Genomic DNA, 72,089 nt, shown 5'->3' with positions numbered 1-72,089 from the left:
CAGGTACGGTTCTAGTTTGTGATAGAGATGCTTCAGTGTTATTTAATCCAGGGCCCACCTACTCGTATGTGTCATCTTATTTTGCACCATATCTGGTTATGCCTAGTGATTCATTGAGTGTTCCCATTTATATATCTACACCGGTGGGTGATTCTATTGTAGTTGATCGAGTCCATCGCTCTTGTATTGTGGTGATTGGGGGTCTTGAGACTCATGTAGATTTGTTGCGTTTAGACATGGTCGATTTCGATCTTATATTGGGGATGGACTGGTTATCACCTTACCACGCTATCTTGGACTGTCATGCCAAGACTGTGACCTTAGTTTACCGGGTATGCCTCATTTAGAGTGGAGAGGGACTCCTAGTCATGCTACTCGTAGTGTTATCTCTTATGTGAAGGCTCGACATATGGTCGAGAAGGGGTGTTTGGCCTATTTGGCATATGTTCGTGATTCTAGTACCAAGGTTCCCTCTATTGATTTTGTGCCCATTGTTCGAGAGTTTCCTGATGTTTTCTCTTCAGAACTGCCGGGTATGCCACCCGACAGGGATATTGACTTTTGCATTGATTTGGCTCCGGGCACTCAGCCCATTTCTATCCCGCCGTATCGTATGGCCCCGCTTGAGTTAAAAGAGTTGAAGGAGAAGTTGCAAGACTTGCTTGAGAAGGGTTTCATTGGGCCGAGTGTTTCGCCTTGGGGTGCGCCAGTGTTGTTTGTTAAGAAGAAAGACGGATCGATGAGAATGTGTATTGATTACCGGTAGTTGAACAAGGTTACAATCAAGAATAAGTATCAATTGCTGAGGATTGATGATTTGTTTGATCAGCTTTAGGGTACCAAGGTATTTTTGAAGATTTACTTGAGATCTGCCTACCATCAATTAAGGGTTAGGGCATTCGATGTCCCTAAGACAACTTTCTGCACTCGGTACGGGCATTATGAGTTCTTGGTTATGTCATTCGAGTTGACAAATGCCCCAGCAACTTTTATGGATTTGATGAACCGGGTGTTCAGACCTTATTGGATTCGTTCGTGATAGTCTTCATTGATGATATTTTGATATACTCCCGCATCCGGGAGGAGCACGAGCAGCATCTCAGAGTGGTTCTTCAGACTTTGAGGGATAGTCAGTTGTATGCTAAATTTTCGAAGTGTGAGTTCTGGTTGAGTTTAGTTGCATTCCTGGGTCATGTTGTGTCAGCAGAGGGTATTCAGGTTGATCCGAAGAAGATTGAGGAAGTCAAGAACTCGCCTAGACCAGCATCAGCTACAGAGATTCGAAGTTTCTTGGGATTGGCAGGCTACTATCGTCAGTTCGTGGAGGGGTTTTCATCTATCGCAGCCCCGATGACCAAGTTGACCAAGAAGGGTGCCCAGTTCAGATGGTCGAATGAGTGTGAGGCGAGCTTTCAGAAGCTCAAGACAACTTTGACTATGGTACCGATGTTGGTTTTGCCCATATGTTCAGGGTCTTATATAGTTTATTGTGATGCTTCTCGTATTGGGCTCGGTGTAGTGTTGATGCAGGATGGCAAGGTCATTGCCTATGCTTCACGGCAGTTGAAGATTCATGAGAAGAACTATCCAGTTTATGATTTAGAGTTAGCAGCCATAGTTCACGCATTGAAGATTTGGAGGCATTATCTGTATGGTGTGGCATGTGAGGTGTTCACGGATCACAAGAGTCTTCAATATTTGTTCAAGCAAAAGGAGTTGAATTTGAGGCAGAGGAGGTGGTTGGAGTTGTTGAAGGATTATGATATCACTATCTTATATCACCCGGGAAAGGCCAATGTGGTGGCCGATGCCTTGAGTAGGAAGTCAGCCAGTATGGGCAGCCTTGCTTATATTCCGGTCGGTGAGAGGCCACTTGCTTTGGATGTTCAGGCCTTGGCGAATCAGTTTATAAGGTTGGATATTTCTGAGCCTAGTCGGGTGTTAGCTTGCACGATCACTCGTTCTTCTTTATTGGAGCGTATCCATGATCGACAGTATGATGATCCCCATTTGTGCGTCCTTAAAGACACGGTGCAGCGCGGAGGTGCCAAGCAGTTTACCCTAGATGATGATGGAGTTTTGAGATTGTAGGATCGAGTGTGTGTGCCAAATGTGGATGAACTTCAAGAGTTGATTTTAGAGGAGGCTCATATCTCCTGCTACTCTATTCATCTGGGCGCCGCATAGATGTATCAGGATTTGCGACAACATTATTGGTGGCGGAGAATGAAGAAGGATATCGTTGTATATGTAGCTCAGTGTTTGAATTGTCAGCGGGTTAAGTATGAGCATTAGAGGCCTAGTGGTCTATTTCAGAGAATTGAGCTTCCCGAGTGGAAGTGGGAGCGGGTTACTATGGATTTCGTTGTTGGACTCCCGCAGACTCGGAGGAAGTTCGACGCAGTATGGGTCATTGTTGATAGGCTGACCAAGTCAGTGCATTTCATTCCTGTGGCAGTCTCCTATTCATCCGAGAGGTTAGCTGAGAGCTATATCCGTGAGATTGTTCGACTTCATGGTGTGCCTATATCTATCATTTCAGACCGAGGTACGCAGTTTACCTCACGTTTATGGAGAGCAGTTCAACGAGGGTTGGGTATGCATGTTGAGTTTAGCACAACATTTCATCCTCAGATGGACGGACAGTCCGAGCGGACTATTCATATTTTGGAGGATATGCTCCGAGCTTGTGTCATTGACTTTGGAGGCTTGTAGGATCAGTTTTTGCCTTTAGCAAAGTTTGCCTACAACAACAGTTACCAATCGAGTATCCAGATGGATCCTTATGAGGCTTTATATGATAGGCGGTGTCGATCTCCGGTTGGATGGTCTGAGCTAGGAGAGGCCCGATTATTGGGTACAGATCTGGTTCAGGAGGCTTTGGACAAGGTTAGGATTATTCAGGGTAGGCTTCGTACAACTCAGTCCAGGCAAAAGAGTTATGTAGACCGCAAGGTTCGAGATTTAACATTAATGGTAGGTGAGCGGGGATTGCTTCGAGTGTCGCCTATGAAGGGCGTGATGAGATTTGGGAAGAAGGGCAAGCTTAGCCCTAAGTTCATTGGCCCGTTTGAGATTCTTGATCGAGTGGGAGAGATGGCTTATAAACTTGCATTGCCACCGAGCTTATCAGCCATGCATCCAGTGTTTCATGTGTCCATGCTTCGGAAATATCACGACAATCCATCCCACGTGTTAGATTTCAGCACTGTCCAGTTGGACAAGGACTTGTTTTATGAGGAGGAGCCGGTAGCTATTATAGACCGACAGGTTCGTCAGTTGAGGTCGAAGAGTTTTCCTTCTGTTCGTGTTCAGTGGAGAGGTCAGCCTCTTGAGGCATCGACCTGAGAGTCCGAGTCTGATATGTGGATCTGTTATCCCCATCTTTTCCCCGATTCAGATACTTCATTCTTTTGTCCGTTCGAGGACGAACGATTATTTTAGAGATGGAGAATATGATGACCCAAAAGGTCATCACTTGTTTTAAAATGAAACTCCATGTTCCGAGGCCTTGAAAACCTTATTTAGAGTCACCTCGATTTGCGTGTATAGTCTGGGCGCGTAGCCAGAAATCTTAAATATGATAATCTGTGAAAAACGATAAGTTTAGATTATAGAATGAGCTAATTTGACTTCGGTCAACATTTTGGATAAACGCACTTGGACCCGTGATTTAACCGTCCCGGAGGGTCCGTAGAAAAATATGGGATTCGGGCGTATGCCCGAAATCAAATTCCGAGTTCCCGAGCCTGAGAAATAAATTTTCAAAGAAAATTGTTTTTTGAAATTGTTTAAAGAAATTTGAAAAGAAATTTGATTAAAACATGATGGTATCGGGCCCGTATTTTGGTTCTGGTGCCCAGTACAGGTCTTATATGTGATTTAAGATATTTCTGTGGAATTTGGTGAAAAACGGATGTCATATGACATGATTTGGACTTAAATTGCAAAGTTGATGTTTAAAGAAGTTTTGAGAAGATTTCATTGGTCTTGACATTTAATTTGATGTTCATGATATTATTTTGATGATTTGATTATACGAATAAGTCCGTAGGATGTTCTTGAGGTTTTGTGTGCACTTGGTTTGGAGTTTCGAGGGCTCGGGTGAGTTTCAGGATGTTTTAGGCTTAAAAACCAGAAATTGCAGGTTTTTGAACACCACCAGTGCGGTCCGCGGTCGATCTTGAACGGAGCACGGTGAAGGCTGTGCGGCCGCGGTCGGCTTTGTGCGGTCCACACAGGGCGCTGCTATGCGTCCGCAGTCAACTTTGGGCGGTCCGCACAGGGCCTGCTGTGCGGCTGCAGTCGACTTTGTGTGGTCCGTACATGGGGTCTGGGGGATATAAATAGACGAGATTTTCAGTCATTTTTCATTTTTCAAAACCCCAAAAACATAAGAGGCGATTTTCCAAACAACCTTTCTTCTCCAAATCAATTGTAAGTCATTTTTAACTAGTTTTTTTCAATCATTAACATCTTTTAAGATGATTCAACTTCAAATCAATGATTTTCACGGGGGAAATTGGGTGTTTTGGGTAGAACCTAGGTTTTTCAAAAATTGCGGATTTGGACCTCGATTTGAGGTCCAATTTCAAAACAAATTATTTATTTGAGTTCGTAGGGGAATGGGTAATTGAGTTTAGGTTCGAACCTCGGGTTTTGACCACGTGGGCCCGAAGGCAATTTTGACTTTTTGGGTAAAACTTTAGAGAACTCATTTTATTCAAATTGATTCATTTAGCGTTTATTGATGCAATTAAGTAACTTGTGGCTAGATACGCGCGAATTGGTGGAGGAATCAAGGGGTAAAGCTATAATTGAAGCTTGAGTTGTATTCGAGGCATCGAGGTAAGTGTTTGCTCTAACCTTAGCTTGAAGGATTAGGAGTTGTGTCCTATTTGTTTCTTGTTGAGTACGACGTATAGGCATGGTGACGAGTATTTATGCGTTGGTGTCAAGCATGACCGTGAGTCTTATATTGTGATTTTCATGATCTCGTTGTATTATTCATGCCTTGGCGAAGATTTCTATTTGTTGTATAAAGTTGTGGAAAGAATTGTGAACTATGAATATTGAGGAGCATTGTCTCCAGTTGTATAATGAATTGTGAAGTAAAAGTGAGAAAGAGAAGAGATCATTATGTTTCCCCCTTGCCGGGCTATTGTTGAGTTGAGGTTCCCTTGCATTGTGTTCTTAATTGATATTACGGACGCTTAGGTTGATGATTCTTCGTGTTAGGTGTTGTAAGAAGTTTAGATATAGCTGAGGTAGTTAGATGTTGAAACTAGTTGAGTTATAGTTGAGATAGTTAGATGTTGGACAAGTTTGGTTATAGTTGTTTCTCCATTGCCGGGACGTATATACTTATACTGTTGAGTTCCCTTACCGGGATAGTGTAGTCTATTGTTGATCCCTTACCGGGACGGTTAATTATGGTTATTGTTGGTTGTATATTTGGATCGAGTTGTTGTGATAACCCGACCCGTCGTCTTATGAGTAACCGCTCTGTTTTCCCCGTTTGCAGCTTCTTTATGCTTCATTATCTGTAATTGGTGCGATCGAGTCGATTTTGATTGGTTTTGGTAGGACATGAGACACTTAGTCTTTTTAAGGAAGGCTTAGTTTGGAAAAGTCAACCAAATGTTGACTTATCAGTAAGAGGGCTGGGATGTAATTTTCGGTGATTCAGTTAGCTTCGGGGGATGATTTGTGACTTAGGAGCGTAATCGGAAGTGGTTTTGGAGGTCCGGTGTTGAAATTAGCTTGTTTTGGCGAAGTTAGTATTTTGGCGATTTCCGGTTGGCAGGTGACATTTTGACCCAGGGGTTGGAACGGAATTTTCAGAGTTGCAGTAGCTTCGTTAGGTGATTTGGGATGTGTGTGTAAAATTTCAGGTCGTTCGGAGGTGATTTGGTCGGGTTATTGATCAAATGCATGTTCCGGAAGTTTTTGAAAAACTTAGGCTTGAGTTCGATGTGAATTGACGGTTTTGGTGTTGTTCGAGGTGATTTGATGATTGGAACAAGTTTTAATGATGATTTAAGATGCGTTGGTGTGTTTGGTTGAGGTCCCGGGGGCCTCGGGGTGGTTTCGGATGGCTAACGGGAAGAGTTTGGACTTGTGTTGTTGTAGATTTTTTGGTGCTTCAGGTATTTTCGCACCTGCGGTTTGGGTACCGCAGGTGCGGTGTCACAGATGTGGGTTGGGGGTCACAGAAGCGAAAAAGGCAAGGATTGGCTGGGACCGCAGGTGCGGATAGGGAGCCGCACCTGCGGAGCCGCAGATGCAGCTATTGGACTGCAGATGCAGCCAGGTGGGACTTAATGAGGTTTCGCAGATGCGGAGTATCAACCGCAGAAGCGGCTATTTGACCACAGATGTGGTTATGGCTGGGCAAAATGTATTTAAGTTCTTCTTCGCGAATTTTGAAGGGTTTCTCATTTCTAACTTCGGACTTGGAGAATTTTGGACGATTTTGAAGAGGAATTTCAAGGAGCTTCGATAAGGTAAGGATTTTTGGACCTAAAACACAATCCTATGGTGTTATTACATGAATTAAGACTGGATATTTAAGAAAATCATGGACTAAAAATGGAGGTTAGGGCTTGAATTTAAGAGAGCTAAGATTAGGGATTTGAAGGGTCAATTGAACTCCGATTCTTGTGATTTTTATATGTATGAACTCTTGGCGAGATAAGAAATCTAATGATGTAAAAGTTTCTGAGTTTCGAGAAGTGGGCCCGGGGCTCGGGTTTTGCCAATTTTCGGATTTTTGATATTTTTCAATTGTTTTCGATTGGGTATTTTTCCCTTAGCCTATTATGACGTATTCGTTGTGGTTTTGGTCAGATTCGACGCGTGAGGAGGATGATTTGAGAGGCAAGGGCATAGTGGGCTAGAGTTTTGGCCGGCTTGATGTGAGTAATGATTGTAAATGATGTCCTGAGGGTTTCAAACCTCGAATTGCACATCGTAATACGCGCTGGATGATGAGCGTGGAGTCTTTTACTACTGGGATTGTGACTTGGTCCGTCCCGATTGATGATTTTACCATGTATTTGACTGAAATTCATTTGTTATCATCATGATTTGGGATGATTGCCATATTTGGGCTTCATGCCAACTATTTGAACCCTTCTTGGATTTTTATCGCTATTTTCTCACTGCTTGACTTATTATTTGAACTCAGTCCTGTTGATATCTACTGTTTTACAAACTTAGCCACCTTTACTCAGATTTGAAACTTAAATGATATTTTTACATCATGTTTTGGGCTGAGAACTACTATTTTACTAATGCCCAAGGGGCTTGTGATGATTTTTGGACCGAGTGAGGCCGAAGGCCATATATGAGGATATGCTGAGTGATATGAGGCCGAGGGCCTGAGATACTTTATATTCCACGAGGTGGCTTGAGTGATGTGAGGCCGAGTGTCGAGTGATGTGAGGCCGAGTGATGATGCCACGAGGTGGCTTGATATAGCGCTTGGGCCGTAAGGGGCCCCTCCGGAGTCTGCACACCCACAGTGAGCGCGGGTACCCATTATGATCTAAGAGTGAGCCCGAGGGGCTGATACTGTTCTGAGTGAATGATACTGAGCCCAAGGGGCTGATACTATTCTAAGCGATTGATACTATGCCCGAGGGGCGGATTTCTACTTGTTATTTACTTGTTATATTACCTGTTTTACTTGTTTTTAAGAAAGGAATATCATTTGATTTCTTCACTGATTTACTGCTTTAAGTGATTTTACTGCTTGATATAGAATTGCTTTGTGCCTTTACGTGTTTTCATACTTTTAGCCATTATTTATAATTATTACTCACTGAGTCAGAGTACTCACATTACTCCCTGCACCATGTGTGCCGATTCAGGCATCGCAGAGTCCGCTCCTGAGTGCTGATTCTCCCAGTTCAGGAAGTGATTCGGAGACTACAAGGTAGCTGTTGGCGTTTGTCGCCACGTGCCTCTCTTATCTTGTCATTTTCATGTTTGTAGAACTATTGTATCGGATTTAGTGTTCAGTAGAATTGTATCCGGATTTCTTAGTTGCTCATGACTTGTGACACCCCGGTTTAGGCTGTGTCGGGATGGTTTCCCTTTTGTTATTATTGTTGTTTCCGCAATTATGGCTATATTAATCATGTTTTAGACTTGTTTATGTCAATTATTTTTTAAAAGAGGTGTTTCGTTTGTTTTGGCTGGCCTTGTCTTCACGAGAGGCGCCATCACGACCGGATTTGGGAATTGGGTCGTGGCAAGTTGGTATCAAAGCCTAGATTACTTAGGTCTCACGAGTCATGAGCAGGTTTAGTAGAGTCTCGCGGATCGGTACGGAGGCGTCTGTATTTATCCTCGAGAGGCTGCAGAACCTTTAGGAAAGACTTCATATTCTTGAAACTCTTGTTGTGCGAACTCGTTGGTCCGAGAACTAAACTTCTGTATTCTATTCTCTCGCAGATGGCGAGGACTCGTGTTACCGGACGAGGCGGATGACTACCAGTACCACCCATTGAGGCCACTAGAGGCCGTGGACGCAATCGTGGTAGAGGCAAAGCAGCAAGGGCAGCACCCGTTGATCAACCAGCTGCCCCAGCTCAGGACCAGGCTCCGGCTATGGATGCTCTAGTAGCACCAGTTCAGGCACCAGTTGTGCCCATCGTGATTCCGGGTCTTCAGGAGGCCCTGGCTCAAATCTTATCGGTTTGCACTAGCCTGGCTCAAGCAGTTTCAGCTAGCACAGCAGCAACTACTTCATAGGCCGGGGAGGCAATCAGACCCCTGCTGCTCGCACACCTGAGCAGGTAGTGTAGGGATTGCAGACACCGGGAGCACCTCCAGCTCAGCCGGTTGCACCAGTTCAAGAGTTCGTAGTTCCAGCTATGCCAGAAGGTAAGCAGCATCGTCTCAAGAGGTTTGGAAGGCTCCAGCCTCCTTCATTTAGTGGTGATAAGGGCGAGGAAGCCTAGGGTTTTCTCGATGAGTGTCAGCGGATGCTTTCACTGGGGCTGCCTTCACTTGGTGGGAGGCATATGAGAGGCGTAGGCCAACAGGTGCAACGCCTTTGACTTGGCAGGAGTTCTCCACTCTCTTCTTGGAGAAGTATGTACCGCAGTCCCGTAGGGAGGAGCTGCGTAGGTAGTTTGAGTGGCTTCGGCAGGGGGATATAACTGTGTCTCAGTATGAGGCGAGGTTTTCTGAGTTGGCTCGTGATGCCGCCTGGATGGTCCCGACAGATCGTGAGAGGATCAAGAGGTTTGTGGATGGCCTTAACTATCATCTCCGTATTCTGATGACTAGAGAGAGAGTCTTGGGTATTTCATTTGAGGTGGTGGTTGATATCACTCATGAGATTGAGACGGATCGCCGGCAGGATAGAGAGGAGAGGGAGGCCAAGAGGCCTCGAGGTTCTGGCAGTTTCAGTGGTGCTCCATCTAGGGGCCAGTTCCAGCATGGTAGAGGCCATTCTTTTAGACACGCTCATTTGGCCCGTCCCGAGTATCGTGGGGAATCTTCAGGCCATGGTTATCATGGTTCTCAGCAGGGTTAGTATTCACTCAGTGCCCTTCCAGCTCAGAGTTCATCTCGTGCCCTGTTTGTTCAGGGTTCTTCCATGCCGAGTGGATCAGTTAGTCACTCCGGTACGAGGGGTTCCCTTCAGTCCCATGCTCCAGCACCTGGGAGTTGTTTTGAGTGTGGAGAGTTTGGACATGTGTGGAGGCAGTGTCCTCGTCGTATTGCTAGTTCGTCTCAGCAGAAGGGTCAGCCCTCGACTTCTGCTCCAGTAACCTCACCACCCGCCCAGCCAGCTAGGGTTGGAGGTCAGACAGCCAAGGGTCGCTCCAGAGGGGGAGGTCGATTAGGGGCGGTCAGGCCCATTTCTATGCACTTCCAGGCATACCATATGCTATTGCTTTAGATGTTGTCATTACAGGTATTGTTTCAGTCTGCCACAGAGATGCCTCTTTATTATTTGATCCCGGTTCCACCTTTTCTTATATGTCATCATACTTTGCTCGTTATTTGGGTATGCACCGTGAGTTTCTTTCCTTATCTGTTCATGTATCTACCCCGGTGGGCAATATTGTTGTTGTAGCCCGTGTGTACCGGTCATGTGTGGTGACTATTGGGGGTCTGGAGACCCGAGTAGATCTATTGCTATTGAGCATGATGGATTTTGATATCATTTTGGGCATGGATTGGTTGTCTCCGTGCCGTGCTATTCTAGACTATCATGCTAAGATAGTCACTTGGCTATGCCGAGTGTACCGAGGATCGAGTGGCGTGGTGTGACTATTACGTTCCTAGTAGAGTGATTTCTTTCTTGAAGGCCCAGCATATGGTTGGGAAGGGTTGTCTTTCATATTTGGCTTTTGTGAGGGATGTTGGAGCTGAGACTCCTAGCATTGATTCTGTTCTAGTTTTGAGGGAGTTTCCTGATGTATTTCTTGCAGACCTATCGGGCATGCCACCGGACAGGGATATTGATTTTGGTATTGACCTGGTGCCGGGCACTCAGCCCATTTCCATTCCGCCATATCGTATGGCACCAGCAGAGTTGAAAGAGTTGAAGAATCAACTTCAGGAACTCCTAGATAAGGGGTTCATTCGGCCTAGTGTGTCACCTTGGGGTGCACTGGTTTTGTTTGTGAAGAACAAGGATGGCACGATGAGAATCTGCATTGATTATAGGCAATTGAACAAAGTAACAATTAAGAACAAGTATCTTTTGCCTCACATTGATGATTTATTCGACCAGCTTCAAGGAGCGAGGGTGTTCTCTAAGATTGATCTCCGTTCGGGTTATCACAAGTTGAAGATCAGGGATTCAGATATTGTTAAGACTGCTTTCAGAACTAGATATGGTCACTATGAGTTTCTTGTCATGTCTTTCGGGCTGACCAATGCCCCGACAACATTCATGCATTTGATGAACAGTGTATTTCGACCTTATCTGGATTCGTTCGTTATTGTATTCATTGATGATATTCTTGTGTACTCGCATAGTTAGGAGGAGCACGCAGAGCATTTGAGAGTTGTATTGCAGAAATTGAGCGAGGAGAAGCTTTATGCAAAATTCTCTAAGTGTGAGTTTTGGCTTAGTTCAGTGGCTTTCTTAGGGCACGTGGTGTCCAACGAGGGTATTCAGGTTGATCTGAAGAAGATATAGGCGGTTCAGAGTCGGCCCAGACCGTCCTCAACCAGAGAGATTCGTAGCTTTCTTGGGTTGGCACGCTATTATCGCCGGTTTGTTCAGGGATTCTCATCTATCGCATCTCCCTTGACCAAGTTGACTCAGAAGGGTGTTCCATTTGTATGGTCGGACGAGTGTGAGGAGAGCTTTCAGAAACTCAAGACAATATTGACCACAACTCCAGTGTTGGTTTTTCCATCAGCTTCAGGTTCATATACCGTGTATTGTGATGCTTCGAAAGTTAGGATTGGTTGTGTATTGATGTAGGAGGGTAGAGTTATTGCTTATGCTTTTCGTTAGTTGAAGATTTGGAGGCATTATTTGTATGGTGTATATTGTGAGGTATTCACCGATCATCGTAGTCTTCAGCATTTGTTCAAGCAAAAGGATCTTAATTTGAGGCAGCGGAGATGGTTGGAATTGCTTAAGGATTATGATATCACTATCCTGTACCATCCAGAAAAGGCCAATGTAGTGGACGATGCTTTGAGCCGAAAGGCAGTGTGTATGGGGAGTTTGGCATATATTCCTTGAGGAGAGACCCCTTGTAGTTGATGTTCAGGCCTTGGCCAATCGGTTCGTGAGATTGGATATTTCAGAGCCCAGTCGGGTGTTGGCTTGTGTGGTTTCTTGGTCTTTCTTATATGATCGCATCAGAGAGCGCTAGTATGATGATCCGCATTTGCTTGTCCTTAAGGACAGAGTCCAGCATGATGATGCCAGAGATGTGACCATAGGTGATGATAGCGTGTTGAGGATGCAGGGCCGGATCTGTGTGCCCAATGTGGATGGGCTTAGGGAGTTGATTCTGAAGGAGGCCCATAGCTCGCGGTACTCTATTCATCCGGGTGCCGCGAAGATTTATCAGGACTTGAGGCAACACTATTGGTGGAGAAGAATGAAGAAGGATATTGTGGGGTATGTAGCTCGGTGTCTCAATTGTCAGCAGGTGAAATATGAGCATCAGAGACCGGGTGACTTGCTTTAGCAGATGGTTATTCCCGAGTGAAAGTGGGAGAGAATCACTATGGATTTTGTGAGTGGTCTTCCTCGGACTTTGAAGAAGTTCGATGTTATTTGGGTGGTTGTGGATCGGCTGACCAAGTCCGCACACTTCATTCCGGTGTGTACTAACCTATTCTTCGTAGCGGCTGGCATGGATCTTTATCCGGGAGATTGTTCAATTGCATGGTGTGCCAGTGTCTATTATTTCAGATAGAGATACTCAATTTACTTCTTAGTTTTTGAGGACTTTTCAGCGAGAGTTGGGTACTCAGGTGGAGTTGAGCACGTCATTTCATTCGCAGACAGACGGGCAGTCCGAGCGTACTATTCAGATATTAGAGGACATGTTGCGTGCCTGTGTTATTGATTTCGGAGGTTCTTGTGATGAGTTTTTGTCGCTTGCAGAGTTTGCCTACAATAACAGCTATCAGTCCAGTATTCAGATGGCCCCGTATGAGGTGTTGTATGAGAGACGATGTAGATCTCCAGTTGGTTGGTTTGAGCCCGGCGAGGCGAAGTTATTGGGGATAGATTTAGTCCAGGATGCCTTATAGAAGGTGAAGTTGATTCAGGAGAGACTTCGTACAGCGCAATCGCGTCAGAAGTGTTATGCAGACCGGAAGGTTTGAGATGTATCTTACATGGTTGGCGAGAAGGTCTTGCTGAAGGTTTCGCCCATGAAGGGTGTTATGAGATTTGGAAAGAAAGGGAAGTTGAGTCCGCGATTCATTGGGCCTTTTGAGGTACTTAGGAGGATTGGGAAGGTGGCTTATATGCTTGCTTTGCCACCAAGCTTGTCGAGTGTGCATCCGGTATTTCATGTTTCTATGCTCCGGAAGTATATTGGGGACCCGTCTCATGTTTTGGACTTCAACACGGTTCAATTGGATGATGATTTGATCTTTGATGTGGAGCCAGTAGCTATTCTGGGTCGTCAGGTTTGAAAGTTGAGATCAAAGGATATAACTTCAGTGAAGGTACAGTGGAGAGGTTAGCCCGTGGAGGAGGCTATCTGGGAGACCGAGCGGGAGATGCGGAGTAGATATCTTGACCTGTTTGAGGCTTTAGGTATGTTTCTTTACTCGCTCGAGGATGACCATTTGTTTAAGTTGGGGAGGATGTGACGACCCGACCCGTCATCTCATGAGTTACTGCTCCGTTTTCCCCGTTTGCGGCTTCTTTATGCTTCATTATCTGTAATTGGTGTGATCGAGTCGATTTGGATTGGTTTTGGTAGGAAATGAGACACTTAGTCTCTTTAAGGATGGCTTAGTTTGGAAAAGTCAATCGGATGTTGACTTATGAGTTAGAGGGCTCGGATGTGATTTTCGGTGATTCGGTTAGCTTCGGGGGATGATTTGTGACTTGGGAGCGTAATCGGAAGTGGTTTTGGAGGTCCTGTGTAGAAATTAGCTTGTTTTGGCGAAGTTAATATTTTGGCGATTTCCGTTGGTAGGTGATATTTTGACCGGAGGGTCAGAACGGAATTCCAAGAGTTCTAGTAGCTTCGTTAGGTGATTTGGGATATGTGTGTAAACTTTCAGGTCGTTTAGAGGTGATTTGGTCGAGTTTTTGATCAAATGCGTGTTTCGGAAGTTTTAGAAGAACTTAGGCTTGAATTCGACGTGAATTGATGGTTTTGGTGTTGTTCGAGGTGATTTGATGATTGGAACAAGTTTGAATGATGATTTAAGATGCGTTGGTGCGTTTGGTTGAGGTCCTGGGGACCTCGAAGTGGTTTCGGATGGCTAACGGGAAGAGTTTGAACTTGTGTTATTGTAGCTTTTTTGCTGCTTCAGGTATTTTCGCACCTGCGGTTTGGGTACCACAGGTGCGGTGTCGCAGATGTGGGTTGGGGGTCACAGAAGCGGAAAAGGAAAGGATTGGATGGTACTGCAGATGCGGATAAAGAGCCGCACCTGCGGAGCCGCAGATGCGGCTACTAGACCGCAGATGCGGCCAGGAGGGATTTAATGAGGTTCCACAGATGCGGAGTATCAACCGCAGAAGCGGCTATTTGACCGCAGATGCGGTTATGGCTGGGCAGAAGGTATTTAAGTTCTTCTTTGCGAATTTTGAAGGGTTTCTCATTTCTAACTTCGGACTTGGAGAATTTTGGACGATTTTGAAGAGGAATTTCAAGAAGCTTCGATAAGGTAAGGATTTTTGGACCTAAAACACAATCCTATAGTGTTATTACTTGAATTAAGACTGAAAATTTAAGAAAATCATGGTCTAAAAATGGAGGTTAGGGCTTGAACTTAAAAGAGCTAAGATTAGGGATTTGAGGGGTCAATTGAACTTCGATTCTTGTGATTTTTATATGTATGAACTCGTGGCGAGATAAGAAATCTAATGATGTAAAAATTTCTGAGTTTCAAGAAGTGGGCCCGGGGCTCGGGTTTTGCCAATTTCGGGATTTTTGATATTTTTCAATTGTTTTCGATTGGGTATTGTTCCCTTAGCCTATTGTGACGTATTTGTTGTGGTTTTGGTCAGATTCGACGCGCGAGGAGGATTATTTGTGAGGCAAGGGCCTAGAGAGCTAGAGTTTTGGCTGGCTTAAGGTGAGTAATGATTGTAAATGATGTCCTGAGGGTTTCATACCTCGAATTGCACATCTAGTGCTATATTGAGGCAAGATACGCGTTGGATGATGAGCGTGGGGTCTTTTACTACTAGGGATTGTGACTTGGTCCATCCCGATTGATGATTTTACCGCGTATTTGACTGAAATTCATTTGTTATCATCATGATTTGGGATGATTGCCATATTTGGGCTTCGTGCCAACTATTTGAACCCTTCGGGGATTTTTATCGTTGTTTCCTCACTACTTGACTTATTATTTGAACTCAGTCCTGTTGATATCTATTGTTTTACAAACTCAACCACCTTTACTCAGATTTGAAACTTAAATGATATTTCTACATCATGTTTTGGACTGAGAACTACTGTTTTACTAATGCCCAAGGGACTTGTGATGATTTTTGGACTGAGTGAGGCCAAGGGCCATATGTGAGGATATGCTGAGTGATATGAGGCCGAGGGACTGAGATACTTTATATTCCACGAGGTGGCTTGAGTGATGTGAGGCCGAGTGCCGAGTGATGTGAGGCCGAGTGATGATGCCACGAGGTGGCTTGATATAGCGCTTGGGCCGTAAGGGGCCCCTCCGGAGTCTGTACAGCCACAGTGAGCGCGGGTACCCATTATGATCTGAGAGTGACCCCAAGGGGCTGATACTGTTCTAAGTGAATGATACTTAGCCCGAGGGGCTGATACTGTACTGAGAGTGAGCCCGAGGGGCTGATACTATTCTGAGCGATTGATACTATGCCCGAGGGGCGGATTTCTACCTGTTAAATTACCTGTTTTACTTGTTTTTAAAAAAGGAATATCATTTGATTTCTTCACTGATTTACTGCTTTAAGTGATTTTACTGCTTGATATAGAATTGCTTTGTGCCTTTACGTGTTTTCATTCTTTCAGCCATTATTTATAATTATTACTCACTGAGTCAGAGTACTCACATTACTCCCTGCACTATGTGTGCAGATTCAGGCATCGCAGAGTCCGCTCTTGAGTGTTGATTCTCCCAGTTCAGGAAGTGATTCGGAGACTACGAGGTAGCTGTTGGTGTTCGCAGCCCCATGCCTCCTTTATCTTGTCATTTTCATGTTTGTAGAACTATTGTATCGGTTTAGTGTTCAGTAGGCTTGTATCCGGATTTCTTAGTTGCTCATGACTTGTGACTCCCCGGTTTGGATTGTGTCGGGATGGTTTCCCTTTTGTTATTATCGTTGTTTCCGCAATTATGGCTATATTAATCATGTTTTAGACTTGTATATGTCAATTATTTTTTAAAAGAGGTGTTTCGTTTGTTTTGGCTGGCCTTGTCTTCACGAGAGGCGCCATCACGACCGAGTTCGGGAATTGGGTCGTGATAGTTGCACGCCGTAATAGATATTATATGTGGATCGGGTTGCACACTGCAACAGATATTATATTGGATCGGGTTGCACGCCGCAATAGTTATATATGTGGATCGGGTTGCACGCTGCAACAATGTTAAATGATAAGGGATCGGGTTGCGCGCCGCAACAGTATTGTCATTGTATTGATTGTAGACACCGAGTGTCCTTTCATACTTTATTAAGTTTCTGATAGAATTGATATGTTTCCCCGAAGCATGATTCCCCCTCCCTTTTAAACTGTTATTACCTATTATATTTCCGCTGTATATTATATAACTACACAGGTTTATCTGGAGTCTGATCCTAGCCTCGTCACTACCTCGCCGGGGTTAGGCCAGACACTTACCAGCACATGGGGTCGGTTGTGCTGATACTACACTCTGCACTCTGTGCAGATACCGGAGCGGCACTTGATCAGCAGCACTCGGGGAGTCAGCCTTCAGTCCATCGAGACACCGAGATAGCCCTGCAGGCGTCTGCAGGCCCGGCGTCTCCTCTATCTTTTATTATATTCTGTTATCTCATGTATCTGAGACAAACATTGTTATTTTTCCTTCAAACTGTTGTATGTAATGCTCTTAGTAGTTTGTGGATATTGTGACACCGGTTTCTGGGTAGAGGCATGTGTTGACTTTCGAAACATTTTGGTTTTATATTTATTTAAGGCTTCCGCTTAAATCTCATATTCCGCTGTCATTTAGATGTTTATCACTTATCAATATAAGTTGTAGAAACGATTAAAACAGAAAAGTTAAAGATTTCTAAGTTCGTGGCTTGCCTAGCTTCTACGAGTAGGCGCCATCACGACTCCCGAGGGTGGGAATTCCGGGTCGTGACATTTAACTTCTACAGAAATATCTCAAATCAATAGGAAGCGGATCATAATTCAATGATTTCTTCATCACCCAAATGACTAAGAGATCCGTAATGAAATAACTTTTTAGAGCCAAAAATACAACATACTTTTAATCTTCCAATATAATTTTTTTTCCTCAAAAAAATCTCATTTTTGTAAGGCTTCAATGTTATAATTTTAATAAGCAATTTTTTCCCCTCTTCTTAGGATCAAGCTAGATAACTCGGGACACCATGATCCCCCACATTTTTGAAAATTTCAAGTTAAGGAGATAACATTTTCACAATTCATAAAGAGTTCTACCAATTTATAAATAGCAAGCTAATGATATAGCTTCACCCAATAAGTCACAAGAATACAGAGATCTTATCTTATCTATTATTTCTATTATACTAATACAGAGGAGATTTATAAAATTAACACATAATCATCATCTTCCCTTTTATATAAAAAAAAATCTATCAAATTCTGTTTGACATGAATGATTATCATGTATAGTAAATTATTCACTCTTTCATTCTCATAGAATTAACAAAGAACTTATACAACTTGGGTATAGAAATCAATCGTGCTTTTATTTTTAACACCAAATTCAAAACTCGAATTTATTGAAATTAAAGAATAAATTTAAACCCACTATCTTAGAGCTTTCAAGATTTTAAAAAATAGATAACAATAAAAGTCTATATTTTTGTAGGCTTAGGCGCATTTAAATACTATAAAAAACGTACTTTAATTTTATGGTGCAATTTACCCTCCATAATGCGATAATGCACAAAATTGAAATAGCAACTTGATTAACATTTCGTTGCTCACATAAATAATTTCAATAAAGAGTGGTATTCTTCACAAGACCATTGTGCAAACTTGAAGTGTAGGTTCCATTTTCAGAATTAGAACAATAACTTGGACAACGTCAAATTCGATTCTCCATAATAAAAATTTGGAAATATCCTTAAGATTGTTGTAAAAATTGGATGATTATGGAGAATAAAAGGTGTAGCTTAAGGCGTGTCAAAGACACTGTCCTTAAGGATATTTCGCCCACACCGTAATGAATAAAATTAGACGTATCCTCCAGGATTCAACAAACTTTTCTAGTATAAACTAGGAGCAGAAATAACAAAGATCGAATAAAATAAAACCCAGCACAAAGAAGAAAATTAGCAGATTGTTTTTTCACACTCTCCAAACGAACACAAATGTATACTTATATATAGTCAAAAGTAGACATATGATTTTGAAGAACATTGTATATTGAAATTAATGCCAAAACGTTATCAAAGTTAACAAAACAGACGTTACATATTTTAAATGTATTTAAGCCAAAAACGTTATCAAATAACAAATCTCTTATCATCAAAAGTCAAACTGTTTTTAATAGTCATAATGATAGCCATTTAAGGTTAGTAAAATTACTATATTCAAAGTTATTTAAAATTATAAATTTATAATAATAGCTATTAATCATGACTAATAAATGATAATGAATATGTTATATTTTATTTTTGAGATATAAGAATTATCTTCTAACAATAGCAAGCATAGAACCAGCCAAACATGATAAATAATATGTTACACTGATTAAATAAAACTATAGTGATAGTGCAAATTTTCTTTGCAAAAATGATTAATTTGTTAAACCTCACAAAATCTTGGACATAGAAAAATAATAAGAAAAGAAACTCGGAAGAAAAGGCAATATTTCAAGAATGTAGTAGAGTATCATTCAAACTTTAGCAATAATTTTGACAGAAATCAATTTTCCGCAATTTTTAAAAGACTAAAACATATTCATGAAAAAAAATTAAAGAACTGTCTTAATAGTTTGGTGAGATTATAAATTTATATCGAAACATATGATTTTATTAAAAATTAAAAATCTAATAAGAAGTTGAAATAGATTTTGTTCGATCGTTGTATCAGTTCTTAAGAACCACTGATACCCCACAAACGTAGTAATAAATGATAAAAGATAGCCTACAGTTACAAAAATATCTCCACCACTATCCGCATAATCCTTACGATCTCTAACAAGAGCACAAAAAGAGAAAATATCTTACAGAAAACTACAAGATGCTAGTAATTTATATTAGAACACACAACTAGTATGCCATACTATTTTATATTATCTAGCAATTATGCTATGTAAAACAAAATTTTCTGTAGAGATTATTTCAAGATAGATATTACTCTGTCTAAGACACCCAAAGTAATTATAACTACCTAGATTTATCACCAAAAACTCATACTAGAACTGCTACTATCTAAAACATGATGTTAAGGAAATTCAACTATTACTTGTCTTAATGGTGGTTCTTCATCGAGAATATTAGTGTTCATTATAGTTTTTCACCTATATATTTTCATGAGGGTGACTCATATTTCGATTCATTATCTTAAATTGTAAGTAACGTATGACTAATCAATCCATCTCAACCCAATAGTTAAAATTGGAAGCTTATGATGACAATTAAGGGAAGTAAACACAAGTGATTATGTAAAGATAGAGTTTTATGGTTCAGGAATTTTGGAAAAGATAATTTTTTTTACGTAAAATAAAGTTTTATGTAAAGATTATTTCAAGATAAAGCAATATCTGATTTAAGACACCTAAGGTTATTATAAGTACCTACCATTATCTGAAAAAGCTCATACTAGAACTACTAATGTGCTTCTTCTTGTCACACCCCAATCTTGGGAGGTGTGGCTGGCACCCGATGCCCGAGCGAATCAACCATGAGATATGATCTGAAATATAATAACCTGCAGGCACACACACACACACACACACACACACACACACACACACACACACACACACACACACACACACACACACACATATATATATATATATATATATATATATATATATATAACCTTAGGCCAACAAGGCTACAACAACAGTATGACAGCTATCCAGAAGGCCGATAGGGCCATACAAAAAAAATATACATGCAATGACCGCTAGTCTGCAAGCCTCTAAGAGTGTAAGACAATCTCAACAGGCCGGGACAAGGCCCCCGACATGCCCAAAACTACTCATATACATCTGTAATAGTACCTATGGACTCAAAGTTAGCAACTCCGAAGAAGTGGAGTGTGAAACCCAACGCTGATCCTGGGGGTCCTACTGAGGAGGCACACCGCTCTGTCTATCCGAACATGTGGGCATGAACACGGAGCATAAAAAGGCGTCAGTACGAAATATGTACTAAATATGTAGGGCGACAAGTGTAACATGAAAAAATGTAATTATTAAGAGAAGAGATATAGAGACAATTTGAATTCTGAAACTAGCCTCGATAGGAAATTAAAATTCAACATGGATATAAATGTATGCTCGTGGAATCGTCGCTCACTATCGCTACTTATAACATATTACATTATATAATAATAAATCCCTCTGTGGGGATACAATATCCATAACATACTCGGCCATAATAAAGGCTCGGTAGAATCGTACCCGGCCACGTGAAGCTCGGTAATCCCAACTGATCAGTGGTTATACAATAGGTGTCATACCCGGCCATCTATAGTGCGGCTCGGTAATGAAAGTAAATACATATATACATTAAATCATGAATTATATAAGTACAATGCAAAACTAACCTTAAAAGACGTATTCTAAGAAGAGTCGAAGTGGCCTATCATCATTATTCCCCGACTATCATGGTTGTCGCTAAAATATTTAATTTTTCAACTACGAGCCAACAAGTACTAAGAACATGAGAGTTATGTATTATGAGTATCTTTGAAGTAAGTGTTACTTATTCATAATTTATATGAACGTGGAAAGGAGAACGAGTAAAAAGGCTCTAGTTCTTTTTAAGCAAAGAACAAGGAAAACCGAGAATTCATAGTTATTCTCTGAAGTAAGAAATCTATGAGAAAGGATCAGGTCTAAGAATCTTTATAACTTGAATGTGAAATAACTCAAATCCGACAAAACAATTCGATAAACGTGTATTCGAATTCTAGTAATACCGAAAAGTATAGCGAAAGCCCTACATACCTTGTCGATGGAGTTATATACGGTTTCTGAGACCTCGAAAGCCTTAGGAATGATTTCCTACATAATACAAACCATTCAATATCAAATTCAAGCTCATATCTTATATAATTCTTCATTTAGACATTTAAGCGAACAACTTGCGGGTATGAATTTGTAGACTCTTTTGTAGCTTAATTTCCCCCAACACACCACAAAACTTTTACTTTACTACATCGACACGATTTCATCCATGTCTTCACAGATCCAAACAACACAATAAAACCATATAAAACAGCCCCAACAATCAAGTCATATTAAGAGAGGTTTCTTAAAAAAAATCAAGAACATTTCTATAGAGGTTTCAACTATTTCTTAGGAATTCTTATGGTAGAAGTTTACAAAGATCAAAGAGGAAGTTAAATCATACCTTATATGACCAGAATTACTTTAAATTCGAGATTACTTCAAGGTGGAGTCTTCCTACGAAAAGTGAAACACCGAAGAATTCACGATTCCGAAGCTACCATGGTGTTCTCTATCTTGAGGATGACTAAATTGTTGTTATGATTGGCTAGATGGATGGGAGGAGTTTGAGAGGAAATTCCTAGGTTTTAGGTTCTGTTTTTGAGAGGATAAAATGCAGGGGTTATGTTTTAAAACTAACTTAAATAAATTTTTTTTTAACCAAAACCGACTATGCACACTGTTCCCATAATAGTGTGCACCCCTGTACGAAAATGTTAATATCTCTCTACTCCGAAGTCGTTTTAACGAACGGTTTATTGCGTTGAAAACTAGACTCATAGACATTTTATTCGATAGGTAGAACACACCATAACTCCTAGAATATCGAGAGAAAAGATCATCAACATTTTATCCAAATTTTAGTGAAATTTAAAACCCGTAACTTGCGGCGATCTTTGTCGAATTTTTAATCACAACTCGAATGACTTCCAATCTTAACGTATAACTATCGCATCATTTAAATATCTCATAGAAATTATCTTCCTATCGAATTAGCCCCTTTACAGCATGATAACGCCAAATACACAAGGTATAATATTCTCCCCTCCTTAAGAACATTCGTCCTTGAATGTTAGCAGTTAACCTAACCTCTGATTTCTTTTTTTTTTTTTTTAATTTCGCTAGAGTTTCCCCTGTAAATAGGACTATCTAAAACCTGTCATCAGCCAAACATACATATCTAAGGTCACACAGGGCTACACATCATCATAATAACATCAACTTGGCCCCACACAGCCGTTTACTTATACAATAATGATAATAAGAAGGTTAGCCATAATTTAATTACCTCAACTGTCACTGGTTGATATCTGTGCAACACCTTCCATATTTGTCTCAAGCATATCACCTGAAGACTCAAATAAATGAGGGTATCTGGACTTCATGTCCTCCTCGGCCTCCCATGTCTTTTCCTCTACATTATTGTTCCTCCAAAGTACTTTTACTGAGGCTACCTCTTTAGTCCGTAGCTTACGGATTTGACGGTCAAGAATGGCAACATGTATTTCTTCATATGACAATTCCTCGGTAACTTGAATATCCTCAATAGGGCTGATGCAAGAAGGATCACCTAAAAATTTGCGAAGCATGGAAACGTGAAATACCAGATGGATTGCGTCTAATTCCGGTGGCAAGTCAAGTTTGTAGGCTACTCGCCCAATTCTCTGAACAATCTGATATGGCCCGATATATCTAGGGCTGAGTTTTCCCTTCTTGCCAAATCTCATTACACCCTTCATAGGTGACACTTTCAAGAATACCCAGTCTCCCACAACAAATTCCAAGTCTTGACGTCGGCTATCTGAATATGATTTCTGTCGACTTTGAGCTGTACGCTACCTTTCCTGGATCAACTTTACCTTTTCTACAGCTTGCTGTACCAATTCGGGTCCTAGAAACTTTGTCTCGCCAACATCAAACCAGCCAATAGGAGATCTACATTTCCTCTCATATAGTGCCTCATAGGGTGCCATCTGAATACCGGTGTGATAACTGTTATTGTAGGCAAACTCAATAAGCGATAAATGATCTTCCCAACTTCCCTTGAAGTCTAAGACACAAGCTCGCAACATATCTTCGAGCGTCTGAATAGTGCGTTCGGCTTGTCTGTCGGTCTGCGGATGAAAGGTTGTACTAAGGTTAACAAGAGTACCCAAACCTTCTTGAAAAGACCTCCAGAAATTAGCTGTAAATTGGGCACCTCTGTCAGATATAATAGAAAGCGGAACTCCATGTAGCCGAACTATTTCCTTGATATATAGTCTCGCATAGTCTTCAGCTAAATAGGTGGTCCTAACTGGGAGAAAGTGAGCTGATTTCGTCAGCCTATCCACAATGACCCAAATTGAATTGAACTTCCGGCGAGTATTGGGCAATCCTGTAATGAAATCCATATTAATCGATTCCCATTTCCTAGCTGGAATTTCAATATTTTGAAGTAGCCCTCCAGGTTTCTGGTGTTCAGCTTTAACCTACTGGCAGTTGGGACACTGAGCCACAAATGTGGCTATATCTTTCTTCATGTCGTTCCACCAGTATAGCTGACGAAGATCATGATACATTTTAGTTGAACCAGGATGAACTGAGTACCGAGACTGGTGCATCTCTGTCATAATTTGCTTACGAAGCTCCCCAACATTAGGTACTCACCATCGGCCTTTATATTTTAGAATTCCATCATCAGATTGCTCGAACAACTGCTTCTTCTGAAAAGGGATGCTCTCTTTAATCTTGACTAGCTCCGGATCCTCAAATTGACGCATTTCTACCTCAGCTACCAGTGATGACCCCGCAATATTTTGGACTACTACACCCTGGTCACCTGTATCATGTAGCCGCACACTCAGGTTAGCCAATCGATATATCTCCTTAGTCATTTCTAATTTCCCAGCTTCTACATGCTTCAAGTTGCCCATGGATTTGCGACTCAACGCATCAGCTACCACATTCGCTTTGCCCGGATGGTACAAAATATCCACATCATAGTCCTTCAGCAATTCAAGCCACCTCCTTTGTCTCAAGTTCAACTCTTTCTGCTTAAATATATATTGTAAACTTTTGTGATCTGTATAGATATCCACATGAACACCATAAAGATAATGACGCCATATTTTCAAGGCAAATATAATGGCTGCTAACTCAATGTCATAAGTCGGATAATTGTGTTCGTGCTTCCGCAACTGCCTTGAAGCATATGCAATAACTTTGCCATGATGCATTAGAACACATCCCAATCCAACACTAGATGCATCACAATATACCACATAACCTTCAGATCCCCCAAGAAGTGCTAGAACAAGTGCTGATATTAAGCGTTTCTTCAACTCATGAAAGCTCTTTTCACATGCATCAGACCATTGGAACTAAACGACTTTGTGTGTCAATTTTGTCATGGGAGCAGCAATAGAAGAGAAGTTCTCCACAAATCTCCGATAATAACCAGCTAAGCCCAAGATACTACGAACTTCCGTAGGAGTTGTGGGTATAGGCCAATTTTGTACTGCTTCAATTTTCTGACCATCTATCTTAATACCTTCATTGGAAACGATATGCCCAAAGAAAGCTGCTGAATTCAACCAAAATTCACATTTGGAGAATTTAGCATATAATTTCTGATTTTTCAAAGTCTGCAACACCACACACAAATGATCCTCATGTTCTGCTTCTGATCGAGAATATACCAGAATATCATCAATGAAAACAATTACAAATATATCTAGAAATGGCTTGAAAACCCAATTCATTAAATCCATGAAAGTTGTTGGCGCATTAGTAAGACCGAAAGACATCACAAGGAATTCATAATGGCCATATCTAGTCCGGAAAGCCGTTTTTGGAATATCTCTCTCCTTAACTCGCAACTGGTGATAGCCGGATCGAAGGTCAATCTTTGAGAAATACTTGGCACCTTGCAACTGATCAAACAAATCATCAATTCTGGGTAAGGGGTACTTGTTCTTGATAGTCACTTTGTTGAGCTGACGATAGTCAATACACATTCTTAACGAACCGTCCTTCTTACGAAAAAACAGCACTGGTGCACCCCAGGGAGAAATACTAGGCCTGATAAAGCCCTTATTCAGAAGATCCTTCAATTGGGATTTCAATTCTTTTAACTCAGCAGGAGTTATTCTGTATGGAGGAATAAATATTGGCTGAGTATCTGGAAGCACATCAATAGCAAAGTCGATTTCTCTTTTGGGAGGAAGACCAGGAAGTTTATCAGGAAATACATCGGGAAATTCATTCACGACGGGAAACAATTAAAGGGTTGGAGATTTCACCTCCATATCATGCACTCGTACCAAATGATAGATGTACCCCTTCAAAATCATCTTTCGAGCTTTAAGGTAAGAAATAAACTTCCCCTTAAGCGCTGCAACATCACCTTTCCATTCAATAATAGGCTCACTTGGAAAATTAAAACGAACAATCTTTGTCCAGCAATCTACATTTTCATAACAAGAAGCCAGCCAATACATACCCATAATGATATCAAAATCAACCATTTCTAGCTCATGCAAATCAGCTAACGTATGGCGGTCATGAATTTTCACGTCGCAACTTCGATATACCCGTCTAACTATAACAGACTCACCCATTGGCGTAGATACCTCAAATGACTTATGCAACAATTCAGGCTCTCTATCCCATTTATTAGCAACGAAGGGGGAGATATACGACAATGTAGAACCAGGATCTATCAAAGCATACATAGCGATAGAAAAGACGGATAGTATACCTGTAACCACGTCCGGAGATGACTCTAAATCCCGACGACTCGATAAAGCATATATGCGATTTTGCTGAACTCCTGAACCAGAAGTTCCAACTCTTCCCCTACCCCTGCCAGCTGATGTGTGCATACTCTGCCGAGGAGGACGTACTGAAGAAGAAGAAGCCCCTGTAGATGTCGTCGGCTGAGCCATACCCCCTCCACCTGTCATCGGACAATGTCTCATAATATGACATGGCTGTCCACATGCATAACATGCATCAGAACCCTGGCGACATGGTCCAAAATGATTTTGGCCACATCGATCACATCTGGGAAACTGAGGCCTCATCTGACTAAACTCGACTCTAAACTGTGGACCTGGGGTTCGTGAACTCAGACCTGGACCAGAATAAGTGGTTCGATCATGTCGCTATCCCTGAAACTGTGGTGGTGCACTGGCTACCGGATAAGATGGACGCCTAGGAAACTGTGGCCAAAATCCCCTCGAAACTCTCCTATGTTACCTGTGAACCGCGCCCTCTTCTGTTGGCCTCTATCATGCTCTCGATTAGCTCGTTGTTGCCTCTTACGATCCTCTAGACCCTGTGTATATGCTTGAATATGGGCAATATCCATTCCTTGGTTTAGATAAGCTGTAGTGCACTCATTTATCAAGTGTGCCCCCAAACCACTAACAAACTGGTGTACTCGATCACTCATATCAGCAACAATCGTAGGAGCATACCTAGCCAAAGAGTTGAACTGCATGCTATATTCCCGAACGCTCATATTACCCTGTTCTAAGTGTAAGAACCTATCTCGTCGGGCTCTTCGAAGCTCGATTGGCAAATATTGCTGTAAAAATGCCTCAAAGAACTCCTTCCATGTCACTGGCGGCACATTAGGCCCTCGAGTCTGCTTCCAAGTCTCATACCATGTCACAACAATATCACGTAGTCTATAAGAAGTAAACTCCACTGACTCAACATCTGTGGCATGTATAATTTGTAAGGTCCGTTGCATAAGATCCAGAAAATCCTATGGGTCAGCATTAGGATCAACCCCTGTAAATACTGCAGGATCCAAGTTGATAAAGTGTGACGACCCGGCCAGTCGTCTCATGAGTTACCGCTCCATTTCCCCCATTTAAGCTTCTTTATGTTTCGTTATCCGTGTTTTATATGATTGAGTTTATTAGTTCGAGTTCGGAGAGGATTTGGTAAGAAATGAGATACTTAGTTTCTTTTAAGAAGGCTTAAGTTGGAAAAGTCAACCGGATGTTGACTTATGTGTTAGAAGGCTCGGAAGTGAGTTCCGATGGTTCGGTTAGCTTCGGGAGGTGATTTGTGACATAGGAACGCGATTGGAATGGGTTTTGGAGTTGTAGAGAAGATTTAGTCTTGAATTGGCGAAATTGATATTTTGGCAAATTCCGGTTGATAGGAGAGATTTTGATATAGGGGTCGGAATGGAATTCTGAGAGTTGTAGTAGCTCCATTGTGTCATTTGGTATGTGTGTGCAAAATTTCAGGTCATTCGGACGAGATTTGATTAACTTTTTGATCGAAAGCATAATTTAAGAGTTCTTGGAGTTCTTAGGCCCGAATCCTATGTGAAGTTGGTGATTTGATGTTGTTGTGAGCATTCCGAAGTTTTGAGCAAGTTTGAATGATGTCATGAGATGTGTTGGTACAATTGGTTTGAAGTTCCGGGAGTTCCTGGTAGGTTCCGGGATGTTTTAGTGCAAAAATCATAGCTGTAGCAGGTCTACAGGGGTTGCAGGCCCCGGAACTCACTCACGCGGTCCGCACAAAAATGAGTGCGCCCGCGGTGAGTGCTATGAGGACCGCACAAAAGTGGGTGTGGCCGCGGTGAAGAACCCTCCCGCTGGTCCTACTTCAGAAGCTCATATCTTTTGATCTACAAGGAATGTTGAGGTTATTCAAAAACTAAAGTTGTAGCCCTTCGTGTCTAGTTTCCATAAAGGTACAGATATTGCAATTTGAACATCTGTAGCAAAAGTTATGGCCAAAACACTGAATACTGTCACTGCAGAGGGAGGCCTGTGTGGCCGCGGCTGCCTTTGCGCGGACCGCGGTCATTTTGGTGCGGCCCGCGGTAGCTGATACCTGAGGGGTACCTATAAATACGAGGTTTTGGGTTTTATTTAATATTTTGACCTAGAGAGCTCGGAATTTGGCGATTTTTCGAAGGTTTTTCAAGAAATTCATCGGGGTAAGTGATTTTAACTCAGATTTGGCTAGAATACATGAATCTATCACTGAATTCATCATTTAATTCGTGATTTGAGATGGAATTTGGGAAGAAAATTGTGAAACCTTTCAAAAATGAAAAATGATGATTTGAAGGACCAAATGGTATCGGAATTGGATAATTTTGGTATGGTTAGACTCGTGAGGGTATGAGGATTCTGAAAATGTAAATTTTACCCGATTCCGAGACGTGGGCCCGGGGCTCGGGTTTTGCTAATTTCAGGATTTTTGATATTTTTTTCGAATGTTTTCGCTTGGGCTTTGTTCCCTTAGCATATTGTGACGTATTCGTTCTGATTTTGGATAGATTCGACGCGCGTGGAGGCCAATTTGAGGGGCAAAGGGCGTCGCGAGCTTGAGAATTAGCCAGTTCGAGGTGAGTAATGATTGTAAATGATGTCCTGAGGGTTTGAAACCCCGGATTGCATATCGTAGTATTATATTGAGGCAAGATACACGCTGGATGATGAGCGTGGGGTCTTTCACTACTGGGAATTGTGACTTGGTCCATCCCGATTGATGACTTTACTGAATATTTGACTGAAATTCATTTGTTATCATCATGATTTGGACTGATTGCCATATTTGGGCTTTGTACCAACTATTTGAACCCTTCGGGGATTTTTATCACTGTTTCCTTACTGTTTGACTTATTATTTAAACTCAGTCCTATTGATATCTATTGTTTTACAAATTCAGCCACTTTTACTCGGATTTGAAACTTAAATGATATTTCTACATCATGCTTTGGGCTGAGAACTACTGTTTTACGAATGCCCAAGGGGCTTATGATGATTTCTGGACTGAGTGAGGCCGAGGGTCATATGTGAGGATATGCTGAGTGATATGAGGCCAAGGGCCTGAGATACTATTTATGCCATGCGGTGGCTTGAGTGATGTGAGGATATGCTGAGTGATGATGCCACGAGGTAGCTTGATATAGCGCTTGGGCCGTAAGGGGCCCCTCTAGAGTCTGCACACCCATAGTGAGCGCGGGTAACCATGTGATTTGAAACAGTGGTAACAATACACTGTATGATGCAATTTGGTCAAGAAGCAATGGCCGACCATTATGCTGAGTGATTGTGAGGTAGCCCGAGGGGCTGATACTGTACTAAGAGTGAGCTCGAGGGCTGATACTATGCTGAGCGATTGATATTGTGCCCGAGGGGCGGATTTCTACTTGTTAATTACCTGTTAAATTACCTGTTTTACTTGTTTTAAAAAGTAATATCATTTGATTTCTTCACTAATTTACTGCTTTAAGTGATTTTACTACTTGATATGGAATTGCTTTGTGCCTTTACGTTTTTCATACTTTCAGCCATTATTTGTAATTATTACTCACTGAGTTGGAGTACTCACATTACTCCCTGCACCGTGTGTGCAGATTCAGGTATAGTAGAGTCCGCACTTGAGCGCTGATTCCTTCCAGGCTAGGCAGTGATTTGGAGTTACAATGTAGCTGTTGACGTCCGCAGCCCCTTGTCTCTCTTATCCTCTATCATTTATGTTTTCTTCAGTCTGTTGTATCGGATTCCGTACTTTGTAGACCTATAACAGATTCTGTAGTAGCTCATGACTTGTGACATCGCAGTTTGGGCTGTGTCGGATGGTTCTTGCTGTTATTATCATTAAATTCCGCAATTTATGAATATTATATTATATGTTACTACTGTTTATGATGATTAACTGTTTAAAAGAGGTATTCCTTTTTGGTCTGGCTGGCCTTGTCTCCGCGAGAGGTGCCATCACGACCGGGTTCGGGGATTTGGTCGGGACAAGTTGGTATCAGAGCCTAGGTTACTTAGGTCTCAAGATTCTTGAGCAGGGTTAGTAGAGTCTCGCGGATCGGTACGGAGACGTTTGTATTTATCCTCGAGAGGCTGCAAAACCTTTAGGAAAAATTTCATATTCTTGAATCTCTTGTCGTGCGAACTTGTTGGTCCGAGTACTAAACTTCTGATATTCCATTCTCTCATAGATGGTGAGGACGCGAGCTACCGGACGAGGTGGACGACCACCAGTGCCACCCACTGAGGCCACCAGAGGCTGTGGACGCGGTCGTGGACGTGGCAGAGGCAGAGCAGCGAGGGCAGCACCTGTTGATGCACTGGCTGCCTCGGCTCCGGATCAGGCTCCCGCTATGGATGCTCCAACAGCACTAATTTAGGCACCAGTTGTGCCTATCGTGGTTCCGGGTCTTCAGGAGGCCTTGGCACAAATCTTATCAGTTTGCACTGGCCTGGCTCAGGCAGTTTCAGCCACTACAGCAGCAACTACTTCATAGGCCGGTGGAGGCAATCAGACCCCCGTTGCTCGCACACCTGAGCAAGTAGTGCAGGGACTACAGACACCAGGGACACCTCCATCTCAGCCGGTTGCACCAGCTCAGGAGTTTATAGCACCAGTTATGCCAGATGATGAGCAGCATCGTCTTGAGAGGTTTGGTAGACTCCAGCCTTCGTCATTTAGTGGTACCGAGGGCGAGGATGCCCAGGGTTTTCTTGATAAGTGTCAGTGGATGCTTCGTACATCAGGGATTCTTGAGACTAGTGGTGTGGCATTTACCACCTTTCAGTTTACTGGGGCTGCCTTCTCATGGTGGGAGGCGTATGAGAGGCGTAGGCCGGTTGGAGCAGCGCCCCTTACTTGGCAGCAGTTCTCCACTCTCTTCTTGGAGAAGTATGTGCCGTAGTCCCGCAGAGAGGAGCTGCGTAGACAGTTTGAGTGGTTGCGACAGGGGGATATGACTGTGTCATAGTATGAGTCGAGGTTTTCTGAGTTGGCTCGTCATGCCATTTGGATGGTTCCGACAGATCGTGAGAGGATCAGGAGATTTGTTGATGGCATTAACTATCACCTCCGTATTCTTAAGACCCGAGAGAAAGTGTTGGGTGCTACGTTCGAGGAGGTGGTCGATATCACTCGCGAGATTGAGACGGTTCGCCGTCAGGATCGATAGGAGAGGGAGGCCAAGAAGCCTCGAGGATTGGGCAGTTATAGTGGTGCTTCTTCGAGGGGCCAATTTCAGCATGGTAGAGGCCGCTCTTTCAGGCATGCTCAGTCAGCCCGCCCAGAGTATCGCGGGGCATCTTCAGGTCATGGTCATCATGGATCTCAGCGGGGCCAGTCATCACTCAGTGCCCTTCCAGCCCAAAGTTCATCTCGTGCCCCGTCAGCTCAGGGTTCTTCTATGCCGAGTGCATCAGCTGGTCACTCCGGTGTGAGGGGTTCCCTTCAGTCCCCTTCTCCAGCACCTGGGAGTTGTTATGAGTGTGGAGAGTTTGGACATGTGTAGAGGTAGTGTCCTCGTCGTATGGCTAGTTCATCTCAGCAGAGGGGTCAGCCCTCGACTACTACTCCAGTTACCTCACCACCCGCCCAGCCAGCTAGGGGTGGACTTCATGCAGCTAGGGGTCGCCCTAGAGGGGGAGGTCGATCAGGGGGCGGTCAGCCCGTTTCTATGCACTTCCTGGCAGGCCAGATGCTATTGCTTTAGATGCTGTCATTACAGGTATTGTTTCAGTCTGCCACAGAGATGCCTCTGTATTATTTGGTCCCGGTTCCACCTTTTCTTCTGTGTCATCATACTTTGCTCGTTATTTGGGTATGCCCCGTGAGTTTCTTGCTTTACCTATTCATGTATCTACCCCAGCGGGCGATATTATTGTTGTAGACCATGTGTACCGGTCATGTGTGGTGACTATTGGGGGTCTGGAGACGCGAGTGGATCTATTGTTATTGAGCATGGTGGATTTTGATGTCATTTTGGTCATGGATTGGCTATCTCCATGTCGTGCTATTCTAGATTGTCATGATAAGACAGTCACCTTGGCTATGCTGGGTGTACCGCGGATCGAGTGGCATGGTGTGATTGATTATATCCCTAGTAGAGTGATCTCTTTCTTGAAGGCCCAGCGTATGGTTGGGAAGGGTTGCCTTTCATATCTAGCACTTGTGAGGGATGTTGGAGCTGAGACTCCGAGTATTGATTCTGTCCTAGTTGTGAGGGATTTTCCCGATGTTTTTCCTGCAGACCTGCCGGGCATGCCACCAGACAGGGATATTGATTTTGGTATTGACCTGATGTCGGGCACTCAGCCATTCCTATTCTGCCATATCTTATGGAACCAACGGAGTTGAAGGAATTGAAAGAACAGCTTCAGGAACTCCTAGATAAGGGGTTCATTCGGCCTAGTGTGTCCCCTTGGGGTGCACTGGTTTTATTTGTGAAGAAGAAGGATGGCACGATGAGAATATGCATTGATTATAGGTAATTAAACAAAGTAACAATCAAGAACAAGTATCCTTTGCCTCGCATTGACGATTAATTTAATCAGCTTCAGGGAGCGAGGGTATTCTCCAAGATTGATCTTCGTTCGGGTTATCACCAATTGAAGATCAGGGATTCAGATATTCTTAAGACTACTTTCAGGACCAGATATGGTCATTATGAGTTTCTTGTTATGTCCTTTGGGCTAACCAATGCCCCAGTAGCATTAATGCATTTGATGAACATTGTATTTCGGCCTTATCTGGATTCGTTCGTTATTGTATTCATTGATGATATTTTGGTGTACTCGCGTAGTCAGGAGGAGCACGCGGAGTATTTGAGAGTTGTGTTGCAGAGACTGAGGGAGGAGAAGCTTTGTGCAAAATTCTCCAAGTGTGAGTTTTGGCTCAGTTCAGTGTCTTTCTTGGGGCACGTGGTATCCAACGAGGGTATACAAGTTGATCCGAAGAAGATAGAGGCGGTTCAGAGTTGGCCCAGACCGTCCTCAGCTACAGAGATTCGTAGCATTCTTGGGTTAGCAGGCTATTATCGCCGGTTCGTTCAGGGATTTTCACCCATTGCATCGCCCTTGACCAAGTTGACTCAGAAGGGTGCTCCATTCGTATGGTCGAACAAGTGTGAGGAGAGCTTTCAGAAGCTCAAGACAGCCTTGACCACAGCTCTAGTGTTGGTTTTGCCATCAGCTTCAGGTTCATATATTGTGTATTGTGATGCTTCAAGAGTTGAGATTGGTTGTGTGTTGATGCAGTAGGGTAGAGTTATTGCTTATGCTTCTCGGCAATTGAAGCCCCATGAGAAAAACTACCCCGTTCATGATTTGGAGTTGGCTGCCATAGCTCACGCATTGAAGATTTGGAGGCATTACTTGTATGTCGTATCTTGTGAGGTGTTCACTGATCATCATAGTCTTCAGCATTTGTTCAAGCAAAAGGATCTTAATTTGAGGTAGCGGAGATGGTTGTAGTTGCTTAAGGATTATGATATCACTATATTGTACCATCCGGGAAAGGCCAATGTGGTGGCCGATGCTTTGAGCCGAAAGGCAGTGAGTATGGGGGGTTTGGCATATATTCCAGTTGAGGTGAGACCTCTTGTGGTTGATGTTCAGGCCTTGTCCAATCGGTTCGTGAGGTTGGATATTTCGGAGCCCAGTCGGGTGTTGGCTTGTGTGGTTTCTCGGTCTTCTTTATATGATCGCATCAGAGAGCACCAGTATGATGATCCGCATTTGCTTGTCCTTAGGGATAGAGTCCAGCATGATGATGCCAGAGAGGTGACCGTCGGTGATGATGGTGTGTTGAGGATGCAGGGCCAGATTTGTGTGCCCAATGTGGATGGGCTTAGAGAGCTGATTCTAGAGGAGGCTCATAGCTCGCTCCGTGTGCTGCAAAGATGTATCAGGATTTGAGGCAACACTATTGATAGAGAAGAATGAAGAAAGATATTGTGGGATTTGTAGCTCGGTGTCTCAACTGTCAGTAGGTGAAGTATGAGCATCAGAGACCGGGTGGCTTGTTTCAGCAGATGGTTATTCCCGAGTGGAAGTGGGAGAGAATCATTATGGACTTTGTGGTTGGACTTCCTCAGACTTTGAAGAAGTTCGATGCTATTTGGGTGATTGTGGATCGGCTGACCAAGTCTGCGCACTTCATTCCTGTGTGTACTACCTATTCTTCAGAGCGGTTGGCGGGGATTTATATCCGGGAGATTGTTTGATTGCATGGCGTTTATGTTTCCATCATCTCAGATAGAGGTACTCAGTTTACTTCGCAGTTTTGGAGAGCCGTGTAGAGAGAGTTGGGTACTCAGGTAGGGTTGAGCACAGCGTTTCATCCTCAGACGGACGGACAGTCTGAGCGTACTATTCAAATATTGGAGGACATGTTGCGTGCTTGTGTTATTGACTTTGGAGGTTCATGGGATAAGTTTCTACCACTTGCAGTGTTTGCCTACTACAACAGCTACCAGTCGAGTATTCAGATGGCTCCATATGAGGCTTTGTACGAGAGGCGGTGTAGATCTCCGGTTAGTTGGTTCGAGCCCGGCGAGGCTAGACTATTGGGGACAGATTTGGTTCAGGATGCCTTAGAGAAGGTGAAGGTGATTCAGGAGAGGCTTCGTACAGCGCAGTCACGTCAAAAGAGTTATGTGAACCGAAAGGTTCGAGATGTGTCCTACATGGTCGGTGAGAAGGTCTTGCTGAAGGTTTCGCCCATGAAGGGTGTTATGAGGTTTGGGAAGAAAGGCAAGTTGAGTCCTCAGTTCATTGGGCTTTTTGAGGTGCTTCAGAGGATTGGGGAGGTGGCTTATGAGCTTGCTTTGCCACCCAGCCTGTCGAGTGTGCATCCGGTATTTCATGTTTCTATGCTCCAGAAGTATAGTGGGGATCTGTCTCATGTTTTGGACTACAACATGGTTCGGTTGGATGATGATTTGACCTTTGATGTGGAGCCAGTAGCTATTTTGGGTCGCTAGGTTCGGAAGTTGAGGTCAAAGGATATAGCTTCAGTGAAGGTGCAGTGGAGAGGTCGGCCCATGGAGGAGGCTACCTGGGAGACCGAGCGGGAGCTACGGAGCAGATATCCTCATCTGTTTGAGGCTTCAGGTATGTTTCTTGACTCGTTCGAGGACGAACGTTTGTTTAAGTTAGGGAGGATGTGACGACCCGTCCAGTCGTCTCATGAGTTGCCACTCCATTTCCCCCATTTCAGCTTCTTTACGCTTCGTTATCCATTTTTTATGTGATCGAGTTTATTAGTTCGAGTTCGGAGAGGATTTGGTAAGAAATGAGACACTTAGTCTCTTTTAAGAAGGCTTAAGTTGGAAAAGTCAACCGGATATTGACTTACGTGTTAGAAGGCTCGGAAGTGAGTTTCGATGATTCGGTTAGCTTCGGGAGGTGATTTGTGACCTAGGAACGTGATCGGAATGAGTTTTGAAGTTGTAGAGAAGATTTAGGCTTGAATTGGCAAGATTGATATTTTGGCAAATTCCGGTTGATAGGCGAGATTTTGATATAGGGGTCGGAATGGAATTCCGAGAGTTGCAGTAGCTCCATTGTGTCATTTGGGATGTGTGTGCAAAATTTCAGGTCATTCGGACGAGATTTGGTAGACCTTTTGATCGAAAACATAATTTAAGAGTTCTTGGAGTTCTTAGGCCTGAATCCTATGTTAAGTTGGTGATTTGATGTTGTTGTGAGCGTTCTGAAGTTTTGAGCAAGTTTGAACGATGTCATGAGATGTGTTGGTACAATTGGTTTGAAGTTCCGGGAGTTCTGGGTAGGTTCCGGGATGTTTTAGTGCAAAAATCATAGCTGTAGCAGGTCTACAGGGCTTGCAGGCCCCGGAACTCACTCATGTGGTCTGCACAAAAATGAGTGCGCCCACGTTGAGTGCTGTGTGGACCGCACAAAAGCGGCTGCGGCCGCGGTAGGCGTCGCGCGGACCGCACAAAAGTGGGCGCGGTCGCTGTGAAGAACCCTCCCGCTGGTCCTACTTCATAAGCTCATATCTTTTGATCTACAAGGAATTTTGAGGTAATTCAAAAACAAAAGTTGTAGCCCTTTATGTCTAGTTTCCAGAAAAGTAAATATATCGCAATTTGGACATCTGTAGAAAACGTTATGGCCAAAACACTGAAGCCTGTCACTGCAGAGGGAGGCCTGTGTGGCCGTGGCTGCCTTTGCGCGGACCGCACTGGCTTGCGCGGACCGCGGTTATTTTGGTGCGGCCCACAGTAGCTGATACCTGAGGGCTATAAATACGGGGTTTTGGATTTTATTAAATATTTTGACCTAGAAAGCTCAGATTTTGGCAATCTTTTGAAGGTTTTTCAAGAAATTCATCGTGGTAAGTGATTTTAACTTAGATTTGGCTAGAATACATGAATCTATCACTGAATTCATCATTTAATTCGTGATTTGAGATGGAATTTGGGAAGAAAATTGTGAAACCTTTCAAAAATGTAATATGATGATTTGAAGGACCAAATGGTATCAGAATTGGATAATTTTGGTATGGTTAGACTCGTGATGGTATGAGGATTCTGAAAATGTAAATTTTACCTGATTCTGAGACGTGGGCCTGGGGCTCAGGTTTTGCTAATTTCGGGATTTTTGATATTTTTTCGAATGTTTTCGCTTGGGCTTTGTTTCCTTAGCATATTGTGACGTATTCGTTCTGATTTTGGATAGATTCGACACGTGTGGAGGCCATTTCGAGGGGCAAAGGGCGTCGCGAGCTAGAGAATTAGCCAGTTCGAGGTGAGTAATGATTGTAAATGATGTCCTGAGGGTTTGATACCCCGGATTGCATATCGTAGTGCTATATTGAGGCAAGATATGCTCTGGATGATGAGCGTGGGGTCTTTCACTACTGGGGATTGTGACTTGGTCCATCCCGATTGATGACTTTACTGAATATTTGACTGAAATTTATTTGTTACCATCATGATTTGGGTTGATTGCCATATTTGGGCTTCGTGCCAGCTATTTGAACCCTTCGGGGATTTTTATCAATGTTTCCTTACTGCTTGACTTATTATTTGAACTCAGTCCTGTTGATATCTACTGTTTTACAAACTCAGCCACTTTTACTCAGATTTGAAACTTAAATGATATTTCTGCATCATGCTTTCGGCTGAGAACTACTGTTTTACGAATGCCCAAAGGGCTTATGATGATTTCTGGACTGAGTGAGGCCGAGCGCCATATGTGAGGATATGTTGAGTGATATGAGGCCGAGGGCCTGAAATACTATTTATGCCATGCGGTGGCTTGAGTGATGTGAGGATATGTTGAGTGATGATACTACGAGGTGGCTTGATATAGCGCTTGGGCCGTAAGGGGCCCCTCCGGAGTCTGCACACCCACAGTGAGCGCAGGTACCCATGTGATTTGAAACAGTGGTAATAATGACACTGTATGATGCAATTTGGTTAGGTAACAATGGCTGACCATTATACTGAGTGATTGTGGGGTAGCCCGAGGGGTTGATACTGTACTAAGAGTGAGCCCGAGGGGCTGATACTATGCTGAGCGATTGATACTATGCCCGAGGGGCGAATTTCTACATGTTAATTACCTGTTAAATTACCTGTTTTACTTGTTTTAAAAAGGAATATCATTTGATTTCTTCACTAATTTACTGTTTTAAGTGATTTTACTTCTTGATATGGAATTGCTTTGTGCCTTTACGTGTTTTCATACTTTCAGCCATTATTTGTAATTATTACTCACTGAGTCGGAGTACTCACATTACTCCCTGCACCGTGTGTGCAGATTCAGGTATAGCAGAGTCCGCACTTGAGCGCTGATTCCTTCCAGGCTAGGCAGTGATTTGGAGTTACGAGGTAGTTGTTGACGTCTGCAGCCCCTTGTCTCTCTTATCCTCTATCATTTATGTTTTCTTCAGACTGTTGTATCGGATTTCGTACTTTGTAGACCTATAGCAGATTTTGTAGTAGCTCATGACTTGTGACACCCCGGTTTGGTCTGTGTCGGGATAGTTCCTGCTGTTATTATCGTTAAATTCCGCAATTTATGAATATTATATTATATGTTACTACTGTTTATGATGATTAACTGTTTAAAAGAGGTGTTCCATTTTGGTCTGGCTGGCCTTGTCTCCGCGAGAGGTGCCATCACGACCGGGTTTGGGGATTGGGTCGTGACATAAAGTCTCGAACTCTCACACTCACGGACCTATCAGCAATATCGAGGGTTTGGTGTTGGGCCTGGGAGGCCACTATTCGAGTCAGCAATTGTACAGCACTCCGCATGTCCAGGTCTTGATCAGGAACAACTGGGAGAGGGACTGGAGGTACGTTAGCTCCTTTACGCCCTTCCGGGTGTGGTGAGGGTGCTGCCCCGGAAGCCTGAGAATCAGCCTCATTCTGTGGCTCATGTTGATCTACATTAGCAGGTGGGACCTGACTTGTGCCCTCTCCCGCCTCCTCATCCAACCTCTGAATAAATTTCATAGCCACTTGTTGTCTCGTAGTATTAGGCATCACTGAGAAGGTAAATAAAAAGAGAATTAGGAATGAACACTTATGATTAGGCACTATGGCACGATCTAGATCAAGAAAAACAGTAATAATCCTAAATGCCCAATAGCCTCATGTTTATAAGTGTGGTGCACAACACACCATAAACAAGACTCTACTAGACACGACTTGCAGACTCCCTAAGACTGACCTGTTCTGATACCAAGTTTGTCATACCCCAATCTTGGGAGGTGTGGCTGACACCCGATTCCCGAACACACACACACACACACACACACACACACACACACACACACACACACACACACACACACACACACACACACACACACACACACACACACACACACACACACACACACACACACACACACACACACATATATATATATATATATATATATATATATATATATATATATATATATATATATATATATATATATATATAACAACAGTATGACAGCTATCCAGAAGGCTGATAGGGCCATACAAAAAAATATACATGCAATGACCGCTAGTCTGCAAGCCTCTAAGAGTGTAAGACAATCTCAACAGGCCGGGACAAGACCCCCGACATGCCCAAAACTACTCATATACATCTGTAATAGTACCTATGGACTCAAAGTCAGCAACTCCGAAGAAGTGGAGTGCGAAACCCAACGCTGATCCTGGGGGTCCTACTGAGGAGGCACACCGCTCTGTCTATCCGAACCTGTGGGCATGAACACAACGCATAAAAAGGCGTTAGTACGAAATATGTACTGAATATGTAGGGCGACAAGTGTAACATGAAAAAATGTAATTATTAAGAGAAGAGATATAGAGACAATTTGAATTCTGAAGCTAGCCTCGATAGGAAACTAAAATTCAACATGGATATAAATGTATGCTCGTGGAATCGTCGCTCACTATTGCTACTTATAATATATTACATTATATAATAATAAATCCCTCTGTGGGGCTACAATATCCATAACATACCCGACCATAATAAAGGCTTGATAGAATCGTACCCGGCCACGTGAAGCTCGATAATCCCAACTGATCAGTGGTTACACAATACGTGTCATACCCGGCCGTTTATAGTGCGGCTCGGTAATGAAAGTAAATACATACATACATTAAACCATGAATTATATAAGTGCAATGCAAAAACTAACCTTAAAAGACGTATTCTAAGAAGAGTCGAAGTGTCCTATCATCATTATTCCCCGACTATCATGGTTGTCGCTAAAATATTTAATTTTTCAACCATGAGCCAACAAGTACTAAGAACATGAGAGTTATGTGTTATGAGTATCTTTGAAGTAAGTATTACTTATTCATGATTTATATGAACGTCGAAAGTAGAACGAGTAAAAAGGCTCTAGTTCTTTTTAAGCAAGGAACAAGGAAAACCGAGAATTCATAGATTTTCTTTTAAGTAAGCAATCGATGAGAAAGGATCAGGTCTAAGCATCTTTATAAGTTGAAGGTAAAATAACTAAAATCCGACGAAACAATTCGATAAACGTGTATTCGAATTCTAGTCATGCCGAAAAGTATATCGAAAGCCCTACATACCTTGTCGATGGAGTTATATACGGTTTCTGAGACCTCGAAAGCCTTAGGAATGATTTCCTACATAATACGAACCATTCAATATCAAATTCACGCTCATATCTTATATAATTCTTCATTTAGACATTTAAGCGAACAACTTGCTGGCATGAATTTGTAGACTCTTTTGTAGCTTAATTTCTCCTCAACACACCACCAAATTTTTACTTTACTACATCTCCTCATCGACACGATTCCATCCATGTCTTCACAGATCCAAACAACACAATAAAACCATATAAAACAACCCCAACAATCAAGTAATATTAAGAGAGGTTTCTTAAAAAAAATCAAGAACATTTCTATAGAGGTTTCAACTATTTCTTAAGAATTTTTATGGTAGAAGTTTACAAAGATCAAAGAGGAAGTTAAATCATACCTTATGTGACCAGAATTACATTAAATTCGAGATTACTTCAAGACGGAGTCTTCCTACGAAAAGTGAAACACCGAAGAATTCACGATTCCGAAGCTACCATGGTGTTCTCTATCTTGAGGATGACTAAATTGTTGTTATGATTGGCTAGATAGATGGGAGGAATTTGAGAGGAAATCCCTAGGTTTTAGGTTCTGTTTTGGAGAGGATAAAACGCAGGGGTTATGTTTTAAAACTAACTTAAATAAAATTTTTTTTAACCAAAACCGACTATGCACACTGTTCCCGTAACAGTGTGCACCCCTGTACGAAAATGTTAATATCTCTACTCAAAAGTCGTGTTAACGAACAGTTTGTTGCGTTGGAAACTAGACTCATAGATCTTCGATTCGGTGGGTAGAACACACCATAACTCCTAGTATATTGAGAGAAAAGCTCATCAACATTTTATCCAAATTTCAGTGAAATTTAAAACCCTTAACTTGCGGCGATCTTTGTCGAATTTTTAATCACAACTCGAAGGACTTCCAATCTTAACGTATAACTATCGCATCATTTAAATATCTCATAGAAATTATCTTCCTATCGAATTAGCCCCTTTACAGCATGATAACGCCAAATACACAAGGTGTAACACTTCTCTTCTCAAGCTCTAATACTTTCTAAAACATGATATTAAGGAATTTCAAGATTCCGTCTTTTCAATTGGTTTTGTCAAATTATTCTAAAACTCTGTCACTAATAACACTTAGCTACAACATATAATGGATCAATAAATTTTTTAGAGATAGAGACTATACTATTAAAATTTAATTAAAGGCACCATTTAATTTTTTTTCCTACCATTATTTAGGTTTTCAACTTCAAAGAGGTATATTGCAAGAAAAGGAACATTTTCAAGAATGTAGAGTGCAAAGTATTTCAGCAACAATTTAACAGTTAGTATATCTCATCATTTAAATTTTCACAATTTCTAAATAATTTCATGATATGAGCAAAAGGCACACCTAATGCATACCCTGCATAAATTTATCATTTTAGGCTCTTTTATTTTTCAGTTCCCCACCCTGTCCCTTTTTATACTCCCTCTCTTGCCTCAGTTAATCAATGACTAGTTAAGAAACCGGGCTCCATTATGAAGTCTTTAACTTTTTGTTGGTTAAAAAGTCGTACATTTTGAAAAGAAAGAAAGAGAGAGATATAAGGTCTTCTAAGAAGCACAAGCAACTTTTGCAAAAGCACGGCACACAACTAGCATATACTCTGAGCATTCTTATTCATATTACTTTTAGCATTGAACAGGTAAAAGTAAGACTATTTTAAGATAGAAACATCAATCTTCTCCAAATTCTTGATCATTTTGTGGTTGTCTGTTTTGTTTTGCAGTTTTCAGAAATGGAGTTTGGCTTAGCAGTTGGAGGTGCATTTCTATCTTCAGCTTTGAATGTTCTCTTTGATAGGCTTGCTCCTCGGGGTGAGCTGCTGAAGATGTTTCAAAGGGGCAAGCATGATGTTCGACTGTTAAAGAGGTTGAAGATGACTTTACTTGGTCTTCAAGCTGTGCTAAGTGATGCAGAGAATAAGCAGACATCTAATCCATACATGAGCGAGTGGCTTAATGAACTTCGGGATGCTGTGGAAAGTGCTGAAAACTTAATGGAAGAAATCAATTATGAAGTTCTGAGAGTTAAGATAGAAGGTCAGCATCAAAATTTTATAGAAACAGGCAACCAACAGGTCAGTGACCTCAACTTGTGCTTGAGTGATCATTATTTTCTTAACATAAAGGAGAAGTTGGAAGGCACCACTAAAACATTGGAGGAGTTGGAAAAACAAATTGATAGGCTTGGCCTAAAGGACTATATATCTTGTTTCTGGTAAACAAGAAACTAGAGGACTTTCAACTTCTTTGGACGATGAATCTGATATCTTTGGTAGGCATAATGAAATAGAGACATTGGTTGACCGTTTATTGTCTGTTGACGCCAATGGAAAAAAGTATCGTGTAATTCCTATTGTTGGAATGGCGGGGCTTGGCAAGACAACACTTGCTAAAGCTGTGTACAATAATGAGAAGGTGAAAGACCATTTTGATCTGAAAGCTTGGTTTTGTGTGTCTGAACCATATGATGTTTCTAGAATAACAAAAGGATTACTTCAAGAAATTGGTTCATCCAACTTGATGGTTGATAACAATCTTAATCAACTTCAAATCAAATTGAAGGAAAGCTTAAAAGGTAAAAAGTTTCTTATTGTTTTAGATGATGTTTGGAATGACAAGTACATCGAGTGGGATGACTTGAGAAATCCTTTTGCACAAGGTGAACGTGGAAGTAAGATCATTGTGACGACACGTAAGGGGAGTGTTGCGGAGATGATGGGTAGTCGACCAATTATCATGGAGATTCTTTCTAGCGAATTCTCTTGGCCTTTATTCAAAATACATGCATTTGAAAATAGGGATCCTAAGGAACATCCAGAACTTGAAGAGGTAGGAAAACAAATTGCAAAAAAGTGCAAAGGTTTGCCCTTAGCACTAAAGACACTTGCTGGTTTGGTACGGTCCAAATCAGAGATTGAAGAGTGGAGACGCATTTTGAAAAGTGAAATATGGGAGCTGCCAGACAATGGCTTATTACCAGCGTTGATGTTGAGCTACAATGATCTTCCCGTGCATTTGAAGCAATGTTTTTCCTATTGTGCAATGTTTCCCAAAGATTATCCATTTGGCAAAGAACAAGTCATTCAACTATGGATTGCTAATGGTCTCGTACAATGGCTGCAAAAAGATAAAACAATTGAAGATTCAGGCAACCAATACTTTCTCGAGTTGCGATCAAGATCATTGTTTGAAAGGGTCCCAAGGTCTTCTCAAGGGAACAAAGAGAAATTCTTAATGCATGACCTTGTCAATGATTTGGTGCAACTTGCATCTTCAAAACTTTGTATCAGGTTAGAAGATAGGGAAGTATCTCATATGTTGGAAAAAAGTCGTCACCTATCATATTCAATGGGATACGGTGGTGACCTTGAGAAATTGAAGCCCCTCCGCAAGTTGGAGCAATTGCGGACTTTGCTTCCGATAAACGCCCAGCATTACTCTGGTTGTATAAACAAGAGGGTACTGCATAACATATTGCCAAGACTAACATCTTTAAGGGCATTATCATTGTCTCATTATACTATCAAAGAGTTGCCAAATGACTTTTTCATCAAGTTAAAACTCCTAAGATTTTTGGACCTTTCTTTGACAGAGATAAAGCAGTTACCAGATTCAATATGTGTACTCTATAACTTAGAGACACTTCTCTTGTCATGTTGTCAAAATCTGGTGGAGTTACCGATACAAATACAAAAATTGATCAACTTGCGTCAACTTGATATTAGCGACACTCCTTGCTTGAAGAAGCCGCAACATCCAAGCAAGTTGAAAAGCATCTGTGTGTTATTGGGAGTTAAATTATTTCTTGGTTGTAGCAGTAGTTCGAGAATGGAAGATTTGGGTGAACTACATAACTTGTATGGATTTCTATCTATTCTAGAGTTGCAAAATGTGGCTGACAGAAGTGAAGCTTTGGAAGCAAACATGAGAGGAAAGGAACATATCGAAAAGTTATCATTGGAGTGGAGTATAAGTATTGCGGACAATTCACAAAATGAAAGAGACATACTTGATGATCTACATCCAAATCCAAACATTAAAGAACTCAAGATCACTGGATATAGAGGGACAAACTTTCCAAATTGGTTAGCTGATCATTTATTTTTTGAGCTGGTGGAATTGTCCCTAAGCAACTGCAAGAACTGTTATTCCTTGCCAGCATTGGGACAGCTTCCTTCTTTGAAATTCCTTACCATTAGAGGGATGTGTCGAATAACAGAGGTGACTGAAGAATTCTATGGCAGTTCGTCCTCCAAAAAGCCTTTTAACTCTCTTGAGCGACTTGAATTTGCAGAGATGCTGGAGTGGAAGCAGTGGTACCTACTAGGGAATGGCGAGTTTCCTACACTTCAGGACCTTTCAATTAAAAACTGCCCCAAGTTGATTGGAAAGTTGTCTGAAAATCTTTGTTCTCTGACAAAATTGACAATTTCAAGGTGTCCGGAACTCAATCTGGAGACACCTGTCCAACTTTCAAGTCTAAAAAAGTTTAAAGTTGAAGGTTCTCCTAAGGGTGGAGTTCTTTTTGATCATGCTGAACTGTTTTTGTCTCAACTTCAGGGAATGAAACAGATAATTGAATTATGCATCAGTGATTGTCACTCTCTTAGCTCCTTGGCTATTAGCAGTCTGCCAAATACTTTGAAGGAAATACAGATAAAGCACTGTGGGAAATTGAAACTGGAGTCATCAGTTGGTGATATGATCTCTATAGGAAGTAACATGTTTCTGGAGAAATTGGAAATGAATAAATGTGATTCTATAGATGATATATCACGTGAGTTAGTCCCAAGAGCACGCATTTTGTGGGTAGAAAGTTGCCACGGCCTTACCAGGCTTCTGATTCCCAATGGGACTGAAGATCTCATAATTAAAAAATGTGAGAATCTTGAAATACTTTCGGTGGCTCAAATGACGTCGTTGGGTACTTTGGATATTAGCAACTGCGAGAACCTGAAGTCGCTGCCAAAACATATGCAGGAACTTGTTCCATCTCTTAAGGAACTATTTCTGAATAATTGTCCAGAAATAGAGTGCTTTCCTGAAGGAGGATTGCCCTTTAATTTAGAAGTCTTTGAGACCGAGCATTGTAAGAGACTGGTGAATGGGCGAAAGGAGTGGGGTTTACAGAGACTCCCTTGTCTCACAAAGTTACTCATCTACCATGATGGTAGTGACGAAGAGATTCCTGCTAGTGAAAACTGGGAATTGCCTTGCTCTATTCGGCGGCTTACTGTATACAATCTGAAAACATTTAGCAGCCAAGTTCTCAAAAGCCTCACGTCTCTTGAATCTCTATATACTTATAATTCACCTCAAATTCAGTCACTATTGGAAGAAGGGCTTCCCTCGTCTCTTTCTGAGCTTATATTATATTGCCAACGTGAGCTCCATTCACTACCGAACGAAGGTCTTCGGCGCCTCACTTCGCTTCAATGTCTACAGATCAGGTACTGCAATCAACTCCTATCTCTTCCAGAGATTCCCTCTTCCCTCACTGCGTTGACCATCGGGAATTGCCGTAATCTCCAATCTCTTCCAGAATCAGCGCTGCCCTCTTCCCTCTCTAAGCTGCATATCTGGTATTGTCCTAATCTCCAACATCTTCCAGTAAAAGGGATGCCCTCTTCCATCTCAACAATATGGATTCATAACTGCCCATTGCTCAAACCACTCCTAGAATTTGACAAGGGGGATTACTGGCCAAATATTGCTCATCTTCCCACTATACGAGTCGATAAGGAATATCTGTAATGATTAAAACAAAAGGGTGCTCTAACGGATGTAAGTTATTCTCTCTCTTTTTATCTCAGCAGCTTTTCATTTTTGGTTACTTCTATTGGCTTGTTTGTTAATTCTTTTCCTTTTATTAAAAATCTTGTTGATGGTAGTAGTTTTAAGGCTTCACTATATTAAGATTTATTTGTTCTAACAAAATCTTCTGCTTAAAGATTTTCACTTGATTGCACCACTTATTCCAGGTTTACTTTCCAACATATCATAACAGATCACAAATGCGATGATTGATGAATGAAAACCAGTTTGCTAAGAGTCTCTCTAATGAATCAATAAGTATTTGTACTCTTTTCCAGTAGAAACTAGAAATAAATATATTAGATGGTATGTCAAAAATGTTGTAGCTCTCCGCGCGCTATTAATGATGTTCAATTTGCTTATGGGACATGAATATGTTTTTCTCGTCATTAAACGCATGCAGAGCTCTATGCTGCCCTACTCCCTTGCTGAGCTGGTCGTCGACAATTGACCAAATCTCCAGTCCATTGCTTAAACGACATCTAGAATTTGAGAGAGGGGGATACTGGCTAGAAATTGCTCAAATTTCCTTCATAAGAATTGATGAGGAATGCCTGTAACGATTGAAACAAATGCTGCTCTTAAAGATGTAAATTATTTTCTACTTCAGTTGCTTTTCTATTTTTCATTACTGCTCTTGGCTTGTTTGTTAATTCTTCCTCTTTGTCAGATCTTGTTGAGCAGTCTGTAGCGGCTTTTGCGCTGTGAAGCCAAGGAAGCATCTTCACCATATTGTTTGTTAATAGAGTCAATTACTCAAATGGTCACTCAACTATCTCAAATTATCTTCTAAAGTCACTTTTCTTTCGTTTGTAACAACAAAGTCGCTTAACTATGCCTATTGCACTCAGAAGGTCACTCAACTAGATTTTTCAAATTTTGGATTGCCAAATACCAATTTTACCCTCTAAATTATAAACATTTATCTACCTTTTTTTTTAAAAACATTTTAATATTATGATTTTCCATTTTTAATTTATATTATGGATTTACCGATAGAATAAATAAATATTATTTATAAATTAAAAAAATAAAAGGTATTTAAGCATCTATAATGCTGGAATAACAAAATAATGAGCATAGTAAAAAATTTAATTAGAATAATTTATTTGTAATAATAATTTTAATATCAACAATAAAAATTCAAAAATTTATTTACACAATTCAGAATGAAAGAAAATAAAGGTTGTAGAATATATATTTCATGCATGTAAATACGATGTTGTTGCTTAACATGAGAAGGAAAAGCTGGGCAGAGAGTTGTCAAGGTTCACTCTAATGAGAAATGCCCCTCTCAACTAATAAATATTTTTAAATGTACGTGTGTTTGTGTATTTCAGTAATTACATTAAAAATATATTGAACAAAAACAATATAAAATTTTAAATTTCTAGCATTTATTTCCTTGAATATAGCTCATCCAACAGAAAAGTGTTCAATACTTTGTTTATGCATATATAAAACAATGAGTTGAAACCAAAAACCTGGCTAACCTGTACTTCTTTGTAATTGTTGTAGTCAATGCACACTTGATGTATATCCTCACCGACACCCAAATCGTGTCGGATCGCTGTAAAGTGGTGGCCATCTCTGTACCATCATCTGCCTTGGGACTGGACATAAGGAGAGTTGCCCTTCTCCATCACTTCAGTATGCATCTATATGTCTGCACAAAGCCGAGACTGGCGATTCAGTCATGTTTCAGTTACCACAATCTTTATGTTTGTACTGGTAGTAGTTTTCAATTTACTCGTTAGACTTGACAACATAACCACGAAAGAGCCATCTCTTATTAGTTCTCCTGTTTCAGTTGATGCACATTAGCTGTTCAAAATATGATGCAGAATAATTTGGTAGTTTATTTTGAGGATTTCCTCCTTTGCTTTTCTACTAGCTCGATTTGGTCATTGATACATTTTTATTGTTGCAGTTGTTCAATCTTCTGTTCGTTGTTCTTAAACTCCAGTCAATTCATAGAATCACAAGGAAGAACATGAACAGTCAGAAACATGCAATCTCTATTTCACGATCAGGTACTTTTTTCCCTATTCCTTTTAAGAAGAATACATCAAGCTTGGAAAGCAAAATATATGGATGAAGATCTTCAAATTCATTTCTTTTTTCACGTATTGCTTTGTTCATTTTATCTTTGAGTTTCTAACCACCCTGCATTTGATAGATGAATTTTCTCATTTTCCGAAATTCTAGAGCACAGTTGAATGGATATTAAATTGTCACCTTCCAACTTCATTTTATCTGATTGTGATTTTTTCTCCTTTCCCTTTTTGAGTCAGCTTCATGTGGCAGCTTCGAACTTGAAAATCAACATTGATTTGCACCAGGGATTAATTTAATGCTTGTAAGATAATAGGTGTATCATGATGTCATTAAAACTATGCTACATCGTGAGTAATTGAGAAAACTTCAGTTGTTGATTAATCGTAAAACCAGTAATATCACAGATGAAATGGCAGCTTGGCTCCCTTGATGTTGCTTTGTTCTTCTAACTTCTTCAGCATAAAAAAATGATTATGAGCTATGACATATTGAAACTTCTACACTTGGCAATAAGTTTAGGAATCATTTTAGTAGTCAGATAAAACCATGATTGTTGAGTACTTGTCTAGAGGAATCATACAAATGTGGGCTGCTGGAATAGTAGTACATTGATTGGATAAGAGTTTTAACATGTCCTTTTCTTTTGTTTTCAGTTTGGTTTTATTGAGTTGTTGAGAAGGGAAAGCTGTTGACATATTTAAGTTACTCTCAGAAGGGCGAATACTGGCCAAATATTGCTCATATTCCCACCATAAAGATCGATTGGGAATGCCTGTGATGATTAAAATGAATGGTGTTCTGTCAGATGTAAGTTATTCTCTTTTTTTTTCCCAGTAGTTTTTATTTGCTGTTACTTCTCTTTGATTAAAACGTTTGTTAATTCTTTTCCTTCGTTAAATCTTGTTGAGTAGTGTGGAGCGTGTGTCTGTTGTCACTGTGAAGCTTGTGAAGCCGAGGAAGTAATCTTCAAATCGGGATGAATGGTGATACATTGCAACTGCAGAAAGCTGCGATAAACCATTGTAACAGAAACCAAGTATAGGTCGCGATACATAATATGATATTAATGAACTAGAAATCTTTTACCATTCACATACATAGACTTGTCTGTGCATTGCCTAAATATGAGTCAATTTTTTCTTGAAATTTTAGTTCATGTATTTCTTGATGTTTCAACTAAATAGAAATTCATGTAATCTTGTTGTTTTCCTTTTGCAAGTGAGTTGAGGAATGAACATGTTCACTCTTGAGCTTTGATCTGTGTACTGGGAAGTGTAAAATCCTTCGTAAATGCAGAGCTCTATCGTAACTCAAAGGTACACGAGGCAGAATGTTTGTTTCCGATGTATCAAAAATATAAGAGTTTGTTTCTTGATAATTTAAAAACCTTAAAGCATAATTAAGGTTATTATGTATGATCATCTCCTTGCTCAGTTGGTGAAAGGAAGAAACGTACTTCTTTTTTTGTGTATAATTTGCCAGCATTAGCTCAGATTGACGCACTAAGCTATACGTATTATACATTTTATAAAACTTGATTTGCTTCGAGCAATTCTTTCTCTACTGTGGATTAGTCAACATTTATTTGTTCTAACAAAACTCTTCTGGTTAAAGATTTTCACTTGATTGCACCACTTGCAGATTTACGTTCCAAGATATCATAGTCAATAAGAAATGCAATGTTTGACGAGTGATAACCATTTTGCGAGGAGTCTCTCTAATGAATCAGTAAGTGTAAGTGAAGAAAAGTACTTCTCATTTGTGTGGCATTTAACAGTACTACTTCTCTTTTGATATTTTGTCCATATAATTACAATATCAATTAAATGACCTTGTGCTGTTAACTATCAGTGCTGATACTATGTCCTTGTTACAATAGGTCTTATTTGTTACTTCTTCTTGTTTTCATTAGCGTTGAGCAGTGTGAAGCACCTATTTCCAGTACTGTGAGGCGATGCATATTCACATCGGAGTGATTGTTAGATGATAGAAAGGTGATATATTGCAACTATAGTAATCCTTACTTTCTTCGAAACATAGTATTGGTAGGAATGGATAATTTTCTCTAGAAGTTGATAGCATAACATAGTCTTTCAAATTATGAACCTATCTTACTTGAAGACTTAATTAGTTCACGCATGTATTGCTTGAAGTTTCATCTCAATAGCAATTCATGCACTCTTGTTGTTTCCCTTTTTTCCAGTGAGTTGAGGAAGGAGGAAGTGGCTTAGATTCTGCACATGTTCACTTAGATTATGCACATGTAAGTTTAATTTGCCTAAAATATACATAGCAAAAGGCGTAAATTCATTTTCAACATTCATGTGATGCCTTTTTTTCTTCTTTTTCCATTTATGTCTTTTGTTTCTTGACTAAGCCTGGGGTGCTGGATAGTAAACTAATGTTCTTTCAGTTCATAGATGAAGTTTGCCACCAGAACCTATATATGGAAGCACTCCTTCCATCTGTCGACGAAATTGCAGGTATTTGATTGCCAGAGTATATAATGAGATTCTTGCATATGCAACTCTGGAATTGCTTTTCATAATTGAGGAAGCTAAGTCCCCACAGTTCAAATTAAAGAGTGCCTCCCTCCGCTTGTGACGATGTATAACTCGAGCATTAACTCATGCTCCAATCTTTTCAAGGAAAAGGGCTAACCCCTCTATGTTTAAGTTATGCATTGATGGTTGTCCACTACTCAAACAGCGTCAGAGGAATTACAAAAGATTGCTCAAACTGCGTCAGAGGAATTACATTCATGTATATTCTTGGATTTCAGTCCTTTGAAGAAGCAAAGGTTCAAGTACAGTTGGTTAGATCTCAACCCCTTTTTCCTTTAAGAAGATTATATGAAGCTTGCAAAAGCAAATAATCTTACAATCAGGTTTGCTCAAACCACATTTAAAAGTCAAGAGACGGAAGTAGTTTCGGAAATATTGTTCATTTAAAAGTCAAGAGAAGGAAGTAGTTTCGGAAATATTGTTCTAGTTCCCACCTTAAGGATTGATGAGGGGAACATGTAATGACCAATATGAATGGTAATATTGAATGGATCTTATCACTTTTTTATATCTCTATGGATACTAAATTGCCATCTTCCAGGTAATGTACATTTCATCTTTTTGTGTTGATTCTTTTTAGGCAGCCTTGAACTTGGTAATACCATATACTCTTATTTTGCATCAAAGAGGAAATTGAGAGTAGACAACAAAACAGATGTATATATCATGATGTCATTAATAGTTTATTCAGTAGATTTGACCTTTTCTTTTGAAGTCTTGTGAGTTATGACATATGGAAACTACACTTGACAGTAAGTCATTAGGAATCACTTTTTAAAGAGACACAATCTTCCATGAGAAACGACTTGTTATATGTAACAAATAGTAGCATATTGCACACTACGATCATATTATAAGAAAATTATATTGTTTTTCACTGTTAGGATTTGAAAAAAGTTCAGCGATCATATCAGAAGAGAAAAGTGTTAGTAAAACTGCGTTCAAAATCAGAAAATAGAAGTTAGAATAGAAATGTAAAAATATTTCGAACCCACAAAATTTCTTGTGTGTCCTTAAGTATTGCCGGATCCACCTTCAATAGAGTGGGTGCTGAAGCACCCATTGATTAAGAGTACGAGACAGTATATTTTATATGACATTCTTGGAAATTTGTTCTATAATTACAATGAGCACCCACGAGCTAAGCTTGGGGCTGAGTACTTTGGTTTTGAGGGAGGGTTTAAGGTCACTCTTAGCTTTTCATGTCGGACAATCAGAACTTGACTGAAGCATACCCTACTAAAGTACTCATGTAATGTTAATACACGAAAAGCAACTAGCAATAAATTAAGAATTTCAAGAGTTACAATTAATCATATAATATGAACCAAATTCTCTTAAATGCAAATTGTATCTCAATGGTCTTTCTTTGTACAAAAACGTACTCTACATATATGTCTCTTCAATTGCTATTTGTAATCTTTTAAGTTTAACTTATATGAATTTCAATATCATCTTGGTTAACTAAATCGGAGAGCAAATGAAAGGACAGTAATCCCATTACTTGTGTTGATATAATAATTAATACATTCATGAATTAACATCTTTTACATTCCCTATGTTGCATGCTCAGTTTATCTCTCTCATTTCACTTATTGTCTTTTTTAATAAGATTATTTATTTAAAGATTTCATTAGAAAAGCCACGTTGTAAGATTATGTCTTCAGAATTCGTGGCAATAGCAGAGACGAAAAGATTAATATTCGACCATGTCTGATAGAATTTTTAATTCCACTACTTTCAAGAATGAGTAATATCAAGGTTATTGATGCCATGCTTTTGGTGCAAACCTAATCTGCTGGGAAAATAAAAGTGAGTTTTCTATTTTCTGACCAAATATTCTATTCACATATTCAAAATTAGTTGTTTTTATTAATGTAAATTGAATTATTCTTGTCCCTTCGGATATATTATTGTTAACCTTTTTGATAGTATAATTTTATTTATTTTCAACGAATACAGTACAGATATAGGTATTATGTAAGGAGTGGACGATAAATTCACTTAGCTCTTTTCAGTTCCGGCGAGAATGAACTTTTTAATATTGGTTGAGTTCTTTAATTCTTTTCTGGACTACTTAATGAGGATATATTGAGTCCAATTGTTGTTTTTGGGTGATTTTTTTTTAGATAGCAAAGAACGATTGTTCTTTTCGTGCATGTTCTTAATTTTCAACTTTCTTCATTTTTGTTTCTTGCTTCTTACTCATCGTGTAAATCATGTTAGTTTAAGGGTTTTCTCTAGCACATGAATTTAGTTGGTAGAGTTTTGTTTTCATCAAGTTTGTGGTTATGAGATTTTTGTTTCCGGAGAAAAATTGGTCAGCGTGATGCTTTTGTAGACAATTGAACAGACCTCTCGGGGCTAGCTTTACTGTAACGACCCGACTGGTCGCTTTGAGCTTTTGCACTTCGCCCGCCAGTTCTCGGGTATGACTTGCCCCGTGTGATGTATTATGACATATGCAAATCATTGGTTTTGGCTTTCGGGGTAATCAAAATGAATTTGGAAGAACAATTCTCAGTTTAAAGCTTAAAATTTGAAAGGCTTGACCAAGATTTGACTTGTTTATATATGATCTCGGATCGAAATTTTATGATTTGGTTAGCTCCGTTAGGTGATTTGGGACTTGGGAGCGTGATCGGAATGCATTTTGGAAGTCCGTGGAAGGTTTAGGCTTGAATTGGCGAAATTGAGATTTCCGCGTTTTCCAATTGATAGGTGAGATTCTGATATAGAGGTCGGAATGAAATTCCAGAAGTTGTAGTAGTTTCGTTGTCATTTGGGATGTGTGTATAAAATTTCAGGTTATTCGGACGTGGTTTGGTTGGGTTTTTGATCAAAAGCGTAATTCGGAAGATTTTAGAAACTTAGGCTTAAATCCGATGTGTTTTGGATGATTTGATGTTGTTTGAGGTGATTTGATGATTGGAACAAGTTTGAATAAGGTTTTAGGATGTGTTGGTGCCTTTGGTTGAGGTCACGGGGGCCTCGGGTGAGTTTCGGATGGTCAATCCGACCATTTTTATGTCTTAAAAGATTGCAGAAAATGCAGGTTCAGGTTGCAGAGAAATTGCCCTTCGCAATCGCGTAGGGTGTATCGCGATCGCGTAGAAGGATTGAGGAAGGACATGAATTAAGCCTTCATGTTCGCGAGAGGGGCTTCGCGTTCGCGGAGGGCTGGGATGCAGTGTATCACGTTCGCGGGAAAGCATTCGAGATCGCGTAGAGGAAGTGGGGTCAGATGGGTTCTAGGTCATTTGTTCATCGTGTTTGCATAGGGATAAGCGCGTTCGCGAAGGTGTAGGAGGAAGAAGCATCGCGTTCGCTTAGGCCTTGTCGCATTCGCATAATGTAATTTTTGGGAGTTGAAGATTTGCTCTTCGCGATCGCGAGGGAAGTGCCGCGATCGCGATGATGGAAAGTCAGGCCTGGGCAGAATGTTTTAAGTAGTCTTGTTCGCGAATGTGGGTCTATTTTCATCCATAGCTGCTCATTTTGAGAGATATTTGAAGCAGATTGAAGAGGGATTCAAGGGGAAGCGATTGGAGGTAAGAATTACGGACTAAAAACTCGATTATATTGTGAATTCCACCTAGAAAATCATCAAAACTAAGCCTAAAATTGAAGAATTAGGGCTTGAGAAATTGGACTTTTGATTTGGGATTTGAAGGACCATTTGGGGTCGGCTTTGAGAACTTTTGATATGTATGAACTCGTGGGGAGATAAGAAATCTATTGATGTAAAAATATTTGAGTTTCGAGAAGTGGGCCCGGGGCTCGGGTTTTGACAATTTCGAGATTTTTGGTATTTTTCGATTGTTTTCGCTTGGGCTTTGTTCTCTTAGCATATTATGACGTATTCGTTCTGATTTTGGATAGATTCGACATGCATGGAGGCCGATTCGAGGGGCTAAAAGGCATCGCGAGCTAGAGATTTAGCAGGTTCGAGGTGAGTAATGATTGTAAATGATGCTCTGAGGGTTTGAAACCCCGGATTGCACATCGTAGTGCTATATTGAGGTGAGACACATGCTTGATGACGAGCGTGGGGTCGTGTACTATTGGGGATTGTGACTTGGTCCGTCCCGATTGATGATTTTACCGCGTATTTGACTGAAACTTATTTGCTATCATCATGATTTGGGATGATTGCCATATTTGGGCTTCGTGCCAACTATTTGAACTCTTCGGGGATTTTTATTATTATTTCCTCACCGTTTTGACTTATTAATTGAACTCAGTGGCTTGACTAATATGAGGCCGAGGGCCTAGATTTGATGCCACGAGATGTCATGATATTGTGCTTGGGCCGTAAGGGGCCCCTCCCGGAGTTTGTACACCCCCAATGAGCACGGGTACCCATTGTGATGTGAGATATAGCCCGAGGGGCTAATGTTGTTCCATGTGATAGCCTGAGGGGCTGATATTGTTCTATGTGATTTCCCGAGGGGATGGTACCGTTCTATGTGATTGCCCGAGGGGCTGGTATTGTTCTGAGATATTGCCCGAGGGGCGGAGTTGTTGAAATTGAGCCCGAGGGGCTAACCTTTATATGTTTATCTTTCATATTTATTTGTCATTTTATCTGTTAAACTATGGTATTTGTGCCCGAGGGGCGAATTTCTGTGCTTATCTGCACTAATTGTTTTGCACTCATTGCGTAACTGTTGAAAAAGCCATTTTCAAAGAACTTTAAACTGAGCTAAAATGTTTTAAGAGATTTTACAGCTTCACCGCTTTCTTACTGGTTTTTGAACTACTTCTATGCAACATCTTGATTGGCTTTACGTGATTTCTTGCCTTCAGTCTTTATTTACATTTGTTACTCACTAAGTTGGAGTACTCACTTTACTCCCTGCACCTTGTATGCAGATTCAGGTATTTATGCACCCGGTAGTGGGTTTGGCTGATCGGAGGCAGAGTTATCGGAGTTTAGCAAGGTGGCTGCCGGCGTTCGCAGCACCGTTTTTCTCCCTCTTCGTTCATTAGTCCTGTTTTGTATATTTCAGACCTTTTAGTTGTATTTATACTCTAATAGATGCTCGTGACTTATGACACCCTAATTTGGGCTGTGTCGGGTTGTACTTCCGCTAATAATTATCATTAAATCATGTATAGACTGCTTATGTAATGTTTAACTATTTTAAAAAAGGTGAATTGGGTTTAGATGGCTGGCCTTGTCTTCACGAGAGGCGCCATCATGACCGGGTCGAGGTTTGGGTCGTGACAAGTTGGTATCAGAGCCTAGGTTACACAGGTCTCATGAGTCATGAGCAGGCTTAGTAGAGTCTCCCGGATCGGTACGGAGATGCCTGTATTTATCCTCAAGAGGATGTGGAACCTTTATGAAAATTTCACATTCTTGAATTCTTATCGTGCGTCCCTGATTCAGGTTGAAAAGAAACTCTTGAATTCCTTCCACGCGTTCGTATGCGCGCATGAGCGCTCAGTATCAGATGTGCCTTGATGGCTTGTGATTCCCTGATCGAGGGGTGAGATGTGATCTCTGTGAGTTGATGTTGGGCCAGTCTGGAGGACTTGAGGCCGGATCTTTTCCTATGGCTTGAGCACCGAGGTGCTGATTGTGTGAGCAAGTGTCTTCGACCTGATATGTTCGGTAGTGTCCCTATTAGTAGGAGTGACGGCTGCATGGCTATGTGATGAGTATCTTGTGACTGCAAGATGTATTCTTATGAATTGGAAGCGACGAGGAGGGTCTGTTGTAGGATAGAAGAGCTATTAGGTGCTTGATTTTCGTCTTGATTTGAGGTATAGCCCCGAGTTATGGGTGTGCAAAGAGTTTTTTCATGTGTCCTAGTTGGGAGTGAAGTAAATTTCATATTGCGGTATGCGTTCAGACTCAGGAAAGCTAAGTGACTGTGTAATGTTTTGTGACGGTGGAAGGTATACAGAAATGTTAGTTGAAAACAAGGCAGGTGGGTTATCTCATGTGAAGTGTTCCGAGGTTGTGTGACCCTCATGTGTCTTTTAGAAGGTCTCATGTGCGAGTGAAATATAAGTGTTGAAATTTGAATTTTGGGTCTCTTAAGAGAGTGGGCTGAACTGTTGCGAGAGTGAATGCGATATTTGCAGAAGAGTTAAAATTCTAGATGATTTGTGTTTCACAAGCTTATAAAGGATTTGATTTTAATCTCACTATGGTGTTGTGGCATCGATAGAGTATAAGTGTTATGAGTTATTGAGTGTATTTTGATCTATGGCTTCGAGCCAAGTGGGGGAGTCTGATGTTGATTAGTTGATTGCACGGTTAAGTGCTATGTTGGTTCCAGTTTGAGGCGTGCGGGTGAATCAGTTATGGCTTGCGGAAATTGAGACCGAGGATGGCTCAAGTAAAAGAAAATTTCGACAAAGGTCATATTATGCTTCATAGGGTATGAGAATCACGGAATGTTAGAGTTGTTGTCAATAAAGGGTGTGCGGTGCATAGAAAAGGAGGTGGCTTGGTTGTAATAAGGTAAGGCTACATTTTGCAGTGTCGGAGTGCTAATGAGGCATGGGTGATTTGGTTCGTTTGATCAAGCTAATTGCAGATTTCATAGAGTGGATAACTCTCGAGAATGGTTCTAATGGGTTCAAAATTTTACATGTATGAGTTGGGTATCTTCAAGTTGTGTAGGTGGCTAGAAATGGAGATTTCATTAGAAGATGTCAAGACTTGTGGTAATTTCTATATCAATTGTGGAGTTCTATATGTCAGTATTATGAAGGTAATGGTTCCAGATTCATAGGAAGTCCCTTTGGGGTAGGTATTTTGAACGTGGTGCTTTTGGAAAACATTTAAGAGCGTGCTCAGCGGCTTATGAGCCGTAGACAGTCTGGTTTTATGCTTAGGTCTCATGTGGTAAGTCTGGGTTGAGGAATGGTGGTGCTACAACAAGAGGGAATATCAAATTGAAGGTAAATCAGAAGGAAACTCGGATAGATGGTATAACTTGGCAGTGGGTCGGATCGGTATTGTAAGGATATGATTCTCTCTTTGGATGCTTACGTGGTAATGAGTCTCTGCAGGTGTTTCGCGGAAATTCTTTTGGGTTTTAGTGCCATGCATAGCTCGGTTGAGTTAGAAGGATTCAGTCATGATGAGTTAGTGTTGTGTAAATGGAATTCAGGGAGTTCTAGGTGGTTTCCACTATAGTTAGAGAGGTATATTTTTCCTATTAGCATGAGGAGCATGGGATGTATAGTGGTTCTTTCTAGATGGGATCAACGGTAAATTCTTGGCTAATGGAATGCATAGTTGCTTGCGGTTCGGAAGGGATATAAAGTTCTCATGGTTATCCTAGGATGGTATGGGTTATGCGGTATGTTGTAAATGATTAGGAATTGCGTGTGTAAGGTTGCGGTTCGGTTATTAAGGAAATGGTATTGCTAACCGGAGTGGTTTGACGAGGGTATATGTTTCAGAAAAGGCAATGTGATTAAGTTGATGGTACTTCGGTTGTACTACGGCGCTTTCTGCTTAGATCGACTGCTGATATTCGGGTTTGCTTGGTGGCACAGGGGACGTTTAGAATATTTCTAGTGAAATGATTGGGTATTTGAGGTGTGGTATGCATTCGGACGGCGGAATTGGGATCAGGTGTGTGATTCATGTGCCATATGGATTTGGAGATAGGAAGTCCTAATATTCAGGCTATGTCGTGGTTGTGAGTCGTGGGTATCAACTCTGTTTAGTGTCTATCGGGGTTTGGAGACCCGAGCAGATCTTTTGTGCTTGATATGTTAGATTTTGGATGTGATATTGGGTTCAGACTAGTTGTCTCCGTGTTGTGTCATTCTGGGCTATTGCGCTAAGGCGACGCTGTTGGCTATGCCGGAAATGCCATAGATTGAGTGGCGAGGTTCGACGGATTATGTCCTAGTGGAGTGGTTTTATATTTCAAAGACCTAGCGGACGGCTGGGAAGGATTGTCTTTCTTATTTGGGCTTTCGTGATGGACGTTAGTGCAGAGGCTTCTACCATTGATTCAGTTCCGGCAGTGAGGGATATTTCGGATGTATTTCTTGTGGTCGGGCATGTCGCCGGGCAAGGTTGTTGATTTTGGTATTAATTTGATGTCGGGCACCATATCATATGGCACCAGTAGAATTAAAGGAGTTGAAGGAGCAGCTTCAGGATTCCCTTGATAAAGAGTTCGTTGGCAGGACAATGTAGATGCGTGTTCTAACTTGAGTCGGCTTGGTTGGCACCAAATTGTATTGTTGAGGGATGTGTTGATTCGATTGTTATTGAGCTTATTAGTAATCTGGGGAGGTCTATGACTTACCTTTCTATGTTGCGAGATGTATGATTTGTTGGTTATGGGCACATATGGTGCCGTTCTATTGGGGTTTCATTGTGGAAGTCGAGCGGGAAGAGTATTGGGTGTTGTTTGGTAAATGGCGTATCAGTTATGTCCTTTCGGTTTGTGTGGTGTAGGTTATTTGCTTTACCGTGGGTATGATGATTCGCTTTGGTTCCAGATATCAAACTGTGTGTGATTGTCGATTTTGAGCATAGTGACTTGAGGTGATTCATGTGGAGCAGTGTTGGATAGGATCGCACATCGCATCGAAGTTATATGGAGGTACGACCTTGCGGGTTAGATTCGTGTGTTCTATTCCTATGATGTGAGAAGGGTTCTCAGCCTTGTGTTGTGAGGGTACTGGTGAGCTTGAGGGACAACTCTTTCATTAGGGTCATTTTCATGATTTGAGTATATTCGGACCGTTGCTTATTGGTGCGCGTATTATGCAAGTTGTGGCTTAGGCCTGTATTGATATGTCATGTCACCAGAGTAGTGTGTTGGATTAGAGGGGATCGTTAGGATCATTAATGAATACGAACAGATTTGGTTTTAGCATGTTATAAGGATAATATCGAGGTTCGTCTTAGAAATTGCTACGGTAATTGCTAGGGAGAAGTGGCTTCATGAATAGTTGATCCGAGAAATGGTTATGGCTTACTACGTGTTTTAGTCATCATTGGTAGCATATAAAAGTGTTGGAAGGAAACTTTAGTTGGTAAGAGATTTTTTACCGGTATTCGGGTGTTGTGTGTAGCTGTTGGGAATGGAAGTTATCGCTACATGTGCTTGCGTTACATGGTATATCATATAATTGCACCTGAGGTTGAAGACATGGGTTATTACAGCTGGTGCGGGCCTATTCAGAGTATAGATGTGAGGTTTTGATCGTATTGATGGTTTCAGAAGTGGAAATGTGGTTCTATGGTTTGTGGTCTAGATTGGATTGTGTAATTTCAATTACAAGGTGTTATCGAACCTATGTGAGATAGGGTGACGTGGGATCACCCCCGGGTATGTGCATGGTGAGGTTATTCAGCAAATGGTTGGCTTTTGGAACAACTCTGGGCACGTTCGAGGACGAACGTATGTTTAAGTGGGGGAGGATGTAACGACCCGACCTGTTGCTTTGAGCTTTTGCACTTCGCCCGCCAGTTCTCGGTATGACTTGCCCCGTGTGTTGTATTATGACTTATGTAAATCGTTGGTTTGGGCTTTTGGGGTAATCAGAATGAATTTGGAAGAACAGTTCTCAGTTTAAAGCTTAAATGAAAGGTTTGACCAAGATTTGACTTGTTTGTATATGATCTCGGATCGGGATTTTTATAATTTTGTTAGCTTCGTTAGGTGATTTGGGACTTGGGAGCGTGATCAGAATGCATTTTGGAAGTCCGTGGAAGGTTTAGGCTTGAATTGGCGAAATTGAGATTTCGGCGTTTTTCGGTTGATAGGTGAGATTTGATATATAGGTTGGAATGAAATTCTGGAAGTTGCAGTAGTTCTGTTGTGTCATTTGGGATGTGTGTGCAAAATTTCAGGTTATTCGGACGTGGTTTGGTTGGATTTTTGATCAAAAGCGTAATTCAGAAAATTTTAGAAACTTAGGCTTGAATCCTATGTGTTTTGGATGATTTGATGTTGTTTGAGGTGTTTTGATGATTGGAACAAGTTTGTATAAGATTTTAGGATGTGTTGGTGCCTTTGGTTGAAGTCCCGGGGGCCTCAGGGGAGTTTCGGATGGCCAATCAGACCATTTTTATGCCTTAAAAGATTGCAGAAAATGCAGGTTCAGGTTGCAGAGAAATTTCCCTTCGCGATCACGTAGGGTGTATCGCGTAGAAGGATTGAGGAAGGCCAGGAATTAAGCATTCGCGTTCGTGAGAGGGGCTTCGCATTCACGGAGGGCTGGGATACAATGTATCGCGTTCGCGGAAAAGCATTCGCGATCGCGTAAAGGAGGTGGGGTTAGATGGGTTCCAGGTCATTTGTTCATCGCATTCACGTAGGGATGAGCGCATTCGCGAAGGTGTAGGAGAAAGAAGCATCGCGTTCGCGTAGCTCTTGTCGCGTTCGCATAATGTAATTTTTGGGAGTTGAAGATTTGCTCTTCCCGATCGCGAGGGAAGTGCCGCGATCGCGATGAAGGAAAGTCAGGCCTGTGCAGAATGTTTTAAGTCGTCTTGTTCGCGAATGTGGGTCTATTTTCACCCATAGCTGCTCATTTTGATAGATTTTTGAAGGAGATTGAAGAGGGATTCAAGGGGAAACGATTGGAGGTAAAAATTTCAGACTAAAAACTCGATTATATTGTGAAATCCACCTAGAAAATCATCAAAACTAAGCCTAAAATTGAAGAATTAGGACTTGAGAAATTGGACTTTTGATTTGGGATTTGAAGGACAATTTGGGGTCGGATTTGAGAACTTTTGATATGTATGAACTCGTAGGGAGATAAGGAATCTATTGATGTAAAAATTTCTGAGTTTCGAGAAGTGGGCCCGGGGCTCGGGTTTTGCCAATTTCGGAATTTTTGGTATTTTGCGATTGTTTTCACTTGGGCTTTGTTCCCTTAGCATATTGTGACATATTCGTTCTGATTTTGGATAGATTCGACGCGCGTGGAGGCCGATTCAAGGGGCAAAGGTGTCGTGAGCTAGAGATTTAGCCGGTTCGAGGTGAGTAATGATTGCAAATGATGCTCTGAGGGTTTGAAACCCCGGATTGTACATCGTAGTGCTATATTGAGGTAAGGCACACGCTTGATGACGGGCGTGGGGTCGTGTACTATTTAGGATTGTGACTTGGTCCGTCCCGATTGATGATTTTACCACGTATTTCACTGAAACTTATTTGCTATCATCATGATTTGGGTTGATTGCCATATTTGGGCTTCGTGCCAACTATTTGAACCCTTCGGGGATTTTTATTACTATTTCCGCACTGTTTTGATTTATTAATTGAACTCAGTCATATTATTTTCCACTGTTTTACTACTCAACCATTTTTACTCCGTTTCGAGACTTAAATGATATTTTAAATGATGTTTTGGGCTGAGAAATACTGTTTTACTAATGCCCGAGGGGCTTGTGAGTAGGGTTGACTAAGTAAGGCCGAGGGCCTAGTTGTGAGGAAACACTGATACTGATTTGAGGCCGAGGGCCTAAGATATGTACGCCATGAGGTGGCTTGTTGATATTGTTTATGAGGCCGAGGGCGTGAGATATATACTCCACGAGGTGACTTGACTAATATGAGGCCGAGGGCCTAGATTTGATGCCACGAGATGGCTTGATATTGCTCTTGGGCCGTAAGGGTCCCCTCCCGGAGTTTGTACACCCCCAATGAGCGCGGGTACCCATTGTGATGTGAGATTGAGCCAGAAAGGGCTGATGTTGTTCCATGTGATAGCCCGAGGGGCTGGTATTGTTCTATGTGATTGCTCGAGGGGATGGTACCGTTCTATGTGATTGCCCGAGGAGGTGATATTGTTCTGAGATATTGCCCGAGGGGCGGAGTTGTTGACATTTAGCCCGAGGGGCGAACCTTTATATGTTTATCTTTCATATTTATTTGTCATTATATTTGTTAAACTATGGTATTTGTGCCCGAGGGGCGGATTTCTGTGCTTATCTGCACTAATTGTTTTGCACTCATTGCATAACTGTTGAAAAAACCATTTTCAAAGAAGTTTAAACTGAGCTAAAATGTTTTAAGTGATTTTACAGTTTTATTGCTTTCTTACTGGTTTTTGAACTACTTCTATACAGCATCTTGATTGGCTTTACGTGATTTCTTGCCTTCAGTCTTTATTTACATTTGTTACTCAGTTGGAGTACTCACTTTACTCCCTGCACCTTGTGTGCAGATTCATGTATTTATGCACCCGGTAGCGGGTTTGGCTGATCGGAGGCAGAGTTATCGGAGTTTAGCAAGGTGGCTGCCGGCGTTCGCAGCATCGCTTTTCTCCCTCTTCGTTCATTAGTCCTGTTTTGTATATTTCAGACCTCTTAGTTGTATTTATACTCTAATAGATGCTCGTGACTTGTAATAACCCGGTTTGGGCTGTGTCGGGTTGTACTTCCGCTAATAATTATCATTAAATCATGTATAGACTGCTTATGTAATGTTTAACTATTTTAAAAAGGTGAATTAGGTTTAGTTGGCTGGCCTTGTCTAAACGAGAGGCGCCATCACGACCGGGTCGGGGTTTGGGTCGTGACTTTTGCGATGTGCATCGATACAAATGAGGTGTGCGTCTTCCTAACTTGAATTTTTATTCTTTGCCTCGGCTACTGAAATTCTTTTTTTCTGGATAATTTCTTATTGGATTGTGTAGTTGGTATTGTAAAAAGATCTTGTCATATATATCTGACTATCTTATGGTTAATTCGGTATCAACGGTACTTTTTAAATTCAAATCTCTTGTCATTATAACCCTCTCATGTATGGTCTTTCTGGTTGAAATTTGTGGAACATACACGTGGCGAGTTTCAATAGAATGGGCACAAGGTAAAACTTCTTGCAATATTTTACTTTTAGAAGTGTATTTTTGGTTCGTCGATGACTAATTTATATAATTCATGTTTTGCTTTAGTTTTCTTGATTCCGAGATTAAAACATAATCTTATGACCAACTTTTTACCTCAACTACGCCTGTAAAAGAAACTAGGACGATCATTAAAAGGGCCGGAGAATAACAAATGAGCAATTTGATATTGTAGCTACGCAATAACGAAAAAATCCAACCAAAATAATATAATTAAATATACACAAAAAATATTATATGTGAGGAAATGTTAGGTAAGTCAAGACCAAGTGACATATTTTTACCTCATAAACTAAAATAATGTGATTATAAATAATAACTAAGTCAATATAATGGTTCATCTTTTTTCATATCGAGAAGGTTTCCAATTAAAATTTGAATTACTTTGAATTTTAGATATGGTCACTTAAGTAGCATGTATTCTCACTCAAATGAGCTAAAACTATTAATATGTGTAATTTGTAATAGTATATCAAAAATACTCTTTGAACAATACGTATGTAATTTAAATTTATATATTTTATCTAAGTTTTATAAAAATAATTTGGGATACACGTGCAATGCACGTGTCCAGAAACTAGTTGATTATAACATACTAAGTTACATAATACTCTTCTTTGGTATTCATGTTGAGGCAGGCAGTAAAACACATGTACTTCTTTAGGAAAAAGTAGAGGAACAACGTAGGCTGCATATTTTGGCTCTTATTCTCTAGGATACCAAGCATCTTAACATAATACTTTTACAGTTTTAAGGTGTTTCTTATCGTGTATTAAATTGAATCTGTTGGATTAGTCCTTGTTCTGTTCTATAACTTCAGCACTTTGCTCTAAGTAAGTAACAAGACATTTTTATTGATTAAATTTATTCCTTTATCTACCTTTTTTCTCTCTATGGGTTGATGCTTGCTAGTTCTGGATAAAATTTTTGTCAATAGTCATGTGAGCTTAGAATGTTTTTATTTTTATATTTGTGAATACTTTAATTAAGAATATAGTCTATGGCATTATGCACTAATTAATATTGAAACCGAACAAACTCAAGTTACTGTACCGAATAGATTGAAACCGAAAGGAGAAAAATCGAACCATACCGAATATAATTAGGTACAATATCGGTATAACATTTTAAAAATCCGAATACCGAAATACCAAATCGAAATATTTAAATACCGTACCGTATTGACTGACGAACACCCATATTTACCATAACTAAAAGCAGTCGAGCACCCATTATATTAAAATCCTGGATCTGCCACTGTCCTTAATGATTTTAATCCCGCCACTATTGTTCAAGGTATTCGAATTAATTCCTCATAGAATAGCAATACTATTCTGTAATATCAACACTTCAAATTATAGAAATTCAGCGAACACAAATGATAAAATAAATTACACCATGCAGACTCGATTTGATTTTAAAAATATACAAAATCTTTTGAAATTTCTGTTATAAAAAATCTGAAACAATACCTACGTATTTATAGGCAATGAAGTTGGAACTTGCATATATTTTGGATAATAATTTCCGGGTTTGGATCAGTTCCAGTAAATAGCCCTCCAGTATTCTTCAATGGCCTCTTTAATTTTTGCCACGTGTACACTTAAAATCGAAAGGTCCAAATTACATCCATATTCTTTCTTGAATCTTGGCTTTTCCAACATACCCACTACTGAAAACTCATTTTATGCCTAAGTAATACATCTCTTTTAGGATCAAGCCACAACTGCAGTGGCAAATAGACTACAACCTCCCCTTACTCCCTACCTCCAAGTCAGAAAAGCAGAATTTTCAGCATCCATAGCACTTCTACCTTTGAACAAACCCGTAAATGCACGTAGGATCAAGTTAAGAGCTTAATTTTATTGTCCTTCAAAAATCCAGAAAAAGACAAATAGAAAGGTGATATTGGAAAAACGTTTTGAACTAACACCTAGAGAAGACTACAATGGAGAAGCAAAGTAAAGCTTATGTAAGCAAGGGTAACTATGGGTTTCAATAATATATTAAAAACGGTTTAAGATAGTAATAGAGCAGAAAGGGGAATTTTTCAAGCCATGAAATTATTTAAGGATTGTTTAAAGAGAGGTCTAAACGTCTACCGTTGAAAGAGAATGGAAGCAAGAGGAGATGCAATTTGGACCTTTCGATTTTAAGTGTACACGTGGCAAAAATCAAAGAGGCCATTGAAGAATACTGGAGGATTATTTACCGGAGCTGATCCGAACCTATAATTTCCTTAGTGGATTTTTGCCCCTCGTTGTCAAACATTTCTATTGGAGTTCTATTAAAGATGATGAAAATGGAACTCCAGATCAAAAGGTATATTCTTTAGTTCCTCATTTAAGTTTTAAGACTTGACGAGTAATTGTGTTCCATACCTCGTCAAGTAATTTGTTTCGTAAAGATGCAGAATTCGACTCATAATAAAAAGAAATTAATTCAGGAAGAATTTTATCATAGTTCTGCTATAGTGTATTTATAAATCAATATAAAATGTAAAGTTTAAATTTAAATTATTTCTAAATATAAAAATTTGTCATTTTTTGTGCCACATAGACATAGGAGTATCATCAGCTATAAAATTTAAAGGTATCTTCCAAGAAAATTGTAGCTTACAGTACTAGTCCACAACTCCACGGATGTTTATACCTAACTAAATAATTAACTTTAGGAATCAATAAATCAAAGTAAAAAGTATATATACAAGATATATGTCTTACACGCATTGACGTGGTATAAACGCTCGGTGTGAGTAACTTTTTATCGATAAATACGATTCTCGTTGTCCCTTGGGAGAATATGATCTTTAGATTCCTTCTCGACGAAATTCTCAACATAAATCCTTTCGTTATTTCTTCTGCCGCCTGCTTCTAGTTAACTTCACATCTCATACTAATATATGAATACAAGATTAAAAAACTGACGATGTCAAAGCAAAAACAACAAAGTCCTCATAAACTGCCTACTTCCTTTCTTGTTTCACAGGTGAACTAAAGAAAGAAAGAAACTAAACTGGTCATCAAGGTATTTCAACCTACCACCTTAAACCAAGCAATTCAGTAGGCAAGGGTTAATTAGGAAGGCCACAAGAAAGTGCAATTGAAATTTTTGTTTTGCTTTGTTAGCTAACAATGTGTTACAAAGTTGACATTCTAATTAATCTCAAATGTTGAAGAGCACAAAAGTCCTAAAGTACATAAAGTTCACCTCATTTACATAACAATATTCTCCTACGTTTTATTAATTTTTACGTTTCCCAAATATGGATAGTAATATAACATCATAATGATTTAAGAGAGGGTTGCTCAAGCGGGTAAGCACCTCCACCTCCGGCCTTAAAGTTGTGGAATTACAAAGATCATTAATAGCTTGTTTGGATGGTTGTTATATATCGCTTCATAATGTATCGTTTAGTATTGTATTTGTAGTATATTATATTGTTCTGATCTATATAGTGTTTGGATAGATTGTATTGCTTGTCGTGGTTTCATAATGTCATGTACCAACAATATAAAGAACAAACTTGTAATATTATAAAGAAAAAGTAAGGTATGAGGTAAAATTATTATATAAATATTATGACCCAAATCCTAACCTGTCTTGAGGGCACCTAACGTGGTACTAGGTAAGCCGATATTTACGAATTAACTTCTACACTTTTTACAGAAAATGGATTTAAAGCAGTTTAAATAGTAAAACTTCTCATAAACAGGATAGAAAATCCAAAACACAATGCGGAAACTCTCAACATCGGGGTGTCACTGAGTACATGAGTATCTAAATATCACAAGTCTAGGAAAATGTTGTCTATCATAATCCGAAACTAAATACAATAAGTATAAAGATTAGGAAGGAGAAGCAAGGTCTGCGAAAACGCCGAGCAGCTACCTCGAAATCTCCGAAGGGTCAACTGCGTAGTGAATCAACACCCAGTATATCCGAAATACCTGGGTCTGCACATGAAGTGCATGGTGTAGCGTGAGTACAACCAACTCAATAAGTAACAAGACTAAATAAAGAACAGAAAGTAGTGACGAGCTTCACATTTATAGTTCAATTATAGTGATTTCAACATAGGAAGGCAGACATGCTTTCAAAGTTCCATAAATTAGGTCAAATAGTTACTTCATGAAAAGTTTAAGTGGAACATAGTGTAATATCTTTTGGAAATTCCAAGACAGTGATACATGATAGCTAAGTGTACCAATAATAAAATCAAATGCATCCTCCTAGGACCACAGTCACTCAGCCCTTCTATTCACTCAGCACTCGGCACTTGTGATGACCCGATAGGTCATCTACAGTTTTAGATCCTAATTATGTGTTTTAAAGCCTCAAATACCTCTCCTTTCTCGATTTGTGTGCACAGTTCGGACATTTTTCCGAAAAGCTTTTATGTTAAAAATTGATAAAATATGAGATTTTACCTTAAAAATCTATTTGAGTTGACTACGGTTAACGTTTTAATTAAACAGACCCGGATCCGTATTTTGACGGTCTCGGTAGGTCCTTATCGCAATTTGGAACTTGGGTGTATTGTTACATCTCGCGTTTTCGTATGTTAAAATTTCATTTTCAGTCAACCGACGTGGACTCGAGGATGTGATCATCTTGACGTTAACGTATTTACGCTATTTATAACAAGCGATAAATAAGTGATATGAAGGATAAAGGGAGTACATGAATTAAAGAAAACGAGTTTCGTTGAAAGTGGCCAATTTGAAATAAAATACGGGTTGAACGGTAAGTATCGTGTAAGTCATTAAATGACTCACAAGAATGAATCATTTTTTAAAAGGGCTAATTAACTTAAAGAGTTGGGTTTTCTTTTGGACAAAGAAATAGTAGTACGTCCAAGTCTGCTACAAGGTACATAGGCTATTGTTATTCAAAACAATAGAAGCAAAAGAAAGATTTAGTTTACAAAGAAAGCTTCATAAATCAGAAGCAGAATTTCATTTAAATTCATAGAAGCAGAAGCTTCATTTCGTGCAAATAATTGAAGGAATAGGTATGTTAACGTCCTTCCTCCTTTCTTTTGGCATGGTCCAAATTATACTGAAGAAACGAGCAAACACACCGTTTTTATAAATTACTCTATTCATAAAAATAGTAGGGGTGTCTATATTCTTGATTCCCTATGAAAAATATTATTATCTTCTGTTCGTAGATCTCAGAATAATATACAGTTGAAAAAGTTTATCCGGAAAGAATATTGAGATTATTACGTATTTTTTATGCATTTCACTCATTTATACATGTGCATTAACCCATGACCAGATTGCGTTATATACACATATATATGTAAATATATGTATATGGGATATGGGAAAAGGTTACGGCATTATATACGCACCACCACTTGATCAGCTGGTATATGTTGATGATGTTGCCCACAATGTCCGAGATGATATGATAGGATGCCCTAAGTGGCTTGATGATATTATGTATACTCATACCTATGCATGACACAACATTTATACGCACGTGCATGGCATTATAAACGTTTCATAATTTACAAAGTTATTCAAATTTAAAGATGTGTTTCCTTATTCCATGTTTCATCTATGTCTTTTATGTACTAATTTTCATGCCTTACATGCTCAGTACATTTTTTGTATTGACGCCCTATTTCACGGGGCCTGTGTTTCATGCCAGTAGGTGCAGGTAGGCAAGCTGACGGTCCCCCTCCTTAGGATTCCTGATCAGCGAGAATTGGCGTACTCCACTTGATCCAGAGCTACTTTGATTTTGGTATGATACATATATATATATATATATATATATATATATATATATATATATATATATATATATGTATGTATGTATGTATGTATGTATGTATGTATATGGGTATGACGTGGCTCAGTCCCGTCTTTGTACAACTATATTTATATTAGGGGTCTGTAGACAGTATGTCTAGTTAGGTTGTATGTGGCCTTGCCGGCTTTCAGTTTTAGATGTATAGTTGTCTATAGCAGCCTTGCCGGCTCGCCCACTGTATTTTGCCTGTATACGCACATATGCCTTTATGGCAGTCTTCTTTCACGCATGTTAATTTCGTAATGTAGCAGATGTTATTCATGTTCATATCTTAGACACATGCTTAGGGGTGTTTGACAGGTAGGACTCAGGCACCCGTCGCGGCCCATCGGCTTGGGTCGTGACACGTATTCCCGGAATCGAATTCGGTGTCCCTAGCTCGAGTTATCGTATTGTTTTGAAAAATTAAAGTTTGAAGGCTTAATGAATCTAGAAGTTTGACCAATGTTTGACTTTATTGATATCGGGTTCGTATTTTTGTTACGAAACCCGGTATAGGTCCATTACCATATTTATGACTTGCCTGTCAAATTTGGTGAGAACCAGAGTTAGTTTGACGTGATTTAGACATCCGGTTGTTAAAATAGAAGTTCATGAGTTTTCTAGAAAATTTCATTTGATTTGGTGTCCAATTCGTAGTTCGAGGTATTATTTTGGCGATTATCGCACGAGAAAGTTCGTATGATATTTTTGGACTTGTGTGCATGTTTAGTTTGGAGTCCTGAGGGCTCGGGTGAGTTTTGGATAGGCTATAGAGTGAATTTAGACTTAGGAAAATAGCTGGTGTATCTAGTTCTAGTGTAGACCTCTGATCTCGAAATTGCGAGGTCAGAGTTCCCAATTGCGAGGAACTCAGGTTCTGTTATGGTCGCAATTGTAAAGTAAATCTTCGCAATTGCGAAGATGGCTGGCCCAACACTAGTTTGCATTTGCAATCAATGGGTCTCAATTGCGAGATAGCCACTGTTCGCAATTGCGAACAAATCATTGCAATTGCGATGATAGCAGAAAAAACGGGGACTTCGTATTTGCGAAGAAAAGCTCACATTTGCGGGGTTCGCAATTGCAAACTCCAGGTCGCAATTGTGACATTTGCAACTGGTCAAATATGAGTTAGACAGGATTTTCTCTCATTCTTTAAATTTTCAAAACAAGAAAATCCTATAGGCAATTTTTCCAAGAGCCCTTCTTCCCAATCTGTTGGTAAATGATTCTAACCTATTTTCTTTCAATCTTTCATTACATTTCATAAGTTTTCAATCTAAAATTTAGTATTTTCATGGTGGAAATTTGGGGTTTGGGTAGAATTAGGGATTTTTGTACAATTGGGATTTAGACCTAAAATTTAGGTCGGATATCAAAATAAATTATATAACCGGGCTCGGGGGTGAATGGATAATCGGATTTTTGTCCGAATTTTTGGTTTGGACCGAGCGATCCCGAGAGTTGACTTTTGTTGACTTTTTAATAATAACCTAAATTGAATCTTTTGCAATCGTGGGTAGTTCCTAAGGCTTATTTTGAATCGTTTGGTTGGTAATTTGTTAGATTTTGTTGGTTAGGAGGCTCGTTTGAAAGGCAAAGTTATGATTGAGCTTTGTGTTGATCTTTAGAGTGAGGTAAGTGTCGTGGTTAACCTTGACTTGAGGGATTAGAACTTGTTTGCCTATTTGCTGCATGTTTAGATGTTTGGTTCAACGTATATGTGAGGTGACGAGTACTTATGCGTTGTTGTTAGGTTAAAACATGTGGGTGAGACTTGTTCTTTGTAATTTATTGCTTAATTTAATCATGTTATCCATGCTTAGTCTAGTCACTTATTAAATTGATCATTCTTTCCGCGTTTATGGGCTTTTTGTGATAATTGAGCATTGTTTCTAAAGTTGAGGTTAATTTATTGTGTTTATTCGTTTTACTTGTTAAAGGCATATTGACTGTTCCGTTATCATTTCGTGCTGTATTTATCGTATATTGTACCCCTTTCGCATCTCCCCTCCCAATAGTACATGTTTAGCCTTTATTTGTTGTTATCTTATATGTATATTGTTATCTGCATAGGTAATTTATGTGGGTGTCTTTTCATAGCCTCGTTACTACTTCACCGAGGTTAGGCTCGACACTTACGGAGTACATGGGGTCGGTTGTACTCATACTACACTCTGCACTTCTTGTACAGATTTTGGTATTGGTCCCAACTACCCGTGAGGTGCATTATCTCGGATCAACTGACTTGGAGACTCGAGGTATATCTGCTGGCGTCCGTAGACCTTGAAGTCTCCTTCCATTTTCCCTTATTAACTGCTCTTTTCATTCGAGACAATTGTACTTATTTCATACTTTATTTGTAGAAATTCTAGAAGCTCGTGAATTATGACTCCAGATCCGGGTTGTACTAAATATTAATGGTTGTTATGTTATTCCACACAACGTTTTAGTTTCATTTTGGTTTAATTGACTTTACTTATTGAATTGATTAAAATTGGCTTAAAGATCTTCTAATGTTGGATTGGCTAACAAGTGAAATGTTAGGCACAGTCACGATCCCAAAGGTGAGAATTCTAGATTGTGACAGCACTCAACACTCACACTCTGTAGGTACCTGCGCTAGGGGTGTCAATGGTTCGGTTCAGACGGTTATTTTTTAAAATTTGTACCATACCAACTTTTCAGTTCTATTATGCACAACCAAAATTAGACTTTTCGAAACCGTCCCAATCATGCCGGTTTCTCTTCGGTATCGGTGCGGTTCGGTTAATTTTCGGTATTGTTTTTAAATGTCATTTAAAAGTTACTAGGAGAAGTAGAATGAATAACATATGTACTTTATAGGACTTAGCAAACTCTCTAGATATTTTTACTCTTTAAAGGGTGATGAATTAAGAAAATATTAAAGATGGCCAAAGTATAGATCCATCAACTATTCTACAGTAGTGTAAAAGAAACTAAACAAAGATATTAACCGAGTGAAAATATATTAACCAAGCT

The 72,089-nt window shown here is 40.4% G+C and overlaps 1 protein-coding gene and 1 pseudogene across 1 annotated transcript; one reads left to right on the top strand and one right to left on the bottom strand.

Moving 5' to 3' along the window:
* Window positions 1-22,340: 22,340 nt before the first annotated feature.
* On the bottom strand, window positions 22,341-38,350 carry LOC142172470 (uncharacterized). The gene is made up of 8 exons (XM_075236097.1): window positions 38,108-38,350; window positions 26,293-26,806; window positions 25,372-26,167; window positions 25,061-25,245; window positions 24,423-24,613; window positions 23,701-24,083; window positions 22,911-23,043; window positions 22,341-22,784 (listed from the first exon to the last, which is right to left on the bottom strand). The coding sequence occupies exons 1-8, from the start codon at window positions 38,348-38,350 to the stop codon at window positions 22,341-22,343; spliced, it is 2,889 nt and encodes a 962-aa protein (XP_075092198.1).
* A 3,130-nt stretch (window positions 38,351-41,480) lies between these two features.
* Window positions 41,481-50,931, top strand: LOC107778046 (putative disease resistance RPP13-like protein 1; annotated as a pseudogene).
* The last annotated feature ends 21,158 nt before the right edge of the window (window positions 50,932-72,089 follow it).

This window comes from Nicotiana tabacum, chromosome 18 (genome assembly GCF_000715075.1).
Source record: "Nicotiana tabacum cultivar K326 chromosome 18, ASM71507v2, whole genome shotgun sequence".
In the NCBI taxonomy this organism is placed as follows: domain Eukaryota; kingdom Viridiplantae; phylum Streptophyta; class Magnoliopsida; order Solanales; family Solanaceae; genus Nicotiana; species Nicotiana tabacum.
The sequence above is the reverse complement of the archived record's forward strand: the minus strand, read 5'-3'. Positions and strand labels throughout refer to the sequence as shown.

Coding starts and splice junctions, on each gene's coding strand:
- LOC142172470 (XM_075236097.1), bottom strand. CDS start 38,350: ATGCCTAATACTACGAGACAACAAGTGGCTATGAAATTTATTCAGAGG. Junction 25,246..25,371: donor CGAAAGATGATTTTGAAGGG/GTACATCTATCA, acceptor TCCTCCCAAAAG/AGAAATCGACTTTGCTATTG. Junction 24,614..25,060: donor GTTTTTTCGTAAGAAGGACG/GTTCGTTAAGAA, acceptor TGAATTCAGCAG/CTTTCTTTGGGCATATCGTT.